The 72,089-nt window shown below is 44.7% G+C and overlaps 2 protein-coding genes across 3 annotated transcripts in view; one reads left to right on the forward strand and one right to left on the reverse strand.

Moving 5' to 3' along the window:
- Positions 1 to 15,360: 15,360 nt before the first annotated feature.
- Positions 15,361 to 35,483, forward strand: GTPBP4 (GTP binding protein 4). The gene is made up of 17 exons (XM_088445405.1): positions 15,361 to 15,482; positions 18,016 to 18,186; positions 19,144 to 19,247; positions 19,339 to 19,475; positions 20,959 to 21,059; positions 22,225 to 22,317; positions 23,993 to 24,184; positions 24,269 to 24,334; positions 26,644 to 26,733; positions 26,816 to 26,926; positions 27,444 to 27,521; positions 27,609 to 27,660; positions 29,586 to 29,686; positions 30,456 to 30,653; positions 33,187 to 33,252; positions 34,081 to 34,221; positions 34,845 to 35,483. Exons 1-17 carry the CDS (start codon positions 15,435 to 15,437, stop codon positions 34,995 to 34,997), a joined length of 1,902 nt encoding a protein of 633 aa, XP_088301531.1. The 5' UTR covers positions 15,361 to 15,434; the 3' UTR covers positions 34,998 to 35,483.
- Positions 35,484 to 70,205: 34,722 nt separating this feature from the next.
- The window catches only part of LOC148507893 (isopentenyl-diphosphate Delta-isomerase 1-like), an 8,202-nt gene continuing 6,318 nt past the window's right edge, over positions 70,206 to 72,089 (reverse strand). For both annotated transcript variants that reach the window (XM_088445407.1, XM_088445408.1), the window contains exon 5: positions 70,206 to 70,825. In XM_088445407.1, the coding sequence (XP_088301533.1) occupies positions 70,508 to 70,825 (318 nt within the window). In that variant the 3' untranslated portion in view covers positions 70,206 to 70,507. The remainder of the gene's footprint in view (positions 70,826 to 72,089) is intronic.

Consider the following 72,089-nt stretch of genomic DNA (forward strand, 5'->3'; position numbering starts at 1 on the left):
ATGCAGTATCAGGGGGTTAATCTTACTATTATGAATGTAGTCTATAAACACCACGCTGATCTCTGCAGGGACTGCTGTGCATATGTAATGGTGGACAACTGTAGGCCTCCAGTTAATAGGCGCTAATGTCACTGAGTGTCTATTTGGGAGGTTGCAGCAGCTTTCTTACCCCTCCAGTATCAGCTCTCAACCTCCGGCTCCTTTACAAGCTCAGTCTCTCTCTATTTCTGCAGCTCCGCCTGGGGCACTCCCTTAGGGGTCGTCCGACACACCCCTCTTAGGCTGATTGCTCTCAAGAACCTTCCCGGATGACACAACTTGGTCCCATCGGATGTTCCCCACCTCGGAGACCTCCGCTGCTTGTCCCGGAGTACGGCCGCAGCCCTCTGGTAAGCATCAAGGCAGCGCAGCCCCTTCTCCTGTCAAGCTACCTTACCAACTGCACACACCAACTGCCATTTTTCTCTAGTTCAAATCCTTGAGTCTGCTACAGTACTCACTGGTCCCCTAATGTCCACCACCACTGAGGGAGCAGTGCAAATAGTCCCTGAACCTTAATGAAACCAGTTAAATCATACCCTATATTAGACAATGGCAGGAGTCACATTAATATTTTACATTTTCATAGAGGCAGATCAGTGTGGGTAGGAAGTTGGAACACAGGGTGTTGGTGGGGTGCCACACTAAGAATAATAAATCTAAAAAATATATAATAAACTATCAATTAACATGGTGTTATATAGAGGTTCTTAGTACATGTTTGGCCTGCGAAGATTGCAAACATCGAAAGGCTGCGTACGAACGCAGCCTTGTGATCAGGTCTGAATCAGGCCCATAGTGCCCCTGACTCACATTACACCACATTGTAGTGTCCCTTATTCATGTTATGACACAGTAGTGCCACTTTTACACAATGCCCACAGTAGTAGTGCCCCTAATACACATAATGCCAACAGTAGTAGTGCCCCTTATGCAATGCCCACAGCAGTAGTGCCCCTTATGCAATGCCCACTGTAGTGGTGCCACTTATGCAATGCCCACAGTAGTGGTGCCCTTATGCAGTGCCCCCAGTAATGGTGCCCCTAATGCAGTGCCCCCCATAGTTGCAGTGCCCACAATGGTAGTGCCCTTTAGGCAGTGCCCCCAGGAGTGGTGCCCCTTATACAGTGCCCCCAGTAGTAGTGCCCCTTATGCAGTGCCCACAGTGGTAGTGCGCCTTATGCAGAACCCGCAGTAGTAATGCCCCCTGTAGTAGTGCCCCTAGTAGTAATGGCCCCAGTAGTAATGCCCCCTGTAGTTGTGCCCCCAATAGTAATTCCCCCAATAGTAATGATCCCTGTAGTAGTGTCCCGAATAGTAATGCCCTCAATAGTAATGGCCCCAGTAGTAGTGCCCCCAATAGTAATGCCCCCTATAGTGGTGCCACTTACACACAAAAAAAAACAACACAATTCTTACCTTAAGCCCCATTCCTGCGTCCACAGCCGTCCAACAAGCTGCTCCTCTGAACTATGGGAGAGACATCATGACGTCTCTCCCATAGTGCGCACTGCAGAATCCGGAGCTCAAGAGTGAACTCCAGCCTCCGGCTGCCACTGGCACTGTGGGGAAGAAGACAGGCGCCCACTGGTAACAAAATCTCAGCGGGTGCCCGGGAAATGGAGCCTCCCTGCTGCGCCGGCTGAGGTGGGCCAGAGGAGGCGGAACTGGTTCCGTCTCCAAATAGAAGTGACGGAATGCAGTTCTGCCCCTTCTGGCTCACTTTAACCCCTGCTATTACCTTTTTCTTTCCAGGGAGCTGCCCGTGCAGCAGTCTGGTCAGCGGTCCGGCCGGCTCCTGTCAGGTGCATTGCACATGCGCAATGCATCTGACATGGCCTGCGACCGGCACATGCTCAGAAGCACCATCTAGGTACTGCTTTGGCTGCAGCCCCTAGTAGTCGAATAGGGCTCATGGAAAGGATTCCCATTGGAAGCACTCTCTCTGCTAATCGCGGTCCGGATTTCCAGTCTCAGGCAGGGCTGTACTGGGACTGAAAATAGGCTCTGGCATTTAAAGCACACAGGCCCACCTCACGTCAGCATCTGACTCTGGGCATATACTCCTCCCCTTACTATTCCTGACTCCTCCCACTTCTTAGTCTATGCTCTTACAAACATAATTAATATTAGAACAACATACAAGTGTATATCTATCTCTGTACTAAAATACACACAACAGAGCGCATCCTGCAGAGGATTCATACATGTGCTACAGTCAGACATTTGGAATTTGATTGGTTCTTCTCTTAGGTAAAGCTGGCACTTCCTTGGTGTAGGTCACACACAGTGAAAAGGGAAGGCATTTCACAGTTGACCAAGCCCTAGTTTAGCAGTTGTAGAGGATTAATTAGTGATCACTATAGGAACTTTTTAGGGCAGGGGTACTGAGCACAGAGGAGGACACATCTGTGCACACCAATGCATTGCCGTAACTACACATTTTGGTGCCTTGTGTACATAAAGAGGATTGGTATCCCCATTCTACAATTGAAAGAGAGAGCACAGCAAAAAAACAGGTGTGGTCTCACTGGGAAAGTACGTGACCACACAATAGTAACCCTAATTCAAATTATGATACACAGTAGTGCCCCTTATTCACGTTACGCCACACAGAGCCCGTTCACCTTATGCCACACAGAGCCCATTCACCTTATGCCACACAGAGCCCATTCACTTTACGCCACACAGTAGTTGTGCCCCTTATAAGTTATAACACATTATGCCACACAGTAATAGTGCCTCTTCTACCACATTATACCACGCAGTAATGCCCCTTACACATTATGCCACAAATGAATTACGGTATAGCAACATGCAGACTTCTGGAAGCACTTTGCTAGCATCACTTTTAAATGTAACTGCCCCCAAGGTGTAATGAGACTGATGAAAAAAGGGATGGAGTTAGATTGCAGGTAGAAATAACTGCATTAATAAAAGGTCATTGCTGAGGAAGTAAAGGCCAGTACTAATGCTGCTTTGTGACGTTTTGTTAAATTTGCACAAATTAGCCAATTTATGAGTAATTAGCAGTAAGTCAGCCAGGCCACTCAAGGGCAAGGTGGCGACAGGGACATTTACACAGTGCAGACTGTAGAAATGTGCACAAACAATATAGGGCTGCACACAACCTACAGATTTGTTATATAACCACCCTTGTGGGTGCATAAATATGTAATTTTGTATAACAAAATAATGTAATTGGTATAAATGGGCAGATAACTCATATTTAGATAGTCCAGGGGCAGATTGGGCCGCCGGGACGCCGGGCTGGTTCACGCTGGGCCGGTCTCTTTTTATATCTTTTAAGGGCCGGCAGCTAACCTTCCCTAGCCACCCAGTGCTGGCCCAGCTGCCGCGATCGGAGCTCAGCTCCGACCGTGCAGCCAGGGCTGGACGGCAACCCCGAGGCCCCCACACCCTTACCCCGATGCTTACTATAAAAATCCGGAGTACAGCGTTTAGCTGTGTCAGCTCCAGTCCTTGGTCTCCTCCTCGGCGGCTCAGCTGTTATTACCTGTTACCGCGCCTTGTCACAGTCCCAGGACCTCATTCAGAGTTGGTCATTGTGGCCGCACGGTCGTACGCCACCGATGTTCGCTTAACTGCGCATGCGGAAAATTCGCAATGCGCGTGTGCAAACTAGCTATTACAATCAGAAATTGCTCTCTCCTTCAACTTGGCCAGGTCGTTAGTTTGAGTGACAGGATGAGGCGTTTATGGGTGGTAACAGGGGAAGGTGCTTGTGAACGGGGGAGTGGAGATCCGAACGCAGGCGTGCCTGACAATGCAAACGGCGTTTTATGGGAGTGCATAATTAACTAAGTAGTGTCATGGCACATGTGACATGGGAGGTTTTTACACTGACTTGATCGTAGTGCTTAAGAGAGGGTATGGTCAACCTTAAGGTCTGCGACCAGTTCCGATGGTTCCTGATGGTCTCGATTAATCCTTATATGCCGGGACATGACGTGTAATGCGAACGAGAAGGGGGCGTTTTTTTAGTCTTACGGCCGCATCCTCCCCTCACTCGTCCAGCTAACGATCACATCTTAACGACGCAACTTGCGAGCGCTTCATTTGCATATCCGGCCCCTTTTACCTTACGACCGAGCGGCCGCAATGACCGACTGAATGAGGTCCCCAGTCTCGCGAGAGGAGTAAACTCTCGCAAGTCTGGTACTGTGACAGCTCCTCAGCGGCCGCGGTAACAGGTAATAACAGCTGAGCCGCCGAGGAGGAGACCAAGGACCGGAGCTCACACAGCTAAACGCTGTACTCCGGATTTTTATAGTAAGCGTCCGGGCAAGGTGTGGGGGCTTTTATATATATATATATATATATATATAATATATATATACTGTGTGTATATATACAGTCAGGTGCATAAATATTGGGACATTGACAGAATTTTCATATTTTGGCCTCTATTCACCACCACAATGGCTTTGAAATGAAACAAACAAGATGTGCTTTAACTGCAGACTTTCAGATTTAATTTGAGGGTAATTACATCCAAATCAGGTGAACGGTGTAGGAATTACAACGGTTTCTATATGTGCCTCCCACTTTTTAAGGGGCCAAAAGTAATGGGACTATCAACTCAAAAGCTATTTCATGGACAGGTGTGGGCTATTCCCTCGTTATTTCATTATAAATTAAGCAGGTAAAAGGTCTGGAGTTGATTCTAGGTGTGACATTTGCATTTGGAATCAGTTGCTGTCGACTCTCAATATGAGATCCAAAGAGCTGTCACTATCAGTGAAGCAAGCCATCATTAGGCTGAAAAATCAAAACAAACCCATCAGAGAGATAGCAAAAACATTAGGTGTGGCCAAATCAACTGTTTGGAACATTCTTAAAAAGAAAGAACGCACCAGAGAGCTCAGGAACACCAAAAGACCCGGAAGACCATGGAAAACAACTGTGGTGGATGACAGAAGATTATTTCCCTGGTGAAGAAAAACCCCTTCACAACAGTTGGCCAAATCAAGAACACTCTCCAGGAGGTAGGTCTTCAGTTCCTGCTTGTTCTTGGGGCATTTTCCCTTCAGTTTTGTCTTCATCAAGTGAAATGTATGTTCAATCAGATTCAGGTCAGGGGATTGACTTGGCCATTGCATAACATTCCACTTTTTAGCCTTAAAAAACTCTTTGGTTGCTTTTGCAGTATGCTTCGGGTCATTGTCCATCTGCACTGTGAAGCGCCGTCCAATGAGTTCTGAAGCATTTGACTGAATATGAGCATATAATATTGCCCGAAACACTTCAAAATTCATTCTGCTGCTTTTGTCAGCAGTCACATCATCAATAAATACAAGGGAACCAGTTCCATTGGCAGCCATACATGCCCACGCCCATGACACTACCACCACAATACTTCACTGATGAGGTGGTTGTTTTGATCATGAGCAGTTCCTTTCCTTCTCCATACTGTTCTCTTCCCATCACTCTGGTACAAGTTGATCTTTGTCTCATCTGTCCATAGGATGTTGTTCCAGAACTGTAATGGCTTTTTTAGATGTTGTTTGGCAAACTCTAATCTGGTCTTCCTGTTTTTGTGGCTCACCAATGGTTTACATCTTGTGGTGAACCCTCTATATTCACTCTTGTGAAGTCTTCTCTTGATTGTTGACTTTGACACTTATACACCTACCTCCTGGAGAGTGTTCTTGATTTGGCCAACTGTTGTGAAGGGGTTTTTCTTCACCAGGGAAATAATCTTCTGTCATCCACCACAGTTGTTTTCCATGGTCTTCCGGGTCTTTTGGTGTTCCTGAGCTCTCTGGTGCGTTCTTTCTTTTTAAGAATGTTCCAAACAGTTGATTTGGCCACATCTAATGTTTTTGCTATCTCTCTGATGGGTTTGTTTTGATTTTTCAGCCTAATGATGGCTTGCTTCACTGATAGTGACAGCTCTTTGGATCTCATATTGAGAGTCGACAGCAACTGATTCCAAATGCAAATGTCACACCTAGAATCAACTCCAGACCTTTTACCTGCTTAATTTATAATGAAATAACGAGGGAATAGCCCACACCTGTCCATGAAATAGCTTTTGAGTTGATAGTCCCATTACTTTTGGCCCCTTAAAAAGTGGGAGGCACATATAGAAACCGTTGTAATTCCTACACCGTTCACCTGATTTGGATGTAATTACCCTCAAATTAAATCTGAAAGTCTGCAGTTAAAGCACATCTTGTTTGTTTCATTTCAAAGCCATTGTGGTGGTGAATAGAGGCCAAAATATGAAAATTCTGTCAATGTCCCAATATTTATGCACCTGACTGTATATATATATATATATATATATATATATGTACACATATATATATGTGAATATATATATATTAAACTGTCAAGGTGTAATTGCCTGAGATTTAAAAAAGAAAAAAATAGCTACAGTACATATACACATGTATATATACTGCGTGTGAGTATGTGTATATATATATATATATATATATATATGGGCCCCCACAAATTTATTGACAACAGACCTTAATTCGGCCCTGCGGGCAGCGTTGCCGCTTCTACTGCACATGTCGGCAGCCATCCTTCCCTCAGTCACCCCACTTCCGATCCAGCTGCCGCGATCGGAGCTCAGCGTTAAGCCTATAGACCTAAACAAAAATGGCCAATGGGGGAGCTGCTGCGCACGCCCAGCCGCTGCAACTCCCCCATAAGCCTTTGCAGAACTTGTCAGTCACTACTGACGGCTCCACCTCCATGCTGTCTGTGGTCTGCCTCAGTGCCTCCAGGATCATCTCTGTACCATGCACGGCACACTGGCACTGTCTCCAACAACAAGCAGCTGGCATACAGAGTACACAGATGGCACAGCAGCAACATGAACACCGACAGCCTGTGACTGTGACAGTCAGTAAGTAAACAATTTTATTTATACCCAACATATGTCTTCCTGCCTGAATATATATATATATATATATATATATATATATACACACACACACACCTAAAGTGCCGCCCAATCACTTGCTATATACTATGTGTGTGTGTATATATATATATATATATATTATCACTACGATGATAGGTGTATTATTGGAGTGATACAGGAGTGTTGCTGAAAGTAGGTGCGTGCAGAGACGCTGAACCACGCACGTTGGAGGCCATACTTGATGGATAATCTGCTGCACCTAGCAGATGACGCATCTGATGGTAATGTCTAAAGACAAAAGTGGGTGTCTCGGTCCTTGCACATTGTGCACGGCTGTGCACCATGCAAGGGGTTAGTAGTAGCTGCAACTGCACCCAATTTAGAATCAGGCCCTATAAGGAGGGTATATTCTATTCCCTCAACAGACTCCACAGTTTTAACAGAGCCCGCCCCCATCAGGGCTGCTTCCAAAAATTTCCCGGGCTGGTTTTCCATCCCAATCCGTCCCTGAGATAGTCTCATATGTTTTGTGGGAGTACACAGCATTTTCTGCTCTGCAAAAACTACCTGATAATCCTCAGGTCCTGGCAATCACTTTTATATTATATACCCAGTGCATTTTTATACAAGAAACACATGGCATTAAATACACAGCGTGGGTAAATGTATGAAGCAATGCAAAACCCTAAGTTTTGTCTGAATAATTTGGCTCTCTGGTATGCTGTATGCTGTGAAGAAACCTCAGAGAGCTTTCAATCTTGGGACAAGGGCAGGCTATACCCAAGGAGACAGACATTACCAAACTAGATTTAATGGTTGCTCTCGAGCAGAGATGCTGTTCTGTCTACTGAGATGGCGTCTGTACGGCATCTGGAGATGGTGTCCGGCGTCCTCCTTAGCTCAGCGTCCTCGTGGGAACATTTTAGAAACTACCCGGCTGCATCTTGACACAGAAGCAAGGTTTCTGAAACACTGCTCACCGAGCACAGTGCTTGGAGGGAGGCGGATTTTATTGGGGGGGCTGCAGCACCTAGGTAAATATGCCACTGGTTTTGATGATAGCTGGAAGACTTAAAAAAATAAGTGGGGTTTGAAAGCTCATTTGAAGCTTTTGAGAGGAAAAGAGAGTCTGATAGGGAGACAGTGGGAGATCCAGTGGAGGGGAGCAGCACAGGCAACATTTTGGAGGTGGGAGTGGGAAGAGGCATAGCTACTGTATAAATGCCAGAAAACAAATCTCCCAAAAATACACAGGATGGACTGTAATAAATGTTAAGGAGCCAGAGCACAATTGCCGACATTCAGCTCCCTTCTTCCGGGAGGAAGCTGAATGTCTGCATTCAGTGGGGGGCGTGGCCGGGCAATGGGACCATATGATCGCGTCATCGTGGCCTCGCCCCCTCCTCACAATGCCAAAAATAAAGGCATTGTGAAGCATGTGGCGGAGCCATGATGACGCGATTCAGCGCAAATCGCGTCATCGGGCCCCCCCCGCTGCAGGGGTTTCTAGTAGGTAGTCAGAGGGGCAGGCGGCAGCCGGGAGGCTTGCCTGCCTTTCAGGGGGGTCGGGAGCGGCACCCGATATTCGGGAGGCTCCCGACCAAATCGGGAGGGTAGGCAAGCCTGAGCCAGAGATTTTTGGGAACCCGGGAGAAAATTTAAATACAGCACTATATTTTACATAAGACAGTTGGGGCAGATGTATGAAGCTCTGGGAAGTGTTAAAGTGGAGAGTGATGAACGACCAATCAATCAACTCCCAACTGTCGTTTTTCAAACACAGCTTGTAACATGACAGAGTGGCTGGTCGTTTATCACTCTGCACTTTATCATTTTCCAGAGCTTCATACATCTGCCCCACAATTTGTAATGAAAGAGGGTCTGGGATTAGAGTTCAAAAGAGAGACAGTAGAGAGTGTCGGATTATGCACAAGGCGATACTGGCGGGTGCCTATGACCCAGTAGGAACTAGGCTGCGGCTTGCCTGCTGCCCAGCTATGATCAGGGGAGGAGAGGTCCGGTCATGAGCGGGGCAGGGTACGGCTGCGAGTGGGGGAGGGGGTGACCATAAGTCGGGGTGCCAACAGCTGTAGAGTTTGTCACTCACAGACAGTCTCAGACTCAGAATCTGTGACTGTCTATGAGAGACACAGGGCCCTATTTACTAGAATCTGCATTAAAATGTAGCTTGTAGTGTGATATTACCGACAGGCAATATCACAGGGATTTATTAAAAATCCCTTGCAGGGACAGAGCTTGCGATAAAGCTCTGTCCCTGAGAATCCCCTCTGCAGCCTTATCACTGTATTTCTCACAAAAAATACAGTGACGAGGTCCAGCGCATGCACCGACTCGAAGCGCTATCCCCCCGCGATCGCGCCCCCCCTGTGGACCCCTTGAGACCCCCGCAGCACCCCCCCTTCCCTTAACTTGACTTACCTCTGGTGATTGGGGCTCCATTGATGTCCTCCGTGGCTCCGGTCAGCTGCTCTCACATCCTGCACTGTGAACCGGTCAGCTGATGACCAGGTCACATTACAGGATGGGAGACCAGCTGACCGGAGGGAGGACATCCCTGGACTTTGGTAAGTTAGTTTTTTTTTTAGCAGTGATCAGCTCGCAGTCTGTTTAGACCACACAGCTGATCACTGGGGCCAGCTCCGGGCTCTACTCCAGTTACAGCAGAGCAGGAGTCCGGTAACTGGGGGAGACCCTGGATAGCGCCACCTCTAGGTGGCATTATTATCACAGGGCTTCCCCCGGTATTTTTTCACAATTTATTTTTAGTAACTACCAGACAGATCGCATTTCCCATTACAATTATGGGAAATGCGATCTGATTACTAAAAATATGTGATAATTAGGGCTTGGAGTAGAATTTTTCATATTCTACTCCAACTGCCCTTTATTAATTTTAGGTGATACTAAAATAATGTGAAAATGGTGTGAAAACACCCTTTTTTACTTTATTTTAGTAAAAATAATGTTAATAAATAGAGCCCACAGTCTTAGTCCTGGCTTCGGGGGATGAGACACAGTGGGAGTGCTGTTGCACTATTGGGTAAATGGAAGAGCATAAAACCCCTTCAGTAGAGAGATTTCTGCCCACACTTTCAACAAGAATTACAAATTTGGCCCCTTGCGGGCACAGTGGCTCGCTCCGCTCGTCACAAGAATATATTCCCCCTCTATGCTCACTTGGATGCTAGGGAATGACGTTGGACACTGGCAGATGATGTCATCGTACATCTACGGAAGGAGATCCATCTCTACCCTTTGTCACGACCAGGGTTTCTCGGCATGGTGGTCGATGGGTATTACCTGTGAGGTCACTATGGCGTTGGCTGTGCGTGGTTCTGTGAGGGCATGTTGTCACTTTGGGCTGGTGAGGCCTGGTGGTGCTTCCGTTCTGCTCCGGCATGGGCGCCGCCATCTTGCCTCCGGTCACGTGACCTAATCGCCCAATCCTGGTTTGTCACATGCTCTCTCTGGTCAGTCAGCACTTGGTATTTAGGGAGGTCAGAGCCTCACTTCATTGCCAGTGCAATGTGTTTCTCAGCATAGTTGAGAGAGAGTTACCTGTGCTCACCACCTGTTACCTGTGAAACACTAGATTAGTTTGCTTTGTAATTTATGTTTTTGTTTCTGTAGTGGGAGTGTCATGAATCGGGGTCTTAGCATCCCTTTCAGACTCATTCATTCATTTCACTTTTCAAGACATCCCAGGGACGCCTCCCTGCGATTAACTAATGCACCTGTGTACTCACCATTGGCTATTAACCACCTCCTATTTAATACCCCTTTCAGACATACTGAGATTCCCGGGTTTTTGGCCTGCCTCGGCCAAATTTCCCGGGTCATGCGTATGTCTGAAAGGCAAAAATCCGAGAATAGATTCTCGGGTTGCTGCCCCTGCAATTGGCCAGGGTATTTCCCGGGACTTAAGTCCCGGAAAGACAACCCTGCTCAGGACTGAATGGTGCAACCCGGGATTTTACTGCTGCACTTAGATGCTTCCTATTGGCCAGCTAGGGCTGCCTGCTGCATTCTGATGAGATCATCAGCGGCAGACGGAGAGCACACGAGGTCAAATGCGGAGGAAAACGGTCCCAGTGGGGACAGTGCATAGGAGAACATTGACAGTGGGCACATATATATACAGTATATATATATATATATATATATATATATATATTCTTAACATGAACATTCAATCTCTCTTCATATGGAGCAAAATTGGGAGTTAGGCCCTCATTCAGAGGCGGTCGCAAGAAGCGATCGCTCTCTCTGAATGAGGGTGGCCGCTTTTTTTTTGTGCGGCCTCCTGGTCGCTAGCTAAGCTGTGGGTTACCACCCACAGTTTAGCGACCGACCAGGTTGATGGTCGCGATGGTCAAGTCCATCGCGACCATCGGGGTTTAGGGTCTCGGCAACCGCAAGCCCCAGGGAGCTTCCTGCTCTGATCGAGCAGGAAGCTCCCCACTGACATCACTGCTGATGTCAGTGTGGCCACCCACAAAACGGCAGGCATTCGCTTGGGAACGCCTCTGTTTGTGTAGCCACCCCCCGGCCCCGCCTACAAAACGGGGCGAGCTGTCGATTAACATCAACAGCCGGCCCTTTTGTAGTGAGCTCCAGAGCGAGGGAGTTTCTCTCTCGCTCCGGGGCTTGCGCACGCGCAGTGCGGCCGCTGCGTGTGCGCAGGGCCTTAACATCGACCCGGTTGTGAGCGCTCAGCGCTTGCGACCAGGGTCTGAATGAGGTCCTTAGCCCTTAACAAAAGTCTTTGATCTTTGAAAAAAAAAAAAAGTAAATATCTTACCTTTTATTATATTTATAGCATAATCTTTTTGTTGTGGGCCAGCAAAGTGAAAAAAAAACTGTGAAAAACCCTGCTTATATCTGAAAGGGGTCGACTTGGGAATTTCCCAGGTCTCAGGTGTAGTGTGAAAGCGGGGTCTCTAGCAAAAACCCAGATTTTGCTGAGGTTAAAAACCCAGATCTGAGCATGGAAATTCCCAGATAGTACGTCTGAAAGTGGTATAAACCAGTTCCTGTATGCAACCCATCCCCTGAATTAAGTATTCCTACCCTGGATAGTTCAAGGCTCCAGGCTTACTCCTGTATCCTGTGTTTGTGTCCTTTGTGACTTCATCTGCTACTTTGTGGGTTCTCCCTATTTACCATCTATGCTGAGTATCGTTCACCTGCCGGCATCAGTGTCCACACTGCATGCATACCTGTCTTTTATCTGTTGCTGTGTTCCATTACCCGTCCACGCCGCATACAGACCTGCTCTACTCCTTCATCTAAAGCTGGGTACACACTGAGAGATACATTGGCCGATCAATTGATCGGCCAATGTATCTGCTACCCGTCAGGCAGTGTGTACCCATGATATGTGTTCACCGATATATCGCATTGGCTGTGCAGCACACATATCTGTCAATCGGCAGGTGTGTACGGGCGGACTGCAGACCGCCCGTACACACACAGCGGCAGCCGCGAGGAGGGGGATGGGACACGCCCACTGACCGCCGGGACACGCCCCCCTGGTCGCCGGGATCCTCAGAAAGACCCAGATGATGGCCATTCAGTGTGTATGAACGACCATCATCTGCAGATATATCTGCAGATCACTCAATCTGCAGATATAACTGTCAGGTGTACCCACCTTAAGATAGCAAGTATATCACTTTCATCTGCCTGTGTACTATCACCTATCAGTGCTAAGCCGGCGAGTTCATCCGCAGTCTCATTCCATCATACCGCTGGGACATTACATGCAAGTTACTTAAGCGGTTATACTCTATGCTCAGTGGTTGTCCAGGTTATACTATTGTGCTGACTTGGTTTGGTGTCCCTGTGTCACACCTGAGGTAATGAGTTAAAGCGGAACAGGCGTGGGAAGCTGAAGAGGAGTAATATGAACTGTAGAGGATGATGGGTCCAAATGCGATGACAGTAAAGTAAATGTCTTTATTGAGCAGCAAGTCGGAATGGGAACTGGATATATAATACCGAAGAGATGGGCAGAACCGGATTGGGATCGACGATGCTGGATTGAGAAGTGGATCGGTTTGAGACCGATATTGATGAATCGAAAAACTTGACCGGCAGTCACCTCCAGACGGGAGAGGACGCATCACGACCAGAACACCACTATGCCAACGGTAAGGACAGGAGTGCGGGACGCCGCCCCTGTCTCAATTTCAAACATTGTTCACCACTGTGCTTTTTTTAACTATATCTTACCCATTGAGTGAGGGCACGTATGATCATTCATACGGAAGGTTAGCCCCGAATGAGGGTACACCTACACCCTGCACTATCATAAAACCTTTGGGATATAACAGTAATATTGTGACACATTATATGTGCATACAAGCACCATCTTTTCTACTACGGACTGCCAGAGAGGTGACATCAGGGAGACGTAGGCACGGGGAGCTATACGGAAAGGGACCCTATACAGGGGTTACCTTATGTTACCTGCACCTCGATATAGGTGTCTACACCTATCCAGAGACATCTTCCCATATTAGGGACCCTTGCAGTTTTGGCCTAGGAACACGTAGACACCTATTGGTGGCCTACGGAAAGAGGCACCCTAAAGGAGCTCTCTTATCCATCTACTAGAGTCACTGCTCAGGAACTTTAATCCCCACTTTACTGTACCATATTTGGATACCTCCTTAATATTGTATATTTTAATACTTATACAGGAGTAATATTAACTCATTGAACACTTTATACTTATTTTAATAAATATCATTGATTACATAACTATTTGACATTTCTTGTACTCACTGCTGCACCACTGGACATAAAACTTTCCTATACATCATTAGAGTAGGTTAGCGCTGGACACTACTATTTAACCCATTATCTTCTCTTTTGAGTTTGGACAACTCTGTGCCCAGCTGCTTCCAAGAACATTGGCAGGCATACTGTAGCGCTGGTATCCACATTCCGTATACCATAAGAATTGAAGAACTTGATCGGTTTGAGACCGATGTTGATGATGCTGTGTCTTAATTATGCACACCCTTGAAACAGCAGACAGACACACAGACATGCCTGTGTTCCCACAACCACATCCCTGTTTCCATCTACCACCTTCTGTCACCACCCACAAATGGCTTGTCCTGCCACTCATTCTAGCGAGGCGTCTATGTATAAGGGGAAGCGATCACCCCTTGTACATAGATGCTTTGCTAGAATGAGTGACAGGATGAGCAGTTTGTGGGTGGTGACAGGATGTGGTTGATGGAGACGGGGGTGTTTGTGCGAATGCAGGGGTGTCTGTGCATCTGAACGCTGTGCATCTGAACGCTGTGCATAATCAAGACGCAGCGTCATCAGACATGTCAGATGGCTGTTTTACACAAAGCAGCATTCGCAGTGCTTGTGGTAGGGTATGGTCAGCCACAAGTGCTGCGTATGGGTCCGATGTTACATACACTTCCTGGACATGACGTGTGTTACTAAGGGAAAGTGGGCATCTTGTGACAGGCTGGGGGGCATCTAAATACATACCGCGATCGCACGGCAAGACATAGTGGGTGTGCTAATGTCTTGCTGTGTGATTGCGGTATTTGCATACTTTGTCAACTGAAGGCTGCGAGTGAACACATTTAGCGTGCAGGTCTGAATCTGGCCCACAGTCCTGATCGCAATGACTGGTTCGCGCACGCGCACTGCGATGCATGCGCAGAACGCAACAATCGGCCGATTGTGTGTGTATAAGCAACTGCTTTCCTTGCTGAATCAGGCCCCTAAATTGCTAAGCAAATCGGACTCAAATATATATATATATATATAAGTTTTATTCTTTTAGATTTTTCTGATAACACCTAGTGGGCCTCATTTATCAACAAGTTTTATAATTCACGAGTGATAAATCTCATTGCATATAATAAATGGTGCTTCAGCCAATCAGCTCCCAACTGTCATTTTTCAAACAGATGACAGTTGGGAGCTGATTGGCTGGAGCTCCATTTATCTATAAGCAGAGTGCACTATGTAGTTGGCCATTGGAACCACATCACCTGACCAAAACAAAATGATGATTACGTATTTCATAGATTGTAATAGGTGGCTGGGATGTGACAACACAACTTGTGGCTGAGCTATATAGAAGTACATTATATATAAAGATTTCCATCATCCCACCAGTCCCTAGAAACCAGGAGCAATTGCCACTTGTACCAAAATAGTCTATTTCATATTTAAAGGGAGCAGAAGCAGGAAGGATGAACTATCTACTAGTGCACTGTATAGCATTCACCATAAGGAACACGTTAATCTGTATTTAAACTACAAATGTTCCGGCAATAATACTAGATGATGTCAGGGCAAAGCGGCCCACGTCCATCATGGCTGCCCTGACTCCTTCCATCAACTTCCGTTTCCGCCTGGTCGCGTCACCGTTTCCTTCCTTCTTCCACTGTCTCTGAGGCCGGGCCGGGACGGGACCATACGGACCGCAGACATGGCGCTCTATAACTTCAAGAAGATTATGGTGGTACCGGCAGCCAAGGTGAGTACATGGGGCTTAGCCAAGTCTGGTGACCCGGCCGCCCCCGGGGGGGATCGGGGCTGCAGCTACAAGTGTCTACAGGGCTAATATAGGAGACACGTGGGGAGCTGGCAGTACTCTGTGCTGGCCTCAAACCCCCCAACCCATGTACATACACACAAACATATTTTTTTATATGAATTTGACTTTTAAGTTTTGTAAAGTTTTGCTATCGTTGCTCTTAGTTCGCCCTGACTTTAGATCATTGCTACATGTTGTAGCTTATATCTAAGTAATACTATTTAATATGTGATTCATCTTTGTTCCTATATACCCTGCAATGATTATGCTAGTTAAAAAAAAAGTGACAATCCTCTGACGTTGGGGCAGAAAATACGTAATAACTGCAACTTCCAGCACTGACTGTAAATAACGTTGGAGACTTTTTATTGAAATAACAATTGATACAACATAGAGGACTTTGCCTTCTGTAATGCTGTGTTTATTTATACATGATACATTGGTTATAAATGTAGCATTAGTTCAGTGCTTTGGTTTCATATATATTAACATCTACACTGACAATTGTTTCACCCTTTGCGAAGCCTATTTTGGCAGCATTGGACCTCTCATTCCATCCTACTTCAGTGTAATTATTTTTGTGCTATACACACATACGTGTCCTGTCCTAATGTTTTCTGAAAACTTGGTTTCTTTATAACACAAGCATGGAATGCATATTAGTTTGTGAAAAGTGGCAAAATAATGGAAAACAGCCTCTCTTTGGGAAAATAAATAAAAACTGAAAATCTAGGACGAACCATTATATAAAACAATTGTCATCCTAAAATTCAATAAACGGGCATCCTTGTATGAAGGAGGGGAATCTGCCTCTGCTCTTTCAAATGTGGGTACATCTATGCAGTTGCAAGTAGGTAGTTAAATAGGCTTCAAAATAGCCAACCCCCCTGTTTTTACAGAAACTGTGTTCTCCACAGAACATTTTGCCAGCCAGGTGCCCCATAGGAGCAGTGTAAAGCTGCCCGTATGCGGTGAGATATAGCAGCCGATCCGACAGATTGGTACGATATCGCTGCTATATCGTACCGTGTGTGGGCATTATAGCGGACAGTGCTCTCTCCCGTGGGGTCGTACATCGCACCTCCAGATCTTGCTGCATGTTCACTTGATCTGGGGATGTGATGTACGATCCCATGCAGCGCTATGCGTGTGGGGGAGGGGGGTGCTTAGTGTGTGGGCACCACCTGATATGCCGGCCATCAGATTGGCCAAGGTGCATATCGCACCGTGTATGGGGTAGCTTAAAACTTTGCAGTAATGACAAAAGTTTAAATCCTTTTATTGATTTGAATGTTTAAATACACTTGTAGATATTGCCCACTAGCTGGCTGAACACAGATGCAATTATTTCAAGCAATGCACGCTGAGACACAGGTCATGTCTGCTCCCTCCGTCTACCCTTTCTGCGATGTTCCCGCTGTCCAAACTGAGCCCTGCCTTTTAAAGATGTTGAAGGGATTTCTGTTAAAGTGCCTGTCACAGTAACTTAGCTCAACTCTGATTCTGGCTGCCAAAAAAACAGGCGGGTGGTATACATAGATAGAAGATATATCTATCTATAATTTTTCTTTTCATAATAATTGATCAACAGATAAGAAATGAAAATGGTCACACTTTATTGAAGTAGGGTAGTGCCCTCTATAAAATGAGGAGCCGAGCCTGGAGTCGGGGCATGACATTGGGGCTTTTTTAGAGCGCACCCGCCTTTTTAATGTCAACTTTTGGCTGCGTATGTAAACCACTTAAACAGTGGCTCCCTCGTTTTGAAAAAACAAACAAAAAACATTATGTCCTTCCCTGTTGTTTTGAGCCAGGGATAGGGAGGTTTCTCCCATAATCCCAGTATATCCACTCCTTATTATCTGGGGTGCCTGTGTGCGCTAGGTGTGATGTCACAACATGACAGTGACGCTGTTAAAGGTCTCCCATATAAGAATACCAATGGACAGTGATGGCTGGGGTTTACATATACCCTCCTAACTGTAGCTGGTGTAAGACTCGTCTTTTGCAGTTTCTATCTGCATATACAAGGAATATCTCAATCACTTAGCATCTGAGAATTGATGTTTGGAGGCTATATCCTATTGTAAAAATAATACCATAGAGTCTATTAATGCATTTCACGCATTAACAACCAGTGACAACACTGATTTGCTTCTTGTGTCTGTGAAGTATGTTGGAGCAATATGGCTGGAATACTGCAGTATAAATGCTGACCTGGAGATCGTTGATCTGTGAATAGCCCATGCATGTATCTGTCAGTAAAACAAACCAAAATGTTACATACATAGACTCGTTCAGTGATCTTGTTTTACTGTTACTTGTAAGAAATGGTTCTAGAAATACTCTACAAGCACCATACAAGAGCCATGGAGCCATGGAGCAATGTAACAAGCCTCACGCCGTGTGTACTGAATTAAACCCTCCCATGAGTTATCAGCGATGTGTAACTCTTTATACATGTATCTTGCAGGACTTCATAGACCTCACTTTGTCAAAGACCCAGAGGAAGACCCCAACAGTTATTCACAAACATTATCAGATCCACCGGATTCGCCATTTTTATATGAGGAAAGTGAAATTCACTCAGCAAAATTACCACGATCGACTTTCTCAGATTCTCACAGACTTCCCAAAATTGGATGTAAGTAAACACATTTTTGAATACTAATATGAAAATAAAGGGGAGATTTATCAAAGTTTGGAGAGAGATAAAGTACCAACCAATCAGCTCCTTTCTTTACAGCCTGTATTCGAAAAATTACACTTACAGATGTGTCTTCCTTTGTATTTGCTGTAGTCTAGCCAAACAGCCCCTCTTGGCGCAACTGGCCCCGTAAGATACTGCTTGCGCCAGGCGTCTTTTTTTTTTTTTTTTGCAAATGCGTCTAAGTTGCACTGTGTTGTGACTAGAACGCACCAGGAGACTGTGCTGATTAATTTGATATGTGACACTTGTATATCTGTGTGCGACTGAGTCTCTCTATCGGCATGCAAAGTGCTACGATGCAACGGCCGCAGCTTTTGTCCATACCAAATTCCAATTACAGACTCAGTCCTACATAGATGTATAGGTGTCACATTACAAATTAATCAGCAGTCTCTTGGTGTATCCTAGTCACATCGTATTGCTACTTAGACGCATGTTTGGCAAAAAAGACACCCGACACTAGCAGAGCTGCACAGGACGTGGCCACTCACGCCAGGCATATCGCGCTGCATGGCGTATTGAGGCTAGATGAGCAAGGACACATCTGTAGGAGCTGATTAGTTGGTACTTCTTCAAGTTTTGATAAAACTCCCCCAAAGTATTTTTTTTTCCTTTTGAACTTGTCCCTCCCTCCCATCTAATATAATTGTAGCACAAACAAGTGACACTTACCCAGATTTGGTAATGCTTTCCATGTCGCCTCTTTATGAAAACGATGTGTAGCCAATAGGTTGTCGCGTGGAAGCTGATCTGATAAGCCCTGCTTTTATAACTTCTTTTCAGATTAGAATATTGCATGTTAAGGAGTTTCAGATATGTGCAGCAAAATTGGAACTTTTGATTCCTCACAATGCATTCATATGAATATTGTCTGTCTGGTTTTCCCTTCAGGACGTGCATCCTTTTTATGCAGATTTAATGAATGTCCTTTATGATAAGGACCATTACAAACTGGCATTGGGACAAATAAACATTGCCAAGAACCTAATTGACAAGTGAGTTTTTGTTTTTTTCCTTGATTTTTTTTATTTTTGCATATAAAGCTCCTATCGACACTCTAGTGATCTGTTTTGTATTGTATTCTAGTGTGTCCAAGGATTATTTGAGGCTGATGAAATACGGAGATTCCTTATACCGCTGCAAACAGTTAAAGCGGGCGGCTTTGGGGCGTATGTGTACGATAATTAAAAGGCAGAAGCAGAGCCTGGAATATCTGGAACAAGGTATTTCAATGAATTGTGTAAAGTATAATAAATATATTTATATACACACTAATAATCAGTACAGATGTGTCCTCATACATCTAGTCTCAATACGCCATGTAGTGCGACTTGCCTGGTGTGAGTGAGCCGCCAGGTCTCATGAGATTCTACTGGTGCCAGGCGTCTTTCTTTTATGCATGTAATATGCGATGTGACTAGGATGCACCAGGAGACTGCTGATTAATTTGATATGTGACACTTTTATATCTGTGTGCAGCTAATGCTGGCCATACACCTGCACGATTTCGGGCCGATTGCCCAATTTTCGACAGGGTCATAAGATGGATCTTGTGCAAATCGTGTATTTTTTTTTAGCAAGATACGATGCGCGCTCACGCAGCTCCTATAATTGGATGTTATGATCAGATGTGCAGCACATCTTGTCCATTGTATTGTGTGCAGACCGTGACGTTTATTTTGTTCATGTGATCCATCGTGCGGCAATTCAAGTTATATCAATGACTGTTTCCCTCATGAGCCTGTGAGACACAGGATCGATCTTACGACCTTTCCCGTGCTAAGAAAAACAACAAATATTTTGCCGGGACTGCCGAGGAGTCGGAGGGAAATCGTATGATGAATCGGATCTTATGCTGGTCGTGTAGGTGTGTGGCCAGCTTAAGTCTGTATATGAAGCACAACGGAACTTGGAATTAAAAAAGTTGTTGCCACTACATTGTAGCGCTTCGTATACATATTCAAGGACTACGTCGCACATATACAAGTGTCGCATATCAAATTAATCAGCACAGTCTCCTGGTGCATCTTGGTCACATTGCATTGCTACTTAGATGCATTTTTGGCACAAAAGACGCCCAGTACCAGCAGAGACTCACGGGACCTGGCGCGCCGAGAGGAGCTTTCTAGTGCGACTGCAGCAATGATGTATAAGGACACATCTGTATATGAAGTGTAGTATTACATGATAATTGTGACGCAGATCACTTTAGTATGCAAGACTCGGATAATAGATTGTTTATTGCTTTTGAGGTTGTACCATAATGTTAGGCTTTGAATAATGCTATGTAGTTTACCTTGCTCGCTGGTTTAAAAGTGCAGTTTCAGGATACTCCATGCAGTGTATGAAGGCAGATCTATATTTTAGTCTAGACTTTATCTTGTGCTAAAATATTGAGTGTTTGTTTCAGAAGTGTGATCATCTAATTTATTTTGGTAAAGTGGTTTTGTCTGTGTAATGTGTTTGACTCATCATAAAATGATTTGCTATCGTCAAGTCTGGGTTAAAGCAAATCATTGTCCTCTGGCATAGCAGGCCACAGGAAAATGATTTATTGGTTGTTATTATTGCTGGCCCTATAGATGTGCCGCCTTGCTAGCCAAGGACATTTTTTTTTTTTTTTTTATATATTTTCAAAGAAGCACAATAGAAAAAAGATACCTGATCCCATTAAGATTTGTGAACATTTTATTTCTCTTTTCACAGTACGCCAGCATTTGTCTCGTTTGCCAACGATCGACCCCAACACACGTACTCTGCTTCTCTGCGGCTATCCAAATGTTGGGAAATCCAGCTTTATAAATAAGGTTTGCTTCATTCTCATCTGGAGTCTTTCATGTGAAAGTTAGTTTTGGGAGGTATATTGTACAACATAGCCCAATAATGTGTAAAATAAGTAGACATCACTGGAACTACAATGGCCACATTAGTGTAAAAAATATATTTTCCTAGCTGGAATATCCTTGCAAAATATCACCAGTCTTTTTAATTTTGCTGATAATTTTTGTTTGTTTCAGATATACTGGATACTCTGTGTTATGGGGTCAAATTGGGCTAAAAAAGTTCAGGTGTTATTTAATTTTAAATATAAAAATACTACACTGAAGTGCCAAAAGTTATGGGATAACAGTATGTAACGGTAGGTGGCATCATCGCACTGTGACGTCTTGACCCATCAGAGTTCCCGTAAACTCTACGACACTGGACCTAGCCTAGCTTCACCTAGCTCATGAAGCTAGGCTAGGACCCTGGAAGACTGGCAACATGTGGTGTGGTCCAATGCATCATGGTTCCAGTTGTTTCAGCCTGATGGTAGGGTTCGGGTGTGACACAGACCCCATGAGGCCATGGACCCCAGTTGTCAACAAGGCACCGTGCAGGATGGTGGTGGCCATTTGCAGCCCTTCATGGACTTCATGTACCCCCACAATGATGACATATTGCAGCAGGATAATGCACTGTCTCATCGGTCCCAAGTTGTCCAGAATTAGTTTGAGGACCTCCGACGAATGGAAAGGTTCATTCACACCCAACATCCTGCACCTACAAATATATCACGGAACTGTGGGAAGCTATCCAGACCGCAACATCTCTCCAGAGGTCTTCCGTTCACTTGTGGGATCAATGCCACGTCCAGTTGGTGCACTTTGCAGAGCTAAAGGTGGTCTTAAACGATATTAGGGATCTACCCATGACTTTTGTCACTTCAGTGTAAAAAGTCCAGGTCTTTTAATCCATCAAAGGACGTTGGTGATTTTTGAGTTTTATATGTATAAAATGTTTAGTAATACTGTATTGTGTAACTGCACCATTTTTGGATGTATAGAGTATGTTATGCAAGCGATTGTATGCTCATTATTAAGACACATAGGACTTACTTTGGATTGAAGACTAAATAGTATCCTCCACTAATACTCTGAATATTTGGGAAGATGCAGCACGTGAAGCTGAATATACATTTCTGTTTTTCAGGTGACCAGGGCAGATGTTGAGGTGCAGCCATATGCCTTCACTACGAAATCATTATTTGTGGGGCACATGGATTACAAATACCTCCGCTGGCAGGTTAGTAACTCCCATGGCAGATCATGGAATTAATAATGGAATTAGATTAAATTAGAAGTTGATATTAGTTTGCAAGAATTTTATACAAATTAAAGCCAATTTGGTAGTCGGTTTGTTCCCCTCTCATTGTAACACACATTCTAACAGGAGAAATTGTAATGATGTAATGTTTTTATGTATTAGGATGCATATAAAGTTTAAGCAGGTTTGCAATTAGTATATCTGGTAGTCACATTAACCACTTAACTGACGATTTTTCCAGTAAAACCGGTCAGAAATTGCCGGGTCCGCAGGAGAATCCGGGGAGTCAGAGGAGATCCGTTCTGCACATGTATAGAACAAATTCAAAAACACAGCAAGACAGTGCGGTTGCAACTTGTCAGCTGAAGCACAGCTAGCTGCATTCTCATCCCATACGACCACGTCAGTTAAGTGGTTAAATCCACACTGGAGCTTTACTACTAGTATTCTCATTATAGAAAATACTCTTTCTTGTCGAATACAACTCTGACTGCTTTATTATGCTCCCTCATTAAACCAAATTTTAAGAGACAAAGTAGAAATTAAACGTGTTTGAACAGAATACCTACTAGTGTGCTTAACTATGGAATAAGTAAAGGACCTGTCTGTTCTAAAATTGCAGTCTGTGAAAGCATTAACCTCACACAAACTTATTGTAAGTTAGTATTGAGTACTTCTGCAGAAAATTGTATCCATGAAATGTCAAACTTTACACCTATTGTCCAACATGCCCTCCAGCAAAGGGTTCTGACTCTGATTGTGGCAGGGACAAGCCATGTAACCAGCATCCTGTAATGAAGATGTATATATTTACCATCAGCAAGTTGTTCAGGCTGTATATGATGGATTTTCCCAAAGAACTAACAGCAATCCCCAGAGAGTCCTTTGCAAAATGTGATTGGTTTGAAATGACTCAACTTGCTGAAAGAGAATCCCTTTCCCTAATCACAGACCAATTAATAAATTCTCATATGAACAGATTACTTAATAATTTTTTATTTACATACCATACTTTTTAGAAAAACAGAAGAGTAATACCCCTTTCACACCAAATTTATAACCCGGGTTATTGCCGGGGTAACCTTGGTCCTGGTTTGGTGTGAAAGGGTCAACCCAGGTTGTGTGTCTTGACCAGGGTTGCACCCAGCACTGACCCGGGTAACTGTGCTGTTTGAAAGGCGACACCCAGGTCATTCCTAAAATGAGCCGATTGGTGGCTGTGGAGCAGTCACCACTCACTTCTTATGACCTTATCTTTGTGAACCTGAAAAATGTCCATTTGTAATGGCACAAACAAGTTTTGCAGGGCTTACCGTGGGTTAATCATGAATAAGGCATACCTGGGAATAATCCGGGTTCAAAGTGCAGTGTGAAAGGGATCTGACACACCAGTGACACGGGTTGGAACAGTGATCAAAAACCCAGGTTGGGCCCAGCATTTTGGTGTGAAAAGGGAAGGGGTATCAGTCTCTCCAGTTCTGTAATGGTAGCCTATTATTAGATGACTTCCAGCCTTTATGCACCATTTCATTTAGTGTCCCTTTGCGATAAAACAGTTTTATATAAAAGTGATTCAGAGAGATTTCAGTAATTTCAGGCTTAGCAATAAATGCATCTGTAATAAAGAAAATGGTACTGATTTGGGACTCTGCAGGTTGTGGACACTCCTGGTATCCTTGACCACCCCCTGGAGGAGAGGAACACTATTGAGATGCAGGCTATTACCGCCCTGGCTCACCTCCGTGCCGCTGTTCTGTTTGTCATGGATATATCGGAGCAGTGTGGACATACATTGGAGCAGCAGCTAGAACTCTTTGACAGCATTCGTCCTTTGTTTGCCAATAAAGTGAGTCCTCCCCTGGTATTGTATGCAGCTAATTAGGTGTTATATGAAAGGGCAATAAATAAATCTTTTCTTTTTTCAATGTAGCCTCTAATAATTGTTCTGAATAAGTGTGACGTGAAGAGGGTCTCGGAACTTACAGAGGAGCAGCAGGTAAGTTTGATTGGTGAACTTACCTGTAAACTATAATACAGTAACAACTATCAAAATGGATGATTGTTTCCTTTTTAATGTTGAGTATTTAGACTATATTAACAAACCATAATAAAATCAGGGTCCTACTGTTGTAATGCTTTTGGGATGGTAATTGCTAAAAGTTCTAAAATGGAATATTCTGTTACTAATCTACCCAGGACTATAGTCTAGATAAGATGAACACAACTTCTCATATGTAAGGTAAAAGATCCCCCCCCTATCTATGAAGTACTGTACTGGCATTAAATGTGCATGTCTACTGTTGAGGAAGCCAGTTTACAGGCTGAACCAATATTAGAAAGCTGCCAATAGTCTCAGTAGGAACCATGAGATTACTGAGACATTTGGCAATGCACATCATGGATGGAGCCATTTTGTGGGCTTATCCATCAATTGAATAGATATCTACTAACAAGCAGAGCCATCACTTTGTGCCTACAACAATGTTGCTTTTTCCTGGTATACTCATAGGCTTTATTGCTACTTCTGTTGAATCTCCTCAACTTTCGACGTTATTTCGCAAGGCGGAAAAGTATCGACGTATTCAATTTGAAAGACTTTCCTCCTAGACGGAAAGTCAATGCAATGTAATAGGCAAAAAAGTTTTGCCTATGAATAGTATGCGGAAAAAAGTGCAGAATTGAGGTTTTGGGGTGCAACATTGCGGGAACCCCCGTGCAGCCTTCAGACAGTCCCCCAAAGGTAAACTGCATCAAAACTGTAAAAAAAAACAAAAAACTTAACATCCTAAAAAATCACTTTCAATTTGGGGGCAAAAAAAAAATAAATGTTGAGGGACAAAGTTAAAAACTAGCGAACTAGACTCCAGGGGAGTCCCCAAGTATGCCCCAGTTGTTTTTTTCATTGCAGGTGCTTGCGGCAGGTGGATTTTTCACAATTTTTTTCAAGTTAACTAGCAATTTATAAATATGCTGACCCCCATTTTCAAGTATCTCAAAATTGCTGGGATAATTTATTTTCTCCAAAAAAAACTCTATTCTGCACCACTTATACAAAAACGCTATTTAGCAGTTTTTGAGCCTGTTTTAAAAAAAAAACAAATACCTTCAGCAAGCCAAATCCGGGGGTAACCATAGCTAACCCCCATGTCAGAGCATCTTTTGGGGGGTGTCAGGCTGATTTCCCCAAATCTGACATGACTTTTCTCTTATTTAAGTTTTGCTGGGTCCCGTTTTCGCGTACTTTCAAATTGAATACGGGGATACGCGGGCACGCGTGCGATACTTTTCCGCCTGCAAAACATGCGGTGTAGGCGAAAAGTCCGGAAGGCGGAAAAGTATCATGGGTCCGCTCAAATTGAATATGGCTCTTGGTGTTCTCCTTGAAATTCCCCATAGCCTCATTATACACATTCATTCTTTCATGCTCTCATGTTGCCAGACTATACTCCTCTTTCTAGATGTTGCCAAAATCTTTAGCTATTCTCATTATCTCCTATGTGGCCTCACCTAGCTCTGCTACAATCTGTCATGACAAATCTACTCTTGCTGCCCTCCATCTACTCTCTGTTCCTAAGTTGGCTCCCCATGTTCTCCAGAATCCAGTTCAAACTACTCTCCCTGATGCATTTTTGAACTTTTATAGGATACTCTCTCTCTCTGCCTGCTCACCTCTTTGGCTACCACCTCCAAGACTTCTCCTGTGGAGCTCCCCACTTTTGTGGAACTCCCTACCACACCTGACTAGACTCTTTGCCAGACTTCAAACTTTTAAGAACTCCCTCTCAAACCCACATTTTACTATCGCCTATCCTACCCCTAACTGATACGTAATCCTCTAGGTACTACCAGCTTTTATCCCTATATCCACTTCGAGAACCACTAGCTGCTATTGTCTCTGCATTGCCCTCTCCCTTTAGATTGTAAGCTCTTGCATAGTTTCCGCTCCATCTTGCATTTGCACTAAGTGTCTACGTTTTATGTATGTGTATATATATATATAATATATATATATATATATATATATATATATATATATATATATATATATATATATATATAAATAAATAATATGGTTTTATACTGCATGTCCATTGCTGCAGTTTTGTGAAACCTTACCAGTAAATAACACGTTTCTTAAGCCTAAAAATAGTCTTCCTTCACAATGTGTAGGCAATGGTGCACTTGAAATCTCTAAACACAACAGTAACAGTGTTTATATACAACCTGTGGATGAGCGTTTGATTTAGTGCATCCATGGATATATATTGTAGCAGTACAAGGTAATCTAGTTCTGTTGTCTTACAGAACATTTTCAAAGAATTGGAGAATGAAAGCCTGCCGGTGATAGAAACCAGCACCCTCACAGACGAAGGCGTCATTCAAGTGAAAACAGAGGTTTGTATGTTGTAGAGTATTGTATATGACCCCGTAACCTCAGTGTCGTCGTCTACTAAATGCTTTCCCTGTGCTGGTGCAGGCGTGTGACCGGCTTTTAGCTCACCGAGTGGAAACCAAGATGAAGGGGAACAAAGTGAATGATGTGCTGAACAGGCTTCATCTGGCTGTACCAAGTAAAAGAGATGAGAAGGTGAGAGCAATTGTATTTACCTGGTAGATCTCAGTGGTTTATTTGATTTTATTATTTATGCATAAGCTGGGGTGTATCCATATACAAACTGCGCTGCAATAGATCATGTTATATGTTGTCTGAAACATTTTTAAATAAGTGCTTTTCCGTAAATGGGTACATTCATTTGCAAAGCTCTATTGTATTCAGGCAATTTGACAATTTAATTACTATAACTTATTCCCAATTATATTGAAACTGAATAAATCTTAGAACCTCTAGAGTTCACCTTGCACCTGTGATCCGTGCAGGCTGCATTCTCAGAACATTGGTGTATCCCATGGAACAAATGTCTTTTTGGATGGTGTATTCTGCTGTGAGTCTGTATGTCCTCTGTGCAAACTTTCATATTGCTCTCATGTTAATTTACAAGAGAAGTGAGCAGATAATTGTTCCTCTGTACTCTGGTATGCTGTGAAGGCATCTGTATAGGAGGGTACTGTAACCTAAATGTGTGTAATCTCTATGACTGTTTTAGGAGAGGCCACCTTTCATCCCCGAAGGGGCGCTGGCAAGGAAAAAACGTATGGATACAGACGCTCCAAAGAGGAGATTGGTTAGTTTTGTGTTTGTAAGACCTGTACATGATAGATATTGAAGCATCACAATGTTGTTTGACATTTCTTCACATTTTGACTCTTAGGAGAAGGACATTGAAGTGGAGATGGGCGATGATTACATGCTGGATCTGCAGAGTAAGTGCTGACAACATTTCACAATTCCTGGGGAATATATTTTTATTTTTGAAAAGTAAGATTAAAGGTGCGCGTTATTTAATTTTATAATGGACAGCTAAACCTAACCTACCCATTGCCAAATATAGTATAGTTACTACTAACATTCACTGCTACAGATGTAAAAGTTCTCATCATTTGATAGATTTTTGTATATTTTACATGGTATTTATTATCCTTTATATGGCGCCACAAGGGTTCCGCAGCGCCTTACAAAGTACAACAAATGAGAGTATAAGAAACTTTATTTAACAGTACAGGACAAGGACATGGTTTATAAACATTGCTGCATTACCGATCATAGCACTTAAAAAAAAAAAAAAAAAAACCAGCAGCAACCAAGAGTTAAGTGCCACTGTGGGGAGTTAGAAGTAATTGATAATATAAGTAAGGGAAGTAGAAGCAAGTGAGGGAAGAGGGCCCTGCCTGTGAAAGCTTACGTTCTAAAGGGGAGGGATAGACTATGAGGAAGGAGCATGGAGCAGTGGGTTAAGATGAGAGCTGGAAAGCTTTGATGAAGTGGGTCTTGTGAGTAGGGATGTGCAGGCTCGGATTAGTTCGGATTTTCCTGCCAAGTTTGGATTTTACCCGCCAAAAATCGGGTCACAGAAAGTGGTAAAACGTCATCATTCCTGGACTAAAGTCCATGAAAGATGATGTTTTGCCTCTTTCTGAGATGCAATTTTTGGAGGGAAAACCCGAACTAATCCGAGCTTGCACATCCCTACTTGTGAGCCCGTTTGAAGATTAGTGGGGAGGAGGGGAGAATTTCAAAGGTGGGCAGCAGCACGGGCAAAATCTTGACAAGGGAGGAAGTGTGAAGGGAGATGAGGTGAGATGTAAATGGGAGAGCATTGGGTAAGGGCTTGTCAGTAGGTGTGAGAAGCTTGAATTGGGTTCTGAAAGAGGGGGGAGCCAGATGTAGAATGTTTGGAGAGAAAATGAGCCGAGCAGCAGCATTGAGGACAGATTGGAGTGGAGAGAGGTGAGAGTCAGGGAGGTCAGATAAGGAGGAAGTTACAGTAGTCCAATCTGGAGATGACCAGTGAGTGAATGATGGTCTTAGTAAAGGGTCTGATCTTAGAAATATTTCTGAGATGGAAATGGCAGGACTGTGAGAAGTGCTGAATGTGTGGTTTTAAGGAGAGGGAGGAGTCCAGGTTAACTCCTTGAGCACACTTGGGGGCTAGAGGAGATAGTTGTGCCATCAATAGATAATGAAATAGTGGGAAGTGAGGTTATGCGGGAGGGTGGGAAGATGATCAGCTCAGCCTTAGACATGTTATGTTTAAGAAATCGCTGGGACATCCAGGAAGGGCTAGCAGAGAAACAGTTAGAGATTAGAGTGAGAAGAGAGGGGGAGAGGTTATGGGAGGAGAGGTAGAACGGAGTATCATCAGCATAGAGATGTTATTAGAGGCAAAAAGAGCTGAATGAATTCACCTAAAGAGGATGTATAGAGGTAGAATAGGAGGGGTCCAAGAACTGTTGATGATATGCTGTTCTGTCATCAGATTTTCAAGTATAGGATGATGAGCAGTTTATATAAGTTTTTGTCCCTTAATGTGGGATTGAAGAACAGTGTCTGGTAACTATAAATGCAGACATTTTAAACACTGTTGAAGACTGGTATTATACAGTGTTTATGAAGAGCCAACATCATACACCATGTTCTACAATAAGTAAAGGGGCATTTGGATCTTAACAAGTGGTGAAGAGGCCTTGGGTTATATAAACATGTTTAAAAAGGCCTCTTAAAAACAGATGTACCTATGTATGTTCATTATAAATTGAAGGCTATGTATACAAATGTAAGAGCCATTACCTGATCGGTAGTGGCAAATCATAAATTACATTGACATTTTTATTTTAATTCTATTTTCTAGAATACTGGGATATAATGAATTCATCAGAGAAATATGACAAGATACCAGAAGTCTGGCAGGGCCATAATATTGCTGATTACATAGATCCAGATATAATGAAGGTAAGTCCAGTGCAAGTACCTGATCTATGTAAACATTACACGTCTGCCCAAGAGCTTCTACAATTGATTTTGTGGTTTATTATGTAATACAATAGCAAAGGTTAACGTCTGCAGAAGCAGATATTAGCAAAGGTTAACGGCTGCAGAAGCAGATATTATCTGAGCTTAACTAATATCCATGAAAATACAGCCAGGGAACAGGTGACATCACTGAGATTGCAACCTAGGAACTGTGACATCATTGAAGCACCGAAAAGTTAAGTGAGATCACTGGTACATAGGGATTTGAAAAGCTGCTCATAGAACCCCTAGAAGAGCTGCCTCCCCCGTCCCCTTTAAAAAGGGCCCTGGTTTCTTTCATATTGGTTGTAACTTGTAAGTCTATTTACAACTTAATTCTTTAGTGTAAAGGTGTGGTTTTTTTTTTTTAATAGGCTCAGAGCATCTTTCTTACTTTTTTCTATTGCTTCCAGCTATGCGGATTATTGAATTTGTTTTCTGTGAGTGTCGCCCTTGTGTGACTGAGTAAGAGGGCTGCAAGCAGCAGGGGCAGTGACATTATGTGAGGGAGATGAGCAGTAAGCCACAGGTTTATAGTTAGGACTGGAGTGTCCCATCAGCTCACAATAATGATAGGATGATACTGTCCCCTACCTTCCACATGCTTATACATACAACTTATTTGTTTAATTGATACTTAGATTCTTTCTTTCCTTAGTAGTGCACAGGCTATAATCTCATCTCTAACATTCATTTTACCTTACGTTAGAAACTGGAAGAACTGGAGAAAGAGGAAGAGCTGAAGGAGGCAGCTGGGGAATATGACAGCGATATCGAAAGTGAGGATGAAGAGATGGCAGACATTCGTCAGCTCGCTCTGCAGATTCGCGAGAAGAAAAAACTAAAATTTCTCCAGTCAAAAGAGAAAGACGTTCATAAGCCACGACTGCCAAGAACTGCGAAAAAGGTACGTGCTGGTGGGATCCAGTGTATACAGGATGAGTCATATTTGTAGTCTTCTAGAAAGGTACCTGCTGAGTGGGAGTGTCTTCTCTGACCCTGCCAGAAAGGTACCTGCTGAGTGGGAGTGTCTTCTCTGACCCTGCCAGAAAGGTACCTGCTGAGTGGGAGTGTCTTCTCTGACCCTGCCAGAAAAGTACCTGCTGAGTGGGAGTGTCTTCTCTGACCCTGCCAGAAAGGTACCTGCTGAGTGGGAGTGTCTTCTCTGACCCTGCCAGAAAGGTACCTGCTGAGTGGGAGTGTCTTCTCTGACCCTGCCAGAAAGGTACCTGCTGAGTGGGAGTGTCTTCTCTGACCCTGCCAGAAAGGTACCTGCTGAGTGGGAGTGTCTTCTCTGACCCTGCCAGAAAGGTACCTGCTGAGTGGGAGTGTCTTCTCTGACCCTGCCAGAAAGGTACCTGCTGAGTGGGAGTGTCTTCTCTGACCCTGCCAGAAAGGTACCTGCTGAGTGGGAGTGTCTTCTCTGACCCTGCCAGATAGGTACGTGCTGGAGGCATCCATTGTGTAAAGAATGAGTCTTGTGTTTTCTTTAATATCTGCTAGTTAATTGCTTATACCAATCATTTTATTTGTAATATTTTATTTTTGACTTTGTCTATCCTACCAATCACCTCTTTATTTTTTTTGATGAGTTTGAGGTGAGTTAATTGTGAGGGAAAAGTGTGTGTTTGCATATAAGTAATACGGTTACTCTTTGTAAGACAGGGCAACTGATAGAAGTGTGTATTTAGAAGGGCACGGGACTATGGGAAAGATTTATCATACTTTCTAAACTGGACATGTGAAAGTGTTGCCCAAAGCAAAGTATCAGCTTTAAGGTATCATTTATCTAGTACATTCTAGAACATGATGGCTAGAATCTGGTTACTATAGGCAACGCCTCCACTCAGGTCTAGACTGGCAAATGCCAGATAGCCTGATGGGCCAGCCAAGTCTGCAGTCAGCGCCTCAGCTGTTTGGTGGCCTGGCTGAGCAGCAGTGTCTCCCAGTGTATAATAGGGGAGGCTGGGAGCCGCTCGAGGAACAAAAAGGATGACACCAAGAGCTGGACGCCATAGCTGAGGTAGGCCTGTGTGCTTTAAATGCCAGGGGTGATTTTCAGTCCCAGTTCGGCCCCTGCCTCCACTTGAACTCTTCAGAAGGTTTTATAAATCTACGACTAAGACTTGTGGCTAAGTTCCGTTTGGGGAGGAGGATCTCTTTGAAAAACAGACACTGATTAAACATGAGGGATGAAAACGCCCATATATCTATAACCACAGTCCAGCAGAATGGAAGGTTGTAATGGTCAATTGTGTGAAAAAAAACAGCTATAAATGAAATTCGGAGTAGACCGGTAATCACTGGATTTAGTGTTGAAGCCATTGGCAATTGTATTTGCTGTTTCTTAGGACTTAAGTAAGCAGAAAATAATTGGAGGAAATATATGATGTATACCAAAATTTAAAAGGAATATGGAGGCCAGTAAGAAATAGAGACAGTAGCAGATGGGAGATATTAAAGTGCAAGAAAGCCCTTATGTCATTATATATTACATACTATACATTAGTCATACGGTATACTTGAAATAACGGGAGTGTAATGGTGAATACACACGGTAAGATTTAACATAACGATAACTATATAGATATATCGTTATTGATCATATCATCCTGTTTTTGAGCCCTTCCAACTCCCAAACTATGGTTGATATCGACCATCGCCTATGCAGGCTAACCTGGTCGATATCGACCAGGTTAGCTTGGTTACTATAGGGACCCGGGATCGTTATAGTTGTTTGGGGGTTGGTGCATGTGCTGGATGTTCGATATCGAACATCCAGCACAGGAATGACGATCAGACAATGAGTACGGAGCTTGAGATATGTCAGGAGTTGAAGAGTTCTATAACAAAGCAGGTTGAGTGTTAACCTGGGTACACACTGACAGATACATTAGCCGATCAATTGATCGGCCAATGTATCTGCTGCCCGTTGGGCAGTGTGTACCCGCGATATGTCGGTGAACGTCGGCGTTCTCCGACTTATCACATTGGCTGTGCTGCACAGCCGATTGGACAGATATGTCTGCAGATGTGTGTCCATCAGCAGGTGTGTACCGCCCGTACACACACAGCGGCAGCCGCGAGGAGGGGGGGTGTGACACGCCCCCGCCGGGACCTGGGGGCAGGCACAGATGATGGTTATTCAGTGTGTACGAACATCCATCATTTGCAGATCACTCGATCTGCAGATATATCTGTATAGTGTATACCCACCTTTAGAAATGGCAGATGTTTAGCAGCTAAGACCGAACGGTTAGTCTAGAAAATCTATGTATGAGTAATTTCCTTGACCCAGCATTCAGCCATGCAGGACAGTCTCATGTTGTGTAATTGTGGGTTTGACACATTCTAGAAAACGGTATTGTGGTATTGCGAAATGGACTTTGCAAATATAATTAAACCAAACAATCTTAATTTTATTTTTGTTTTATATACAGGTCCAACGCAAGACATTAGAGAAGGAGATGAGTTCACTTGGACTTGATATGACTGAGAAGGATGAGGTAAGACCTACACGCTATAAAATATATATATATTAGGGATGTGCAGGCTGGGATAGGTTCGAGTTTGCACGTTGAGTTCGGATTTTTCCCTCCAAAAAAACGGAACTCAGAAAGAGGCAAAACGTCATCTTGCATGGACGAACATCATCATTCCTCCAGGAATGATGATGTTCGTCCATGCAAGATGACGTTTTGCCTCTGAGTTCCGTTATTTAATAGAAAGGTTTGTATGGCCAACATAAGTGGATATGTACTATGCCGGTAAAGTACAGGTTCACATTTATTGGCCCACCGCACAGGGATCTAAAAGATCCGTTTACTGGGCGATGTCTCCTGATGGCCGCATTTGCCAATACTTCCACTATCACTGCCACGCAGTGCCCGGAATGTATGATGGCATCAGTGCCATCTGTACAACATATGACTAGTTGACAGTGGAGGGAATTTCTCTGCAGTGCGCTTCTGGGATTGGGGTTGGTTGATCTATGCATTTAGTAGTGGATACCTGTGCGGTATATTTGCTCCACATAAGAATGGGATGATGATGATATATCACCATGCATGTATGTGTACTTTCAACAGAATATAAAAACATTGTCAAATCCCACATAGTCACAAAATTTGGTCTCCCATGCTATTCAGACCTCGGCGACTTATATATTTAGTTTTGAATTCACAAATCTGTAGAATTGTGTACTAAAATAATTCCATGGAGACCTACAAATAAAAGAAAAACTTAATCAGACAAGTCATTTTTAGTTTTTAAACCATAATTGGTCTAAGTACCTTGGGCTGTGTGTAATGTTATACTTTGCTTGTAACTGCCAGACCCACTATGCAACACAAGCGAGATCCAGGAGCGTACAGAGGAAGCGTAAACGTGAGGAGTCTGAACCACCAACATCTGTCACTCGCAGCCGAAGCAACTCGAAGCCACCACGAGACCAGTCTGGTGTTCGTGACGCCAAGGTTTGTGTTTTATTTATTATTTGACATCTAACTAGGTAATACACAATTGCAAAGTGCATTGATAATCCAATGCATGTCTGTGTAATGCATCAAATTAATTTTCTAACCTGTTAAAATACTTGGCTATTGAATGGTTATTTTTCTGCACAGAAGCTAAGCATTGATTATGCTGTAGCTTTCACAAGATGGGATTAAGGTTGAGATCCTCATGCTATAGAGAGCTGGATCATCCAGTGGGCCCAGATTATGCTAGTCTGGTTGTTTGCTTTTTGATAAAACCGGTAGTAAGGGAGGCCCAAACCTCTACCTTCCCTACAGCTATAAGGGAGGTATAACAAGAAACTGTTAAATCTTTGAACATCTCTTTAGCTACATGTCCACCTTCCCTAAGCTGCATTTGGTACCTAGCCTTAGGTGCTGAACTTTTGCCGGCTACTAGGGGAGCTCTGTGTGGGCTAGTTAGGAAATCCAAATTACCCTGACAAGCACTTAAGGATCCACTGTATAATTCAGTAATTGTCACTTCTGTTAGTTACGTTGACAAGTTTCCTGTGGCAATTTGTTGTTTACATTCTGTCCAGATTTGCATAGCATGCCTATAACATTGCCTCATCCCTATTTAGATGGCAAGGAAAGCCAAGAAGATCATGAAGAAGTCTCAGAGGAATATGAACAGAATGGGCAAGAAAGGAGAGGCTGATAGACACGTGTTTGATCTGAAGCCCAAACATTTATTTGCTGGCAAGCGAAAATCTGGCAGCACGGACCGTAGATAAAGGTCTGCACAGCAGGAACGTGTCATCCTACATCCTGTTCTACCGAGAGGACTTTTTACATCCCAGTGTAGAAGGCGCTGAGCTCTCAGACTACACAGAACTGTCTCTCATCATGCTCAATAGAATGGAACTATCTTTGTGGAAAGAAATGGCCCTCATTGAATTCTTATTTAATTTTATAACAAGTGAGAGTAAATTGGAGCATCTGACAATGGGCCTTGCAGCATCACAGAAATTGTAAAGTTTGAAGCCATCTTGCAATGTGTGATAAATATGAAATATCTGAACATATTCATTATAAATCACCTGAAATTTAAGAAAAAAAAAATTGATTTAAACATTTCTGGTACTTATAACAGCTATGAAACACATCACTATTGGTCATTGTGGTGTCAATCATGACCTAGTGCATGTATCTATGCCCTACCAGATCAATAAAATGACTGACCTAATGTCTCATTAAAACTCAGAACTTTTTACCAGTTAGTGTGGGGGTTCCCAAACTTTCTTGAATCACAATACCCAGAATTTCAGCATTTTTTCATGGTGCCCCTAGAGCAAAAGTTACTTATTGAAAGTAAATCAAAATTATTAAGCAAATTGTTCTTATCAGTCATCCTTAGATACAGTTATGTGGTGGACAGGGTTATGCTTGGGTTTAACATATTTTATTGAAAGCAATTTTGTCTCACATTGACCGTAAATTAGATGTGGTCCTTGACCACCAACTCATGGCACCCAGTTTGGGAACCACCGAATGTATATGGGGCAGCTCCAGTAGTTGGAGTATTGGTATAAAGCTAAGTACACACTATACAATTCTTGTGCCGATTAGCCAATAATCAGGTGATCGGCCTGATTTATTGGGTTGGGTTTGAAATCCCAGCTGTCGGGATGCCACTGGTCAGAATACCGACACCCATAGGAACAAACAGTAAAGCTGGCCACACACTAGACCAACTTCCATCCAACTAGTTGATTGGAATGAAAATCTTGTAAGGAATGGGAGTAAATGATGATCAGCAATTTGCTCCTAAATGCCAGAAAACAGATGAAAATGGTCGTCAGTTAACAAACTTGTCTATTTGTTCTAAACAATTTGTTCAAACAACAGTTTTTGTCCATTATCTGGCGTTTGGGAGCAAATTGCTGATTGTCATTTGCTTTCATACCATACCAGATTTTCATTCCAACCAATCAACTAGTTGGCTGGAAGTTGGTCTAGTGTGTGGCCAGCTTTAGTGTTTTCCTAACACTACCACCCCTGTGCCTAAGCCAGTGTTGGCTAACCTTGACACTCCAGCTGTTGTGGAACTATATATCCCAGCATGCCCTGCCACAGTTTTAGCATGCCCTAATAGCAAAACTGTAGCAGTGCATGCTGGGTTATGTAGTTCCATAACAGCTGGAGTGTCAAGGTTAGCCAACACTAGCCTAAGCCTAACCTCCCCCCATCCTAATTCGAACACTCCCTCCCCAGTGCCCAGCCCCGCACCCCAATGCCCCAATATTTACTTTCAGGGTGCAGACCTGTCAGGATTTCGGTGCCGTTATTTTGACAGTCAGTACACACTTTTTGCTTGGATTACAGAGGAGCAGGTGATTGCACCACTATCTGACAGACTCCCTGCCTTGCTGCTTAAGAACCCGCACTACATAACAGTGCACACTAACACCAGCCCAGTGAAAAGAGAAGCTTGCTGGAAACAAAAAAAACTCAGAGACTGCCTGCATCTAGGTATTCCATGCACTTATGTTGCTACTAAGAGAAGCCGATGATCGGAGGAATCTGAGCCAGAAGAGAACCTGCAATAAAGCAACAAATGTTTCACCAACTGAAGAAACAAAAGCAAAGCCCCCTAGAAAACTGTCAAGAAGGAACAAATGCCAAATGTGGGCCACACTGTACCTGATGGACTGTCCAACAGGAAACCATACCAATCTGTCCAGGAAGGTGACAGACAAGGGATCCAAGGCAACCTGGAACAGAAGCAGAGCAAGCTGCATCCCAAAGGAAAAGCAACAGCCCGAAATACCAAGTGGACCCCTGTCCAAGAAGATCACAACCCAGAAGAAGCTTCCCCACAGGGGAGGATTACAACCCGCTGGCAACTGCAGAAGGGCATCAAAGAAGCCCTAAAAACAGGAGACTGCAGAGAGATGAACAGAAGGCCCAGAACCATAAGGAAACGTCCAACAATTCAACTACTGTCCATAAAAGGTAATGAATACAGGATGTCTGCATTCCCAGATTAATGAACCTTCCTATCAATGTTTGCCTAATTGACACCTATGGGGGGATCCCATGGGAGCCACCCACAAAAAGCGGCCATGCATCAACAGTAAGCATAGGCCTTACTCCTACAAGAAGTGCGAGTAGAGCTTACACCTTTTGGAAATCCTAGGGTACTGATAGACCAGGTAAATGGCTCCTCCATATAGTGTGTTCTACTCAATGTGTGGGACTTACGGTGCATACACAGTTAGATTTTTTTTTCAGATCTGAACGATAACTATTGAAAAAATCGTTCATATCTGAACGATATCTGACATCTGACGTGTTTGCAGTCAGATTTGGACGATTCCATTCATTTTAAAGCAGTCAAAAATCGTTCATAGTTCAAATCGTTCATCTGATACATCTGACCGTGTGTATGCTCCATTAGGCACCCTTTCCGCAGAGCCCAGTGAAGATTTAGGCATTGCCCTACTGAGCCCACCAGAGGGCAGCATAATTTAAGGCCCACCACCTGTACCCCAGATAGCAGGCCTTTCACCTACCATTAGCAAAGAAGAACACAGAGAAACTGCTGCAACAGGGCCCATAGGACTTAGCGTCCCTATTAATTGAAAGGGTTGCATACAAAGGCTGACCACTTAGAAGGAATCTATTATCCAGAGTAGCATACTGAAGGAAGGAGACTGAGTTTGAAACCAGTCACCTGCCCAAAGTACATAAAATTGAAAATCCTAGCCAGTTCCTCAGGGCTGGGTGCAATGGCCCTTTACATGTTACTGCTAAGAATAGTCAATTACTGTCCTGGACAGTTATAACCCGAGTGATAAAGGCAACACCAGGACCTGGAAAGGAGCGGTGATCCCTGACACATACGCAGACAATACAACTGAAGCATTGGGAATGGCTACACATTCTATGGCCATGCCCCTTAAAGGAAAGCAAATGAAGGGCAGGCAAATTGTAATTTTGTTAATGGAGGGAAAACACCACTGCCTGTGTCCATTTACAGACATGACAGCAACTCGTGGACACTAAAAAGTGGCAACGAAAAGAGAACTCTTAACTCCAGTGGCCAGTAATAGCCCAACCATACTGATTCCACCTCAACATCTAAGTACAACCAGGTGTGAGAGGCTAACTGCAAGTGAAGATACCTTCTAAAAAGTGTTCCTTGTCCTGTTATGGACCTGCTGGGAATACTAGGGAGAACTGTACTGTTCTCACTTCCAAAGGGGTAAGGGCAGTGCCAGATTAAGGTCCTGATGGGCCTGGAACTGAAATTTATGAAGGGCCTATTGTGTGACGACTGATGTGAGGATGTGACTAGTACTGTGGGTGTGTCTAGCAACCAACAAAGGTATAGCTACGCGTCTACCTTCAACCACCTCAATCTCCCTCCCCTCTTTGCTAATATGAAGCATAGATCACCTGTTATATTATTGATCACTGAATAAAACATAAATAATACAAACTATGGTTATTAATAAAATGCAACAATTTTGATTTTATTAACAGAAATATACTGGATAATTATAAATTTGCCTTAGACAATAGAGCACCATATAGATTGCATTTAGCAGACTGACAGACATCCATTGGGTCCGCTCTACCCATCCCCCACAAAAAAATTAGCTTTTTGTCAACACTTCAGACTTTTAAATTTGATACAAGAAATCCAAAAGCTGACATTTGTGCGCAGTAATCGCGACCTCCCAGTCTCCAGCCCGGAACGCTCACCACTTTTCCAAGACATTTCTGATACCGTGCATCTCAGTCACAAAAGTGTCTTTGTGCGTACACAAAGTGTGACGCATGCGGTGTACCAATTTATAATGGTTTTCGTTCATGCGCAGTAGCAAAACATCACTCAAATATGTCATCATCAGCATTCTGTGCAGCCCTGAATCAGGCCCATAATGCATTATATACACATGTATTACGCACAAATATCAGACAATATTCAACATATTTGTATAAGAAATGGCTCACTTATCAGTGACCGTTCCCAGCCATCCATTAATGCCAGATAACCACTTTGACAGAAATAAGAAATTGTCTTTCAATGGTACTATAGAGTACCCAGAGGAAACCCAAACAAGTATGGGGAGAATATACAAACTCCACACGGTAGGGGCCATGGTGTGAATCAAACCCTGGACCTCAATGCTGGGAGGTAGTAATGCTGACCATTACACCATCCGTGCTGCCCCAAAGAAAGAATGCTTGATTATGTCACTACCTGTGTCATGTTATATCCATGGGTTATACTGTTTCTTTGTTCTGCAAAGTTAGTAAAGATGTATATATATATAATTGCGAGTTTACACAGCATTGCCCCCACGGATGCAATATTAAAAATACTACACCCATGCCACCAGTATACACCGCATTGACCGCACAGATGCTATATTCAAGATATTACACCCATGCTACCAGTATACTCAGCATTCCCCCACAGATGTAATATTCAAAATATTACACCCATACCAACAATATACACAACATTATCCCCACAGATATTATATGTATTATGTTTATACATTTATTATATTTCCCCCATACCAGAAGTATACATAGTATTACCCCCAAGCACCCCCCTACCACACACACACAGTTGAAATATATACAGTAGTACTCCCTTAAAATAGTATACACATCACTGCCTCCCATAGCTATAATATACACAATATAACCCCCATACTAGCAGTGCACACAGCATTGCCCCCACAGCTGTAATATATACATAATCACACCCATACCAGCAGTAAACACAGCATTGCCCCAAACAGATGTAATTTACACATTGTCCCATACCAGCAGTATACACTGTATTGCCCCCACAGATGTTATATACACAATATTACCCCCATACCAACAGTATATACAGCATTGCCCCCACAGAAGTAATATACAGAATATTACTCCCATAGTACTGGTATTGGGGTAATATTATGGTGTATATTACATCTGTAGGGGGAAATGCTGTGTATACTGCTGTTATGTGGCAAACATTGTGTATATTATATATGTGTGGGCAATGCTGTATTTACAGCATTGCCCACATAGATACAATGTACACAATATTACCACGGCAGAACATACAGCATTGCCCCTACAGGCATGATACGTGTAATATTGTCCCCGGCTTATATAATATGCCCCTACATGCACAATACGTATAATATTGTCCCCGGCAATATTGCTCATGCTGTCTGTGCCTCAGCCAGTCAGTCTGCATGCCCCAGTTATTATCAGCAGCTCCCCTCAGGCTGATTCTTCATGCAGCTGCTGGTCAGCCCTCATGCAGCTGCCTGTGTATATGTGCTGCTGCCGGTAGCGATGGTAGCAGGGCAGCACCGTGGAGGCGCTGTGTCACTATTAGTATGCCGCGCAGGAAGGGCTAGGGAAGCCCGTCACTGCACTGCCACGTGTAACAGCTGCCATGCTGATTCCGATGTGTGACCCACCGGTAATGCGTCTGGGTGGAGGGGGGTCGCGGTTCAAGGGGGCGGAGCCTCAGACGGCCACAGGCAGTCTGCTGTACCAGGAAAATAAAATCCTGTCTACAGCAGCCGATTAGTCAGACAGGTTGTGGGCCTATTTTGATTGGGGGCCTGGAGCTGAAGCTCCATCCGCCCCATTGGTAATCCGGCCCTGGGTAAGGGTAGTGCAGTTACACTTGCTGTTGCCTAGGTAAGCTCCACTCTGGCCTTTTGAAGTGTCATGAAGAGTGTGCTAGCAGTATAAAGCTCCACATGTGCAGTAAATGTGACCTCCCACACGAAATGCACTCGTCAACTGGTTCTATGCAACTAAAGGGTAATCACTCATGCATGTAGAGTCTGTAAGCCTTACATTATAAGATACTGCAATGTGGCAGAAACTCAAGTAAAACGCAAAGCCTAGACCCAGGAAAATGTATAACTAGTAAGTGATAGTGCAAAAACAGCATTATACAAACCTAGTACACATATGATGTATACCATACCTAGTCAGTTGTATGCAGTCCTGTATCCTACAGAAGATTCACTCTGGAAGGAGAGATACTAAATCATCAGTTATATAAACATTATACATACAGTATGATGTATACATCTGTGTTCATTCTAGCACCCTGCACCTGTCACAACCTGTGCAGTTCCTCTTTCCTGCCTGGGGTGTTACTGTCTGCTCTGGTGCTTCTAGCACATTCTTGTCTCTATCTCAGCAGTTTGTTGCATTAGCTGAGTGTGCTAGAAGCACCAAAGCAGAGTGTGACACCCCAGACAGGAAAGAGGGACTGCACTAGAATGGACACTACAGCACCCATGTCAAACAGATTTAATATCTTTGATCTATAAGAGTCATCTAGTTGCTCAGGGATGGGAAAGAGGACATCAACGTAGTAGAACATATACATATGGATGTATACCTACCAGACATATGAGGAATATCAAATGTCTATTCACTCAGGAAGAAAGATAGTACATCAGTGTTATATAAACATTATACATATAATAGTGTTCACTCTAGGGAAGGCAGGAGGGGCTATCTGTGAAAGACTTCTGTGTGCCACCCAAATGGGAGTGGCCACTCAAAAAGGGGTGTGGCCATGACAACTCCTCCCCCCTCCCAATATCTTAATCACTAATGGGCATACCCAGCATTCATGGATATGATGGGCTGCTCCCAAGCGCTCCACTGCAGTGTGAATAGATGTTGTGCACATGCGCATGGCGTCTATTCACCTGCCGGTGTTTGTTTCAGTGGGGTGCCCCTCTAAAACAGCCCTAGCATGAACACTAATACAATATATACCGTACCACAATGATATATAAAAATGTATTGATATATATTATACCAGATGTCTAATTGCTCAGAAAGGAGCGATGGTACATTCTTAGCATTATAGTATATAGCATACTATGCATAGGATTATAGTATACCACCTCAGTGATATATAAACAAGTATCATACATATGTATACCAGATGTCTATTACTCCCAAAGGAGAGTACATACTCAATGTTCTATAACATATTATACACATGATGTATTCCATACCACCTCAGTGATATTTAAACATATACATATGTATATCAAATATTTCTCCTTCAACCACTAGGGGACACTGGAGTCTCCGTACAGTAGGGTATAGATGTGGGATAACCGGGAGCTGGCACTTTAATAAATTTGAATAGTAGCTAGCTCCTCCCCCTCTATGCCCCCCTACAGGCCAGTCTAAATTTTGTGCCAAGGGAGCTGGTCACATATAAGAGCTCTCTGCTAAAAATCAATGGATCCTCGATCAACATGAGGATCAGACAGGCAGCTCACTGCCCCTGCCTGTCTGCTTCGTTGGAGCTGCCGAGAGACCTCATCGCTGCTGCTTGCATCGCGCGCTGGGGTATTCAGCTAGAGACCACTGTCTCTGGGGGGTAGCCAGACACGCAGTGTTCGTCGCGCTCCCCCATTAGCAAGCCCGCCGCCGGCAGCATTTGGCAGCAGAAAGGATAGTGACTCCTGGCACTCTGAGTAGCAGGGTGACCAGGAGAAAATGAAAGACGGGCATTAAAACAGCAGCAGCAAGAATGGAGGGGACGGAGCCTAACACACAGTTCTGCTCCTGCCTCCCAGCAGCCCCAGAGCTTCCACAAGGAGTCTGGTGGCCATTTTACAAACACAGGCTGCTGACACATGCAGAGAACAGACATGTCTGCCCAGATTGTGCCTGCACAGTGGGGATAGACTTGTGAAGATCAGGTTGGACTGTGTTTACACAGTGATTACAGCATTATATTGTGTTAATAGCACTGGTCTCTGAAGCAGAGCTTGTTGGGCGGGGTTGATGGCATAATCTACCTCTATGCCCCTATCTCTTCTTCAAACAGTCTCTCTGCTTGTGTGTTTTGTCTGTATCACTCTTCTCTGTGTGTCTGTGTACAGTGAAGTGGTAGAATGACTTTCAAGTGGTCTAAGGCTGCACAAAAACTCTCTTGTAAGCACTGTGCAGAGAAGTTTACACAGGGACTATCATCCAGTTCCCTGTTGTGTGAGAACTGTGTTTCAGAAACAGACTGCAGCATCCCCACAAAATTCATGGACTGATCAAATTACATCAGTCATGCCTCAAATGTGTGTAGAGCTAGAAGCTTCTCGCAGGGAGAGAGAGGTTGAAAGATCTCAGAGGTCTGCCTTCTCTGAGCCAGACTGGGCACGGTCTTTAGCCAGGTCTGTAGAAGGGCTCGCTCACAAGGGTTATGTCAGCCCAGGTTCCTCCCGTGGCATCGTCCTCTAGTGTCCCTGCTAGGAGACTAATACCGAATCCCCTTATGTGGGATGACCCGGAAGAGGACGACATGCCTGATACAGAGGAAGGGGAAGTACAGGACCCAATAAAGCGGAGCCTGTATCTCAGGGTGTAGAGGCACTGATTGCAGCGATACGCCAGGTGTTACATGTTGAGGACAGGGATCCTGTAGAGGTTAGGCCGTCTATCTTGGACGAGATCCTTACCTCAGCTTGGAAACACCCTGATAAAAGGTTTCAGATTTGAAGGAAGCTTTTATCATACTATCCCTTTCCTGCAAAAAGCAGGCATTTATGCGAAACCCCTCCTTCAGTGGACCCTTCAATGTCACGTCTTCAAAAAAGACAGTGCTCCCTGTTCCAGGGGCAGTGTCTTTAAGGGAGCCTTCTGACAGGAAGTTAGAAACTACCTTGAAGTCAATGTACACTGTAGCATTTGCAGAGTCTGCTGCTTTTCTTGGAGGGGCTTCTAAGGATATTAGTAGTCTTTCCTCTAGATTAGGGGTTCCCAACCACGGTCCTCAAGGCACACTAACAGTCCTGGTTTTGAGGATAGCCGTATTTGAGCACAGGTGTCTTAATTAGTCCCTCAGTTATTTTGTTTTATACATCTGTGCTGAAGCATGGATATCACTAAAACCTGGACTGTTGGTGTGCCTTGAGGACAGAGATTGGGAAACACTGCTCTAGATCCTCGGCCTTGGCTGTCTCAGCCCGCAGAGCCCTGTGGCTGCAACAATGGCAGGCGGATGCGGAATCCAAGAGAGCCGTGGAAGTGCTTCCATTCACAGGAGAAGCTGTTTGGAACTAAACTGGATATCTCAAGCCACAGGTGGTAAGTCCACTTATCTCCCACCTGCTGCTCCTCCCCCCAGGCAGCCCTTTGCCGGACCGTCCTTTCACATTCCAGGCCATGGCAGAGGTGCTCCCGGTGTCCCAGAGGCAGTAAGAGCCACTGCATCCTCCTCCCAGCAGAATAAGGCTTCAGCATGACGTGCTCCCTTTGCTGGGGGACCCCAGGGTGGGAGCACGCCTTTGCAACTTCAAGGAAGTTTGGAACAAGTCTTGCCAGGACGCGTGGGTCCGATCATTATTCAGGGCTTGCAGCTGGATTTTCAGATCCAACCTCCTCCTCGTTTTTTCACAATCGGTTTGCCGGCATCTGCGGACAAACGGGTTGTTATACAGGAGGCAATACAAAAGCTACTGTCTTCTCGAGTAATAGTGCATGTCCCTATCCACGAGCAGGGTCAGGGTTTTTATTCCAGCTTGTTTGTGGTTCCCAAGCCAGACGGCTCGGTGAGACCCATTCTGAACTTCCGCAAATAAGGATTGAGATGTTTCAAGTTCAAGATGGAGTCCCTGCAATCCGTCATTGCAGGGCTAGAGAGGCGAGTTTCTCGTGTCCTTAGATATAAAGGATGCTTATCTCCACATTCCCATTTGGCCTCCTCATCAGGCATTCCTTCGGTTCGCAGTGCGGGCCTCTCATTTTCAATTCCAGGCCTTACCTTTCGGTCATTCTTCAGCACTAAGAGTGTTCACGAAGGTCATGGCAGTAATGATGGCCCTTCTTTCGGATACAAGGGGTTACTATCATCCCTTCCTTGGACGACCTACTCATCAAGGCTCCGTCAGTCTCTCAATTACTGCAGGACATCCAGGTAAGAGTCTGCTGTTGCAACACGGATGGATCCTGAATTACCAAAAATCTCATCTGCAGCCTACAAAGCGTCTGCCTTTCCTAGGGATGATTTTGGACACAGTGGAGCAGAAGGTATTTCTTCCGCAGGATAAAGTCACCTCCATCCAACACATGGTGCGATTGATACTGAGTCATCGCATGGTGTCAGTGCACCTGTGTATTCGCCTTCTAGGAAAGATGGTTGCGTCTTTCGAGTCCATCCAATACGGGAGTATGAATTCCTACTGTCGAAGCTGGTTTAGAGGCTGAGAAAGAATCAGTGTAAAATTAGCTAGGAGCGACGCCATCTTGCGAATGAAAACCAGACTCCATCTTAAAAATTAGAATCTGCACGACACCATTTTAAGTACAACTCACGAGCTAAGTACATATGGCAATGTTTTTGGTAATCCCTTTAGAAGCCATGACAGGCCCATTCTGGGGACAACCTTGCATAGAGAAATACCAAAACAACTAGAGAAACAGCCTCCTGAGAAAAGTAAATAGAAAAAGACAATACACCAGGAACTGTGGGTGTTTTTGCATGTAAAGGGAGAGATCCCACCTGTGGACAGGTGTAGCTGTGGCAATTGTAATATGGCCCTGACACTTGAATTTGACTGAATGAACAATGGTAAGAAATCTGCTTTTTTAAACTCACTGGCAGACAGGCTGGCCCCAGCACGGTTGGGGGTCTCCACCCTGTTTGAGAGTGAATCTCATTACTAATAAAACATTGCATTGCAGTTTAAAAATTATATATATATTAAATCCACCATAAATAGAATCACATGCATAAAACACAGCACATTACGCACAGTTGCGGTTAACATGACGCACATTAGCGAATGCACAATATCCTGCACGCAAACGCTGTTTATTAGCTGCATTCATGCACATCTGCCCCAAATCAGATAAATCTAACCAGCGTCTTTACCCAAACCCCTAATACTTACATAATGCACACCCACATAAAATATTCCATAGCTTTAAAGTATAAGATTCAAGTTTTATTCAGTTATTACTAATGTTGTGAAATAAAGATTATTTGGTATCTAAGGTTTAATACATGATAAGTAAGCCGTGTTTGGTGTCATACTGATCTGCACTTTCTCAACAGCTTTCCGGTATCATCGGTGTGAAGATCGCAACATGCATTCTCAACTTATGGACTGTAGAGATATAAAGCACCAAAATGTATTTTGTGAAACTGACAGCTTAGATTTGCATGCAGGGGGAATAGAGGAGACAATAGGCTGTCGGAGGCTGACCTGTGTCCATTTGAATCAACCTGTTAAATGTCCTGTAACAAACGCACCGTGATGGGGAACCAATGGGATCAGCAACAAACATCTCTATTGTGTTGTCTGTTTATGTAAGGGTATAAATGTGTGTGTTGTGACCTCGGTCTGGAGTCTTCTTGCTGATTGACGGAGGTTTCTTGCTGATGCCGGTATCTGGTCCAGAGCGCGTGCGTATGTATAACTGTATCTTGGGTCTGTATAATTTCTTTGCCCTAAATTGTACTTAGATCATAGCGTGTAACTATCTGTATGTTACTTGAATAATACTTTGTGCTTTGGAAACACATGTTCAAGGTCTAAAGTCTTTATTTGACTGTATGACTGCGTAGGCAAATAGCGTCAATTTTAGAGGTTTATAGGCAGGTTTTAGAAGGTATAGGTAGGAGCGTATAGAGGTTCAAATTCAGTATCCTTACTACTTAACCTCTATTCCATAAGGTTGCTATTTAGCGTTGCGTACACATATGAAATAATCGCTTTCCAGATTTGAGTGTGGTTCCAAAGCACAAAAGTTATTATTCACATTAAAAAGCAGATAGTTACAAGCCTTGATCTATATTACAATTAACGCAAAGGTTATACAATATATAAGGTACAGTCGATTCATACGCATGCGCTCTGGATCCATATTTGCCGGCATCAACTATGAAACCTCCGCCAACAGAAAGAAAAGATGACTAACTACCAGATCCAAGGTGCTTGCATATGTACCCTTGCAGAGATAGGTAATACAATAGAACAAGTTGGCATAATCTCATTGGTTCTTCCTCCTGGTTCTTCTGTTACGATACAGTTCATAGGTCAGTTTGTATTGCAATAGTTCAGCCCTCCAACAGCTCTTTGTGTGCATTTTCCCACCGAAGAACAAGTCTGAACTGGCTAATAAACATTACATTACAGAGTACATTTCAATGCCTATCTCTCTATGATCCATAATTCGCAGACACATGTTGTGATCTCCTTGCCGGAAATCTGCAAATAAACAGTGGTTTAGAATAGCACCAAACACGGTCTGCGTATTATATAATAAACCCTAGATATCAAAATAACTGCATTTCACAATAGATTTGATAACATATAAAACCTTTTAATATTAACCTTAATGCTAGGGAACCTTTTTGTGTAAGTATGCAATGTGTCAGTATGGGTATATAAAAGAAAAGACGCTAGTATGCGTTGTGCGTCTACGTGTTTGTGGAGTACACTATGGTACGTGTTTGTGGAGTACACCATGGTACGTGTTTGTGGAGTACACCATGGTACGTGTTTGTGGAGTACACCATGGTACGTGTTTGTGGAGTACACCATGGTACGTGCTTTGCGGGGTTGTTCATATTATATGTAGTAATAAATGTACGTATTTGTATAATGAGGACTTTTAGCCTGGGGTAGCGGCAGACGCACGACACTAAAAATCATAACAGCGCCGTACACGGAGTATCATACAGTCGCTAATATGCGTGGTGCTTTTTATGTGCAGAGTGTTTCAATAAACAGCGCAACTGTGCGTCTTGTATATTATATGTATGTTTTAATGTGCGTATGGGGAATGGTAGGACTTTTAACAATATGCGGTAGCAATGTAATCACACGATGCTAATAACAGCATTTTAGCATCACACACAATGGTTTCATGCTGACGACGTAAGATGGCGTCGTCAGGGGAAACAAAATGGCATCGTGCAGATTTTAATTTTACAATTTAGGTCTCAGCCAACCATATGGCTTCGACAGGAGGTTCCAATTGGACCTCCTCTCTGTGGTCAGGGTCCCACCTCTTCCTTTACCAGCGAGTTCAACTGTCACCCATGACTCGGACATCTCTCCTTTGGTGGCTGAATTCCTCTCACCTATTGGCAGGCAAGAGGTTTGCACTGTGGGAATGGATTCTCCTCACCACAGATGCCAGTCTGAGAGAGAGGATGGGGGGATGGCTCAGGGAAGACACTTTCAGGGCCGCTGGACTCGGCTGGAGGCAGTACTGCCCATAAACATTCTGGAGCTAAGGGGCGTGTTTTATGCTCTTCAGGTGGCACCTTCTCTGTTGAAGGGCCAGGCCATCAGAGTGCAATCCGACAACGCCACGGCTGTGGCGTACATCAACAAACAGGACGGTACCAAGAGTAGGTCCGCCATGAGGAAGGTAAGCCGCATTCTTCTCTGGGCAAAGGAATATGCGGTAACGATATCAGCAATTGTCATACCAGGGGTAGAAAATTTGCGAGGCCGATTACCTCAGTCGACAGGACATTCATCCGGGAGAGTGGATGCTCAATCCACAGGTCTTCCAACAACTGATTCAGCGTTGGGGTCTCCCTCAGGTAGATCTTATGGCGTCAAGACTGAACCATCAACTGCCATGTTACTGCTGCAGGACAAGAGATCCACAGGCAGTGGTGGTGGATGGTCTAACAGCTCCTTGGCGTTTTCAGTTTGTCTACCTGTTTCCACCACTCCCACTTCTTCCTCGTCTGCTGCAAAGAATCAAACGAGAAGGGGTAAAGGTTCTGTTGGCGGCTCCAGACTGGCCCAGATGGGGTGGTATTCAACCCTACGTATTCTACTGATAGACGACCCGTAGCCTCTTCCTCTGCAAGAAGATCTACTGGAGCAGAGTCCGTTTTTTTTATCAGGACTTAAAGCGGTTTCGTTTGACGGCGTGGCTATTGAAAGGGCTATCTTAAGAAAGAAGGGTATCCCTTCCAGGGTGATTCTTACTATGTAAAAGGGCTAGAAAGGAAGTTACCTCTAAGCACTATCATCGCATATGGAAGGCATATATCGTTTGGTGTGAACGCAAGGGTGCGCTACCGTCAGAATTCAATTTAGCCAGGCTGCTTCTTTTCTACAGTCTGGTTTAGCAGCAAGTCTTCGTCTGGGATCTTTAAAAGTTCAAGTATCGGCTCTGTCGATTTTCTTTGAAAAGCGACTAGCATTATTACCGGCTGTCCAGACTTTTCTACAAGGGGTTGTCAGATTACAACCTCCGTTTGTACCTCCTATGGCCCCCATGGGATTTGGTCCTTCCCTATTTGAACCTTTAGAAACAGTGGAATTAAAATTTTTATCATGGAAAATGGTTCACCTGTTGGCGCTCGCCTCTGCTAGGGGTGCTTTCTTGTCGTCCGCCTTACCTCATTTTGCCTAAGGTAGTGTTGACGTTTCACATCAACCAACCAATCGTAGTTCCGGTGTTTTAAGAGGATTCTTCGGCTTCCAGATCCCTAGATGTTGTCTGGGCTCTTCGGATTTATGTTGATAAGACAGCATCCCTCCGGAAGTCGCATACGCTGTTTGTTCGATATGATATGGCGCGGCCAGGCTGGCCGGCTTCTAAGGCTTCTATTGCTAGATGGATTCATGTGACAATCAGACAAGCCTATCTGGCTGCATCAAAGCAACCACATACTTCAATCACAGCGCATGCTACGCACTCGATGGATCCTTCGTGGGCGGCTGCCCGCGGGGTTTCCTTGACCCAGCTTTGTCGAGCGGCCACTTGGTCGGGCCGGCATACTTTTACAAAGTTTTACCGTTTTGACACGGTTGCGGCTTCTGCTTCAGAGTGTGGCCGTGCTGTTTTGCAGGGTTCTCAGCACTCTCCCGCCCAGGATGTGAGCTCTGGGACGTCCCCACTGTACTGAGACTCCAGTGTCCCCTAGTGGATGAAGCAGTAAACAGGATTTTGGTACTTACCGTTAAATCCCTTTCTCAGATTCCTCAGGGGACACTGGACGCCCACCCGATGCTGTTCCACCTGCAGTTGTTATTGTTCTGCCAGGTTTGGTAAGTTTTTTCTTCAAGGTCTGCTTGATTTGTTTGCATATTTGCTTGTTGTTTATGTATGTTCTAGCTTCTCTTCTCCTCTGTTGTTATATTTCCAGCACTCCTCGGGCACAGTTTATTTAGACTGACTTGTAGGGGGGTATAGAGGGGGAGGAGCTAGCTACTATTCAAATTTATTAAAGTGCCAGCTCCCGGTTACCCCACATCTATATCCTACTGTACTGAGACTCCAGTGTCCCCTGTGGAATCAGAGAAAGGGATTTAACGGTAAGTACCAAAATCCTGTTTTATACATCCCAAAGAGATCTAGTACTCAGCGTTATATAGCCTTATACATGTTATGCAGAATACCAACTCAGTGATATGTAAACATATTCATCCATCAGATTTTTTTTTTTTGTCCCAAAAAGAGATAGAACATTGAGGATGTACTATAACATATTATACATATGATGTATTGCATACCACCTCAGTGATATTATCATCTTTATAGAACATAGTATACAGTGTCATAAATATGTATTTGACATACTGTGTATACCAGAGAACATCTGGTAACTCATAAGAAAAATCAACCTTGACTGAGACTCATACTATGGGCCTTATTTATCAACGAGTTTATCACTCAAAACTAGGTGATAAATATCACTTTTTATGATAAATGGGGCTCCAGCCAATCAGCTCCCAACTGTCATGTTTCTAACAGTTGACAGTTGGGAGCTGATTGGCTGAGCACCAGTTATTATAACAAGTGATATTTATCACTAGTTTTGAGTTATAAACTTGTTGATAAATTAGGCCATATATGTATGATAAAGTCCCATTTGTAATTAGCATACTGGATGACTACAGCCAGCAGTAAGAAATGATATAATAGTATCAAGACGGGCCTGAACACAAGCTAGTAAAGATAGGTACACACTTTACAATGAGCGCACAAAGTACACTGCACAATTCGCCATATGACCGCGCAATGTATTCAAGTAAGTACACCACGTCGTTCATTGAATCATGCTTTTAGAAGCATATCCAAAAAGGTGAGTTATGGTAAAACTTACCTTCATTAACTCTCTTTCTTCCACAGGAAGACATTGGGGTGTAGGTGGAAAGTGGAGGACCAGACACCAACAGCAAAGCTTTTCAAGCCCAGGATGCTCCGGTTCTTCCTATACTCCGCCCACAGCCTGAGTGCACTTCAGTTTTGTTAACAAGCCCAAGGCAGGAGCAGGACAGTAGAGAAGGAAGACTGGTAGACTGAAGAATCACACTCTCATGCAGAGAAGGAAACAAGTGACCAAAAGAAGAAACCCATAGAAGCCAGGTGCGTCAGGATGGGCTACCTGTGGCCCTATGGAATTTGAAGAAAGAGTTAACTAATTGTAAGTTTTACCATAACTCTCCTTTTCTTCTTCAGGGTCCAAACGGAGTGTCACAATCCTGGCTAGTTTTTACCTTTTGTGACTTACCTCTGCCAGCTGCTCCATGGATCTGTGTTTGTAATTCTCCAGGGAAATCTGCTCTGGCTGAATCATGCTGGCTGTTACATCTCTGTGTGTGCAGAGCTCTCACCTCCCCACACTGATTAAACACCTGGACCCTGCTCTGTCTGTGAGCATTGCTAGTCTTAATTGGAATCACAGGTGTGGTCCTGATTCTCAAGGGCTGCAGAGATGAATACTCCCTCTGCATGTTGTGCCTTGCTCCACTCTGAATGCCACTGCCAGACCACCTGTCTGTATCCACCAATCGCTGCCAGACTCTAGGTATATAGATCCTCCTCTAATAGCACTCAGTGCTTGAACATCTTGTTACGTTCCGTGGTGTACAACTTATGCTATAGCTGTACCTCTGAGTACCAGTATGTCCCAGGCTCCTGCTGGTTCCTAGACCAGTGCTAGCCGTAAGCCTGCTGCGTTCAGCTATCCACGCTACCAGCCTCTCACCTACGGCTCCCAGGCCGCTCAAAGTAGCTTCCACGCTACCAGCTTCTCCACAGGGCTCCCAGGCCGCTCCACGTAGCCACCCAGCTACCAGCGTCTACCCACGGCTATCCTGCAGCTCCACGTAGCCACCCAGCTACCAGCATCTACCCACGGCTATCCAGCAGCTCCACGTAGCCACCCAGATAACCAGCGTCTACCCACGGCTATCCGGCCGCTCCACGTAGCCACCCAGCTACCAGCATCTACCCACGGCTATCCAGCCGCTCCACGTAGCCACCCAGCTACCAGCGTCTACCCACGGCTATCCAGCCACTCCACGTAGCCACCCAGCTACCAGCGTCTACCCACGGCTATCCGGCCGCTCCACGTAGCCACCCAGCTACCAGCGTCTACCCACGGCTATCCGGCCGCTCCACGTAGCCACCCAGCTACCAGCGTCTACCCACGGCTATCCAGCCGCTCCACGTAGCCACTCAGCTACAAGCGTCTACCCACGGCTATCCAGCCACTCCACGTAGCCACCCAGCTACCAACATCTACCCACGGCTATCCAGCCGCTCCACGTAGCCACCCAGCTACCAGCGTCTACCCACGGCTATCCAGCCGCTCCACGTAGCCACCCAGCTACCAGCGTCTACCCACGGCTATCCAGCCGCTCCATGTAGCCACCCAGCTACCAACGTCTACCCACGGCTATCCAGCCGCTCCATGTAACTACCCAGCTACCAGCATCTACCCACGGCTATCCAGCCGCTCCACGTAGCCACCCAGCTACCGTCTACCCACGGCTATCCAGCCGCTCCACGTAGCTACCCAGCTACCAGCATCTACCCACGGCTATCCAGCCACTCCACGTAGCCACCCAGCTACCAGCGTCACGGCTAACCAGCCGCTCCACGAAGCCACCCGGCTACCAGCGTCTACCCACGGCTACCCAGCCGCTCCAAGTAGCTACCAGCATCTACCCACGGCTACTCAGCCGCTCCACGTAGCCACCCAGCTACCAGCGTCTACCCACGGCTATCCAGCCGCTCCACGTAGCCACCCAGCTACCAGCGTCTACCCACGGCTATCCGGCCGCTCCACGTAGCCACCCAGCTACCAGCGTCTACCCACGGCTATCCGGCCGCTCCACGTAGCCACCCAGCTACCAGCATCTACCCACGGCTATCCGGCCGCTCCACATAGCCACCCAGCTACCAACGTCTACCCACGGCTATCCAGCCGCTCCACGTAGCCACCCAGCTACCAGCGTCTACCCACGGCTATCCAGCCACCCCACGTAGCCACCCAGCTACCAACGTCTACCCACGGCTATCCAGCCGTTCCACGTAGCCACCCAGCTACCAGCGTCTACCCACGGCTATCCAGCCGCTCCACGTAGCCACCCAGCTACCAGCGTCTACCCACGGCTATCCAGCCGCTCCACGTAGCCACTCAGCTACAAGCGTCTACCCACGGCTATCCAGCCGCTCCACGTAGCCACCCAGCTACCAACATCTACCCACGGCTATCCAGCCGCTCCACGTAGCCACCCAGCTACCAGCGTCATGGCTAACCAGCCGCTCCACGAAGCCTCCCGGCTACCAGCGTCTACCCACGGCTACCCAGCCGCTCCAAGTAGCTACCAGCGTCTACCCATGGCTACTCAGCCGCTCCACGTAGCCACCCAGCTACCAGCGTCTACCCACGGCTAACCGGCCGCTCCACGTAGCCATCCCAGATACCAACCTTCCTGCCGGTCCCAGTCCGGTTCCTCCAAATCCACTCACCTCACGGCTCATTAGCTGCACCAAGTAGCTTCCGTGCTACCATCCATCTGCAAGCTCATCTACTGGTACCCCGACCAGCTCAGTCAGCCTACCTGCCGGTCCCAGTTCGGTCCCTCCAAGTTCATTCTGGTCTCATTCCAACGTCTCCAGTTTCCAGTCACTCATCACCAAAGGCAGTTCTCACGGCTACCCACTTCTTATAATAAAGAGCTATTAATGTTAACAATGGTTCCAGTCCAGCCGGCCTCCAGTGATTCCAGTTCATAACCTGATACAGGTAACTCGCTAGCACCAACTGTGACAGTATGTTCAAGCCTAACGATGGTGGCGGATCAAGCACCTAATCCTGGATCAAGTGCTTTCCGTAACCTAATCACTCGTTTGGATTCACAGGAGGCGGTACAGCATCAAGTACTACAGCTTCTGCAAATTCTGACTAACCGGCTAGATGATACCCAAACCTTACCTGAACCCCTAACTACTTTCCATCAACTGCTGGAACAGCTACAGGCTCTACTAAGCAAAATCTTTCAGATAATTCCTGAATTTCTTAGAGCTACCTCTGTCTCAACTAAAAACTTTGTCTGAGAAACCCTAAGAACCAAAGATTCTTCCATGCCAAGTCAAGTGAGACATCAAAGTTACCCGCGCTCCAAGCTCTCTGTGGCTGAACGCCAGCGGCGTAAAGATTTACATCTCTGTCGCTATTGTGGAGCTTCTGACCACTTTATCAAAAGCTGTCCCCTTTGCAATTCCAGCAGTATAACTATGTGTCAGCGTCTCAATGCCTGTTCCGGTCCCAGCCCGGATTCTGCCTGTTACGGTCCCAGCCCGGATTCTGCCTGTTACGGTCCCAGCCCGGATTCTGCCTGTTACGGTCCCAGCCCGGATTCTGCCTGTTACGGTCCCAGCCCAGATTCTGCCTGTTCCGGTCCCAGCCCAGATTCTGCCTGTTCCGGTCCCAGCCCAGATTCTGCCGCTCTGGTAGGGGACTTCAGTTGGCTACCCCAGGAGGGTCCTCAAGTCTCGTAACCCAAGAAGGGGTTTTGAGTCTCTCACCCCAGGAGAGGGTTACAAGTCTCATGCCCCAGGAGGGGGTCCCAAGTTTCGCACCCCAAGAGGGGGTCCCAAGTCTCGCACCCCAAGAGGGGGTCCCAAGTCTCGCACCCCAAGAGGGGGTCCCAAGTCTCGCAACCCAAGAGGGGGTCCCAAGTCTCGCACCCCAAGAGGGGGTCCCAAGTCTCGCACCCCAAGAGGGCGTCCCAAGTCTCGCACCCCAAGAGGGCGTCCCAAGTTTCACACCACAAGAGGAGGTCCCAAGTCTCATGCCCCAAGAGGGGGTTTCAAGTCCCGTCCTCCAGGAGCAGATTTCAAGTTCCACACTCTTGGCGGAAATTTCCACTGTCCTGTCTATGGAAGAACATCTATTAAGTTCGGCTGAATCATCTAATCATCATGTTAAAGAATTTCTAAGTGGTTCCTTCTCAGTTCCTGAAAAGAATGCGGTAGCTCAGGATGATATAGTGTCCATGACCTTCGATGATGATGTGTCCCAGTACACCATATTGCTTAAGCATTATGATGCCCTAATGAGAACCAATCCAACCTGTGGTATTACTCCCACCAACCTCGTCCTGTTTCTTTTTATGCACTTTAGAGGTAAAGCCTTGGAGTGGGCCAACCCACTCATTGAGTCCAAGGATCCAATTCTTCAAGACATAATAGCCTTCAGTACAGCTCAGCTTAAAGAATTTGCTCCTATGTGTCCATCTCCAGATACCCGTTCTGATAAATATTCTGGAGTTATTTCAGCACCTTCAGATATTAAACTCGCATACCCCGCTGTTCTCCCTTCTCAAAATCATATGGTACAGGATCAATCAGTCTGAAAGAAGAAGACTCAAAGAACTTTTAGAGACCAACAACATGATACCATGAGAGTTGGTTGGGTTTCCCTCTGCCCATCTCCGGAGTCCTCTAGGTTTTCAAGTCATGTTAACTCCTCTGATCTTCCTTTGGACATGGATTCTGAATTCGATCCTGTGCATGACAAAACTCCTTTCCTCGACAACCATTTGGTATCAGACCATGTTCTTCCTAGTCATACGTTCTCCCAAGAATTACCAGTAAAAACTACTTTACCGAAAAAGGAAAATTCTTCAGCTACTCTTCTTAACACTATGCAAATTCCTCTAGGGACAGAGAGATGCTTGAAGGGATTAACCTGTGTGATCGTGGGATATTTTGAGTCCATAGAAAAGGAGGAAGCCAAGTTGTTAATTGAGAGTTATGGAGGTAAAGTTTCCGAGAAGATATGCAGTAAAATCGATTATCTCGTTATGGGTCGTTTCGGTGGAAACACCAAGCGAGAGAAAGCAAAGAGTCTTGGGGTCAAGGTTATTAAGGAAGATGGCCTGTTTAAGTTGATTGACATTATGCTCTCCAAGGAAAGATTTTTTGAGCAAATTACCTCAGGAAACAATTTTCCAAACACCTTCTAGAGTTCTCAAAGTTTCAAGTTCTTGAAGATATCGGACAGGCTCAGCCAAGTTTTTAGAAATTTTCCAAGTTGTCCTGGTGTTTCGAGTTTCGAGTCTTTTGGAAGCTTTCTTGTATTTCTGAAGGAAGTTTTGCCTGGGTGTTCGGAGTCCACCCTTGAAGAGGGGGGTACTGTCACAATCCTGGCTAGTTTTTACCTTTTGTGACTTACCTCTGCCAGCTGCTCCATGGATCTGTGTTTGTAATTCTCCTGGGAAATCTGCTCTGGCTGAATCATGCTGGCTGTTACATCTCTGTGTGTGCAGAGCTCTCACCTCCCCACACTGATTAAACACCTGGACCCTGCTCTGTCTGTGAGCATTGCTAGTATTAATTGGAATCACAGGTGTGGTCCTGATTCTCAAGGGCTGCAGAGATGAATACTCCCTCTGCATGTTGTGCCTTGCTCCACTCTGAATGCCACTGCCAGACCACCTGTCTGTATCCACCAATCGCTGCCAGACTCTAGGTATATAGATCCTTCTCTAATAGCACTCAGTGCTTGAACATCTTGTTACATTCCGTGATGTACAACTTATGCTATAGCTGTACCTCTGAGTACCAGTATGTCCCAGGCTCCTGCTGGTTCCTAGACCAGTGCTAGCCGTAAGCCTGCTGCGTTCAGCTATCCACGTTACCAGCCTCTCACCTACGGCTCCCAGGCCGCTCCAAGTAGCTTCCACGCTACCAGCTTCTCCACACGGCTCTCAGGCCGCTCCACGTAGCCACCCAGCTACCAGCGTCTATCCAGCCGCTCCACGTAGCCACCCAGCTACCAGCGTCTACCCACGGCTATCCAGCCGCTCCACGTAGCTACCAGCGTCTACCGACGGCTATCCGGCCGCTCCACGTAGCTACCCAGCTACCAGCATCTACCCACGGCTATCCAGCCGCTCCACGTAGCCACCCAGCTACCAGCGTCTACCCACGGCTAACCAGCCGCTCCACGAAGCCACCCGGCTACCAGCATCTACCCACGGCTACTCAGCCGCTCCAAGTAGCTACCCAGCTACCAGCGTCTACCCACGGCTATTCAGCCGCTCCACGTAGCCACCCAGCTACCAGCATCTACCCACGGCTAACCGGCCGCTCCACGTAGCCACCCAGATACCAGCCTTCCTGCCGGTCCCAGTCCTTTTCCTCCAAGTCCACTCACCTCACGGCTCATTAGCTGCACCAAGTAGCTTCCGTGCTACCATCCATCTGCAAGCTCATCTACTGGTACCCCGACCAGCTCAGTCAGCCTACCTGCCGGTCCCAGTCCGGTCCCTCCAAGTTCCTTCTGGTCTCATTCCAACGTCTCCAGTTTCCAGTCACTCATCACCAAAGGCAGTTCTCACTGCTACCCACTTCTTATAATAAAGAGCTATTCATGTTAACCATGGTTCCAGTCCAGCCGGCCTCCAGTGATTCCAGTTCATCACCTGATACAGGTAACTCGCTAGCACCAACTGTGATAGGGAGACATTGGGGATGTCCCAAAGCAGTTGTTCAAAGGCGGGAACACTCCTGAGCTAACCCTACACCCGAAGGAAGCATCCTGGGAGGCAAATGTATCAAAGGCAGAAAGGAGAGGACAGACGGCCACGTGGCCACCTTGCTTAGCTGTTCAGCTGAGGCGCCACGCTGGGCTGCCCACGAGGGACCCACAGAGCAAGTAGAATGAGAAGACTGTAGTCGGCACAGGAAGGCCAGTCTGCGTGTAAGCCTGAGATAGTCATACGAATCCATCTGGCCAGAGTCTGTGTTAGGTGGCCATCCCTTCTTATGGAATCCATATAGGACAATGAAGGAGTCAGATTTCCTGAAGTAAGTAGCACGGCCCACATCCAAAAGAGGCCTCACCTGCCGAGAGGTCTGGTGAACTAAAGGCTGAAACCACAATTGCCTCATTCAGGTGGAAGCAAGAAACCACCTTGGGAAGGAAGCCTGGGTGTGTTCAAAGAATAGCCCTGTCCTGATGAAATAATAAAAAGGGGGGGGGGGGGGAGGGAGCAACATTAAAGCGCCCCTGAATCCTATACCCTAGAGGCAGAGTCTTCACAGTGAGCCATTTGACATCCACAGATTCCAGGGGTCTGAAAGGAGGTTCCTGAAGTGCTTTGAGCACCATTGAAAAATCCCATGGAGCCACAGGAGGGACAAAGGGAGGAAGTATACGTAGAACACCTTGCATGAAGGTGTGAACATCCGGTATAGGAGCAATTCTGCGCTGAAACCAGATAGACAAAGCAGAGACCTGCACTTTGAGAAATGGTAGGCGGAGGCCTAGGTCTAGTCCAGCCTGAAGAAAGGCAAGAATACAAGAAACTTTAAAGACTTGAGGGTCATAGTTTCTTGGAGCGCACCATTGGATACATGTATGCCATATTCTGTGGTAAAGCCTGGCTGAGGCAGGTTTACGTACTCTGAGCGTGGTCTGGACCACAGAGCTGGATAAACCCTTAGCTGTTAGGAGGGATGTCTCAAGAGCCAAGCCGTTGAAGACAGACGGGCCAGTTCCGGATGTAAACATGGACCCTGAGACAACAGGTCTACTCATAGAGGAAGTTGAAGAGGAACGTCTATGGAGAGCCATGTGAAGACTGCAGTACCAATGACGTCTGGGCAAAGCCAGAGCTATCGACAGGACTGTGCCCCCCTCCTGTCTGAACTTCGGAAGCACTCGAGGAAGCAGGGATATTAGAGGGAAGAAATATGCCAACTGGAAGTTCCATTTTACCGACATGGCGTCTATGAAGGCCGTGTCAGGATCCTATGTTCTTGCTCCATAAACTGGAAGTTTGTTGTGTCTTAAGGCCATGACATCCACTTATGGAAGACCCCATTTGTCCACCAGAAGTTGAAAGACTTCTGTTTGTAAAGACCATTGTCCTGCGTACATGTAGTGATGGCTGAGGAAATCCGCTTCCAAATTGAGAATCCCCGGGAAGAACACTGCCATCTACTGGGAGATTGTGTTAGGCCCATGTGAGAAAGAGGGACACTTCTGTCATTGCTGACTGACCTCAAGTGCCTCCTTGATGATTGAGGTAGGCCACACCCGCGCCTTCAAGATTTTGCCCGTGCTGCTCCTCACCTTTGGAACTCTCTACCGCTTCCCATCAGACTCTCCACCTCTCTACAATCCTTCAAACGGGCTCTCAAGACCCACTATTTCATCAAAGCCTTCCAGCTCTCATCTTAACTTGTTGCTACATACTCCTTCCTCCCTGCCTACCCCATCTGTGTCATCCCTGTTTGTCTGTCCCTCCCCTTAGAATGTAAGCTCCTATGAGCAGGGCCGTCTACCCTCTTGTGCATCTCCTTACTATACCTTCATCTACTTCTTACTCTCTACCAGGGCACCAAACACTTGATTGCTTTGCATTGTTGCTTATCTGGGTGTTATGGTCGTGAATGTAGCAATGTACATTATCCATGTCCTGTAATGTATTGTATTGTACTGTACTGTAAGTCACTCTATATCAATCTATTTGTTTATGTACTTTGTAAGGCGCTGCGGAAAACTTGTGGCGCCATATAAATAAATAATAATAATAATAGTCAGACTGTACTTGTACTGGCCTGTTTTTCAGAATATTCTGAGCCAGAGTGAGAGTTCTGTAGATGGCTCGAAGTTCCAAGATATTGAATGGCAGCACTGCCTCGACTGGGGACCATCGGCCCTGGAAGGAGTGCTGGCTGGTTACTGCGTCCCACCCTCGGAGGCTTGTGTCCGTGGTGAGGAAAGCCCAGTCCAGGATCCAAAAGGGACAACCCTTGTTCACATGGGAAGTCTGTAGCTACCAGGCTAGGGACAGGCGAACATCTGGGGGAGTCTTATCGTCTGGGATCTGAGCAGATGGGGTAGCCTGTTCCACCTGGAGAGGATCAGGTGTTGTAGTGGTCAGGGGTGAAGCTGGGCGAATTCCACCATGTCGAAGGTGGACACCATTGATCCCAAGTCCTGCATTGCAGAGTGAATTGACACACTGCGATTGTGGAGAATTCTGCGTAGCCTGTGCTGTCGTGCTGAAATCTTGTCTGTTAGGAAGATTCTCTGAACTCGAGAGTCCAGGAGGGCTCCCAATCCTTTGAGAGGGTGTCAGGGAAGACTTTCTACAGTTGATCAGCCAACCGTGCATTTGAAGAAAGACAATGGTTATCTACAGATGGCGGTGAAGACTCTCTGGGGAGCTGGCCAACAGCAAGAGATCCTCCAGGTATGGGAGTAGTCTGATCCCTTGACGATGAAGAGAGGCCACCATTACTGCCAAGATCTTGGTAAAGACCTGGGGGGCCGTTGAGAGGTCAAATGGCAGAGTCTGAAATTGGTAATGTTGCTGCAGTGTAGCAAACCGGAGATATTGTTGATGAGAAGGCGCTATAGGTTCATGTAGGTAAGCGTCCAGAATGTGTAAGGATACCATAAAATCTCCCGGTTCCATAGCTCGGATAATAGAACCGAGGGTTTCCACACGAAACCTGGACACCCTGATAAACTTGTTCAGAGATTTGAGGTTAGGCCGATGAGACACATTGGGCTTCTGAACTAAGAAAAGGGTAGAATAATAACCATTTCCCCATTGTGAGGAGGGGACCAGAATTATTACCCCATAATTCAGTAAGGATTGAATGGCTTTTTGGAGCAGCAGGGCCGTGGTCGATTCCAATGGGGGTCCTGGGCAAAATAACTGTTGGGGGGAGTCGCTTCAGGAAGGAGAGGGCGTATCCGTGGGAGACAACTTCTCTTACCCAGGCATCTGACGTAGTTTGATGCCAAACTTGGGCGAATTGAGGAAGTCGGCCTCCAATCCTTGGAGCCACCAGGGAGAAGCCCGCCCCGTCAGGCTGCAGGCTTGTTCTCAGACTTGAAAAAAGGAGAAAAAAGGAAACTCTGTTTGGTGAGCACTCTAAACTGTCGTAAATCTTATGTATAATAAAACATAACTTTTAATATTTGATCTTTAAAATAGACTCACTGTTGTACACAACACTTCACAGGTATCAAAAAAATATATTAATTCTAACAAACATGTAATAATAGTGAAATACATACACCCTCCAATATATCAAGAGATGGCGAAATATACAGATAATAGAATTCAATTATAATCAAGCTTACATAGCATAATTTATGCAAACATCGGTTTAACCCCTAATGCATAACATCAATGTTCCCTAAATTATCGAATTTAGAAAAGTCCAGGCATAGAAGCTGTCAAACCTCATTCTACTGCTCCTCACTTAGACCAAAGTCCATCTATGAGGAGTGAGAGATTACCGGAAAGGCAGGTTGCCCATGGAAACAACAGTATAACCGCAGTGTTACTCAAGTTTTCATTTCCGCTCTTATGGGTCTTACTATATTAGAATTGGACCCCTAATGAGAGAACTACTAAGCTTGAGATAACCGTCGGTTAATAGAGGAATAGAGAAGTGACAATAAGGGATAGAATATAATGATATATGATAACAAAATAAATCACTGATCATATTCGTTAGAATGATTTCTCATAATAAGTCAGTGGTTGAAGTGAGAACCAATATGACTGACTGTCTAATCAGTGATACTTAGTCATTATATCCATCATAATTGCTGTTATCAATAAACTCCCATTGCATGTATATAAACATAAATATCCCAATGATTGTTATTATTAAACAGAAGTAACTTAATTTTATATCATCTATTCAGCATCCTGAGCAAATAGTCACATTAAGACATGTATTCCCTTGAAACTTTGTATATAACAGAAAATGCAACAAACTAGATTGTCATATGTCTAGCAAAATATATGACATTGAAACAAATGTTTTAGCAGAAGATTATTAAGGTGGATATACAATACACGGTACAGAAAAGGTGTTTTGAATCAACCTGTGACTAAATCACATATAGACTCTGTCCCAGTGAAACACTACTGCAACACTTTTATCGGATATGAGCATTAAACTCCATTAGCATGATTTGCGTAATTTACAGCAGATTATATTGATAATTAGACACATCTGAGTTGTCACTGTTTGTCGTATAGTACACCAGATGATTTCCGTACAGACAATTACATCTGATATAACATTTTAGCAACATAACCAACTTATCAGAAAACGGAGTGACTGCATATACTCGAATACATCTATGTTGCCGAAATAAAAGGGAAAAGCTGTGATGATGTTCAAGTGAATAATTCTATAGTATACAGCATAGTGCAAAATTAATTATGTCAGAGTAAAGTCGTAGGTGACCCTTTCATTTGTCTTATTTGTTTTTCAGGTTGAACCTCATATAGCACATGTTCTATCTATCAGTGTAATTGGTACTGTGATCCTCTGCGTTTTAATGGATATAGACAACAGGCTAGATTAGCATAATTCGTACATTTATTCTTTTTTATACTGACAACATGTTAATTCATTTCAACGTATGCTCCCGACCAGCATCGGGTGTCTGTGGACATTACACGACACATACCTCCATCAGGTTCCCTATTCCCGGAGTTTTCTCCGTACTAATGCTCTCAACGATGTATACATTTATATGCTTATGATCTTAGATCTCTATATCAAGTACTGGGTATATTTATCATAAATAGAAGTTATTTACGGTCACACTCTAATGTGACCATCTAGATACGTTGAAATGAATTAGAACATGTGCTATATGAGGTTCAACCTGAAAAACAAATAAGACAAATGAAAGGGTCACCTACGACTTTACTCTGACATAATTAATTTTGCACTATGCTGTATACTATAGAATTATTCACTTGAACATCATCACAGCTTTTCCCTTTTATTTCGGCAACATAGATGTATTTGAGTATATGCAGTCACTCCGTTTTCTGATAAGTTGGTTATGTTGCTAAAATGTTATATCAGATGTAATTGTCTGTACGGAAATCATCTGGTGTACTATACGACAAACAGTGACAACTCAGATGTGTCTAATTATCAATATAATCTGCTGTAAATGACACAAATCATGCTAATGGAGTTTAATGCTCATATCCGATAAAAGTGTTGCAGTAGTGTTTCACTGGGACAGAGTCTATATGTGATTTAGGGCCTGATTCAGAGCCGCTCGCTATTTGTGGTCGTTCGTTCTAAAACAAGGGGTGGCTATTCAAATGAACCGTTCGCTAATTGCGGTCTGTTCACGCCTCTAAGTCTGAACGAGCGAGCAAAACTTGCGGTTGTAATTTTGAAAAATACGCCCCCTGGCCGCTCGCATCCTACATCATGTCCGCTATTTATTAGATTAATCGAGCACATCGAACAGCGTATGAACTGCTCGCTATTCTTGTGGCTGGTTTTTTCAACCGCTATTTTGCGATCAGTTCGGGGTAAAAAAAAAACAAGTGACGTGGTCAATGACGCTGCTGTATTAATTATGCACTCCCTAAAAACGCCCATTTTGACCTTTAAGCACGCCTGCGATCTAATTCCACACCCCCGTTTTCAAGCACCTTCCCCTGTTACCACCCACATACGCCTCCTCCTGTCACTCATATTAGCAGGCATTCGCTATTTAGCGAACAAACGATTTTCGGCCGCACTGACTGGTTCGCGCATGCGTATTATGATCCGTATGCATGCGCAGTTGGGCAAACATCGCTCGGAACGAACGAGCGGCCGCTTACGAGCGGCTCTGAATCAGGCCCTTAGTCACAGGTTGATTCAAAACACCTTTTCTATACCGTGTATTGTATATCCACCTTAATAATCTTCTGCTAAAACATTTGTTTCAATGTCATATATTTTGCTAGACATATGACAATCTAGTTTGTTGCATTTTCTGTTATATACAAAGTTTCAAGGGAATACATGTCTTAATGTGACTATTTGCTCAGGATGCTGAATAGATGATATAAAATTAAGTTACTTCTGTTTAATAATAACAATCATTGGGATATTTATGTTTATATACATGCAATGGGAGTTTATTGATAACAGCAATTATGATGGATATAATGACTAAGTATCACTGATTAGACAGTCAGTCATATTGGTTCTCACTTCAACCACTGACTTATTATGAGAAATCATTCTAACGAATATGATCAGTGATTTATTTTGTTATCATATATCATTATATTCTATCCCTTATTGTCACTTCTCTATTCCTCTATTAACCGACGGTTATCTCAAGCTTAGTAGTTCTCTCATTAGGGGTCCAATTCTAATATAGTAAGACCCATAAGAGCGGAAATGAAAACTTGAGTAACACTGCGGTTATACTGTTGTTTCCATGGGCAACCTGCCTTTCCGGTAATCTCTCACTCCTCATAGATGGACTTTGGTCTAAGTGAGGAGCAGTAGAATGAGGTTTGACAGCTTCTATGCCCGGACTTTTCTAAATTCGATAATTTAGGGAACATTGATGTTATGCATTAGGGGTTAAACCGATGTTTGCATAAATTATGCTATGTAAGCTTGATTATAATTGAATTCTATTATCTGTATATTTCGCCATCTCTTGATATATTGGAGGGTGTATGTATTTCACTATTATTACATGTTTGTTAGAATTAATATATTTTTTTGATACCTGTGAAGTGTTGTGTACAACAGTGAGTCTATTTTAAAGATCAAATATTAAAAGTTGTTTTATTATACATAAGATTTACGACAGTTTAGAGTGCTCACCAGAGTTTCCTTTTTTCAAATTGCTTATGTATCTTAAACTCTAGTGAGCACCACCACTACCCGTTTCATGTATTTTGACTCAGATATAGATCAATCTGGGAATAGTGGCATAATACATATTTCTTCATCTAAACAGCCAGTGCGACGTTCTTTCCCATTTTCCCCTTTCCCTTGTTTAACTTGTTCTCAGACTTGGCAGGTGGACATCTAGTAGCCCAGGCTTATTTGGCCCTAGGCTTGGAGGCCTTGGCTGATGTCTGTGGCCGTGGAAAGGACTGACCCTTGGCTTTGCCTTGACGGCGAAAGGATGACGTCCACGGCTTTGTATTATATGCAGAGGGCAGGAACGCTGTCTTATTAGTCTCCAAAGTAGTCACAATTTTATCAAATTCTGGACCAAATAGGATGTCTACTGCATAAGGCAGAGACTCTAGAGCCAGTTTTGATTCTGAATCTGCTTTCCAGGAAAGTAGCCAAAGAATACGGCGGGCCACTACCGAAGTGGCAGATACCATGGAGGTCAGGAGAGCCGTATCACCTAAGTAGAAGGATGCATCTCTAATGTGAGATATGTAGGACAGCTGTTCCCTTGAAGCATCAGGGGGAAAAGTCTCTTCTAAGGCCTCTACCTAACTCTCAATGGCTTTTGCCACCCAGGCCGTAGCCCTAGCAGGATGAGTAATAGCTCCTGTAAGAAAGTATCTAGAGTTATGACAAGCTTCTATACGTCTATCTGTAGTCTCCTTCAAGGAGGTTGCAGTATGTATGGGTAAGGTGGCATTTTTAACCAGACGTGTTACATGAGAATCCACCATTGAGGGAACTTCCCTTTTAGTACAATCAGTAGCTGGAAGCGGGTGAAAGGAACTGAATAGTTTTGGAGTTTGAAACCAGGTCAGATAGCTGGTCAGAGTGAGGAAACTCTGGTAAAACATTTTTTTTGCTTAAAAAGTGCATGTTTTTGTTTAGTTTTTTTCTTAGGAGCAGGTTCATCTTCTATTTGTAGAATACTTTTAACAGCTATCTCAAAAGCAGGTATATTTAGATTAGAGGGTGGCTCCTCCTCTCCTGAGATGGAGTCAGAGTGAGAGAGATCTGAGTCTTCCGCCTCCCCAGATGGTATCGCAGAATAAGACAACTGTGTGGATTGGGAAGATGATATAGTAGGCTTAGTAGGCAAATGTTTATCTTTTTGCCGCATTTGCTGAAAAACCTTAGAGGTATTAGCCAAAGTCTGTTCTGAGGTAGACAGTACGTCTGCCCATGGGGCAGACAAAGGATTTGCAGTGGGTAACTGCTGTGGCCATCCCATAGGTGGAGCTACCATGGGGACTGCTACTTGGTCCACAAGTTTTGCCAGCATTTGTGAAAAGGCAGCCCAGGTTGGGTGCTGAGGGAGAGACAGACACTGGGGCTGACGGACATGGGGCTGTGTAACAATACAGAGACCATCTTGAATGAGGTTCTCTGTGGCTAAGCCCGCAGAGCAGGACTTACAAGCTATCAGAGTAGGAGAAGCAGCATCAGGCTGCTTGTTATTCTTTCCTCTGCCAGACACTCACAAGAATAACATAATACACAGTATGATACAGTGCAATGAACACCTTTCAGTATATATGGCACAGTGTAGTGTGCAACCGCACGATATAGTATTTGATAGTTCTCACACTTATATAGCAGATGTGAGGTACAAAGAAACCCCAATATCTTAGTATGTCAGGGTATAGTAGAAAAAGAACAGGTATAAACTGTCACAAGTCACAAACAAACACATTACATGTCTGCAATGGGCACTAAAATAAACTACACACCACAGTGGCTGGTAGGATATAGCGCTATATAACCTGGACCGTGAGAGAGGTACACAGGAAGACCGGACCCAGCGTTTCCCGGAGACCTGCCATGCCTAAATTGGCTGCGGTGCATCTGAGGGAGAAGCAGCTCAAGGAGCACAAAGACCGCAGTGGAATGGCGCCCTGAACTGGGGGAGGGGCAGCAGGGAGAGCGCCTTATCCCTTGGGTTACGTTACGCACTGGGTCCCCCTGGCCTTTACAATATGCCTTTGCGCCAGTATCGTTATGCCTTGGTGGTCTAGTGCACAGGTTCCCAAACTCTATTCTTAGGACCCCAAACAGTGCATGTTTTCCAGGTCTCCTCACAGAATCATAAGTGAAATAATTAGCTCCACGTGTGGATCTTTTAAAATATATGTCAGCAAGTAACGATTACACCCGTGCACCTGCTGGGTGACCTGGAAAATGTGAACTGTGTGAGATCCTGAGGACAGAGTTTGAGAACCACTGGTCTAGTGGGAGAGCCAGTGTCCACATCAGCGTCTCCGGTCTGTCTCCTGAGACAAGACTGCACTAAGATGTGGGTCCCCTCGAACGGGGTTCCACCTTATCTGTTTCTGTCCCCTGGGACCCTGCTAGCTAGTCCTCCTCGGAGCCCCGCCGGGAACACCTAGCACAGGCTTGGTGTCACGGCACTGCGGAGGGGTGATGGGGTGGCAGCACAGACGTCGGGAAGACAGTCTGGTGCTGCTCGCCCATTATAGTAAAAAAAAATAAACAAGTAAAAAATCATACAATTAAAGCTTGGGCTGCTGCTTAATACAGCCCTCTGTTATAATGGTGGTCCAGCTCCTGCCGGACACCAACGAAACTGAAGTGCCCTCAGGCTATGGGCGGGGTTTCGGGGGGGAGGGGGGGGGGTTTCGGACCTGAGCGTCCTTGGATTGAAAGGCTTTGCTGCTGGTGTCCGGTCCTGCAGGTCCCACTTACACCCAATGTTTCCTTGTGGAGCCCCATGGACCCTGAAGAAAAGATGATTCAATGAACAACAGATTGGGTGTATATACTACACAATGTGTGCAGTTTATTGTTCTGATCCGCGTTGTGAACACATATTGTATGGTGTGTACCCAGCTTAAGAAAGGACCAGTAAACATAAAAGTTTATACAGTAAAAAACATTTCAGACAACTACACTGCAAATTTAAACCAGCAGCTCATCTGCCTGTTTTATCTGCAATCACAGCATTGCCTCAGGACTGACTGTAATCCAGGGGTGGGCAATAAGCAGCCCTCCAGGTGCTGTAGAACTACATATCCCAGCAAGCCCTGCCACAGTTCTGCTATTTGGCTATGCTAAAACTGTTGCAGGGCATACAGGGATGTGTAGTTCAACAGGGGCGTGGATTGATAGGTCTACAATAAGAAGGTACAGTAAATAGTTCCCTGTAGTATAATCAGAGCGCTCTGGTGATTCTAATTGGCAGCAAGACAAAAGGAAATAGAATTTATTTTTGCGGTGCTGTGGAGGAGGAATGCAGAATCTAAGCACAAAAATCTACTGTATGTGCGCTCTGAGACCTATAAGAAGGGTCTGAGGGCCAGGAGGCGAAAAACAAAAATTAAATACAAAAACCTAAATCTGGAGAAAGAGAAAAAAAGTCCTTGCTCCAAGGCACTAAATAAAAAGACTGAGGTCTGGGCTCTGATGAGATGGGAGGGCTTAGAGGTGGAATATAGTTCACCTATTTAGTGCCTGCTCCTTAACATGCCCTCTAAACCCACAATCTCTAGAAGTGTCCCCCAGATTTGATGGTAGAGGGAGAATTTCACCCCCCTGACATGACCGGCAAACCGCACACAGACAGCTGTATGTCTCGTGCACTAAGTCTCGCACACATGCGATAAAATGTTTGAGTGCCTGCTTTACTCAGATATACATTCAGCGCACAAGAGTTTCAGTCTGAGACACAGCATTTCTCCTGAAAGCTGCCCTTCCTAATCCCACTTACTGGTCAGACCCAAGAAAACAGGCTCCAGCCCTAACCAGGATTTTTTTGACACTTTTACATGCCACGCTCTTCACCTCCCAAATCGGGACCCAAGGAGTATGCGCAAGATGCTGTCAGGGAAGAAGTGGGTAGGGTCCTCACGGAAAGAAGTCCCATGATGGAAGCAGGCATGGAACAGAGATTGGTGCATCCTCTAAACTAGAAGTGGGCAATAAGCGGCCCTCCAGGTGTTGTAGAGCTACACATCCCAGGATGCCCTGCCACAGTTTTGCTATTTGGCCATGCTAAAACTGTTGCAAGGCATGCTGGGAATTGTCTTTGAACAGCTGGAGGGCCATTAATTGCCCACCCCTGCTCTAAACACTCTGGTGCAGACTACTGTTTGAATCTCCAACAGCCAGTGGGGGGGATCCAATTGCAGATGGGCTTTTTAAGAAAAACCACCTACTAAACCTCGCTCTCCAAATGAATATGCCCCAATGTATCTCAAATACTTTTAAAGACCCTCGCATTCAGAGTCAGCTAGTAACCCCCCCCCCCCCCATCTCCAGGGTACACTACAACGCATGTTTTCCACATCCATTATTGACAAACATTTTAAAAGAGAAACAGGTGGTTCTAATTATTTCATATTCAATTCTGTGAGAACCCCCCCCCCCCCAAAAAAACAAAAAACACACATGAACCATTAGGGTGCCCCATGTCCCAGAGTACTGGATATGGGACTGTATTAGCACACTGACAAGTCATTATAGGGGCAGAAGCATTCGTTACTGGCTTTAAATACAACAATTGGTGCTAGGTAATTGTTAGGCTCAATATTGTTTGTGGCAAATACATATTTTGCAGCATCAGCAAAACACCTGCTTGTTTTTATCATTATTATTTTATAGCCAGTTAAACTTCTGGAGGAAGCTCCATTGCAGGCAGATTATCTCAGGAACTTGCTCCAGCCTTTGGGAAGGGCTGGACACGGGGTCCCGGCCGTTAGAATACCGACAGAGGCATCCCAACAGATTTTTGTAATTACTATAAACCTTACCCTACACCCACTCTCTGACCCTAATACTTACACCTGCAATATGTTGGGAATCTGAGTGTCGCGATGCCGGTGTTGGTATTGTGACAGTCGGCATCCTAACTTTGAGATGCCAACTACATCCCCTTTGGAATAGGGTTTCAATGTTTTTAATAAACATTAAATCATTATGGCAAAGACTTGTTACAGACAAGAATGAACATTTTTATTTTTCGTCAAGTGTAAATTCAATTTATAGATTAAACTCAATTTGTCTCATTTGTACCCCATAACTATTAATCTTCTCGCTAAAAGGAGAACAGTTTAGAATGTTAAAGACTTTGTTCTGCTATCCTAAATGCTGAATTTCAGTGGTCCTGTAGTAGTTAATGCCATGTAAGTCTATTTGTACAGTATGTACTCCTGGCAGCCTCCATATAGTGTCGGGAACAGTTAGATAACTGCATGCAACACAGCACTGCACAGTCTCCGCATTGTGCTGCTCACATTCGATGGATTTTTTTATGATCCTCAAAAGATTTCAGATTCTCCAGGTTATCCCACCACTTATAAAGAAAAGTGTCCGCAATGAGTTGGAACCACGGGGTGATTTTCACCTCTCCCCGTTTAGCCCTTTCTAGTAATTCAGTCAGTTCCTCTTTTGACACGTAGCAATGGCTTTTGATCTCATTAGGATCTGGATCAAGTGCAACATCCTTTTGTACAAATAGGATGTAGTCTATTTCATGCTCACCCCAGATACCATCTGATTGAGCTTTGTAATGAATCCTTGTTAGATAGTGAAGTTCATCAGGTGTTACCTGCAATTTAAAAGGACATGTAATAAATTTGTTTTCAATGGTCACCACTACACTAAGAAAAAGAATATAGCCAAGACACAAAAGCAAGCAAAGTGTCAGGAGCCTGTTCCAGGTTAGTGCTGGAGAATCATTCATATCAGTAACGTGTGGCTTATCTGGCAGCTCACAGCAGGTACAGCAGAAGCGTGCAGACATTGTAGAAAATAAGCCTGATCCGGCCCAGTTTATATAGCTATTCTCTCGTATCATAATACATAAACAAATTGATTGAACCCAACATAATGTCTGTTCGAGTTACTTCCTAATATAATCAATTTATACCTGCCTTTTTTAAAAAGTAAAATCAATTTTAAATTTACTGAGCAAGAGAAAGAATGGACCACATACTTTCTAGATAGTTGCTAAAGCCTATACAAGGTTACCACCATTAGGCTGGATCCATATTCCACATGGCACAAAAATAACAGACACAAGCTTTTCTTAATCAACACCCAACCTTGTTTTATTACAGTGTTTGACCCTATAAAGCAATGCTATAAAAGTTAGTGTTCATAAATAAAAATAACCCAGTCTCATTTGTAGCTTGTGATATCCAGGTTAACATAGTAGGAATGCACCAGATCCCCAGACTAGGATTACACTGATATACAGGACTCTAATGGTGCCCACACACATACAGGCTTGCTCCCAATCAGCCGATGTACACGATTTCCCCTGAACTCTCACTAGGCAGTCGTGGTCACGATTTGGAGTTAAAAATGTCCAATCTGACTTATGGTGCCCACACACATACCGATCTGCCCACGATTTGCCGATGTGTACGATTTCCCTTGAAACTCTCCCTGGCAGCTCAGCACACGATCTCCACACGATTTGGTGTCCAATCTTCAAACGATCTCCCCTGCATCCAGACTTTCACAGTGCATAGTGTCATAGATTGTCAGATCTGCCGTACTGCAGGGAAGATCTGACAATGCGATGTGTGACCAGCGGGGACGCGCATCGCATCGTGATAGTGAGTAGGGACTCACGATTTGGCCATATTTTACACATCTGTCGTTCCAATGCGTCGGAATCGGCCAGATCGTGTAAAATATCGCTATGTGTGTGGGCACCTTTAAGATCTATCCTGCAACCAGTGCACTGTATCCCAGATTGGCTAATCTGCCCTACAGCACGGCAGATCTGAAGATGAGAGGTACGACGAGCATCGGCATCGTGATCAAGAGTAGAAACTCACGATTTGGCCATTTTTAACATGATC

The sequence above is a fragment of the Taudactylus pleione genome, unplaced genomic scaffold (assembly GCF_031769625.1).
Source record: "Taudactylus pleione unplaced genomic scaffold, aTauple2 ptg000380l, whole genome shotgun sequence".
Classification (NCBI taxonomy): domain Eukaryota; kingdom Metazoa; phylum Chordata; class Amphibia; order Anura; family Myobatrachidae; genus Taudactylus; species Taudactylus pleione.

Coding starts and splice junctions, on each gene's coding strand:
- GTPBP4 (XM_088445405.1), top strand. CDS start 15,435: ATGGCGCTCTATAACTTCAAGAAGATTATGGTGGTACCGGCAGCCAAG. Junction 22,318..23,992: donor ACAAATACCTCCGCTGGCAG/GTTAGTAACTCC, acceptor GGGACTCTGCAG/GTTGTGGACACTCCTGGTAT. Junction 29,687..30,455: donor TAGATCCAGATATAATGAAG/GTAAGTCCAGTG, acceptor ACCTTACGTTAG/AAACTGGAAGAACTGGAGAA.